At 40.1% G+C, this 72089-nt stretch overlaps 1 protein-coding gene across 1 annotated transcript; it reads right to left on the reverse strand.

The window, feature by feature from the left end:
* Window positions 1-24709: 24709 nt before the first annotated feature.
* Window positions 24710-26184, reverse strand: LOC122000386 (putative UDP-rhamnose:rhamnosyltransferase 1). Its single transcript, XM_042554799.1, has one exon. The coding sequence runs from the start codon at window positions 26175-26177 to the stop codon at window positions 24789-24791; it is 1389 nt and encodes a 462-aa protein (XP_042410733.1). The 5' UTR covers window positions 26178-26184; the 3' UTR covers window positions 24710-24788.
* Between the last annotated feature and the right edge of the window lie 45905 nt (window positions 26185-72089).

A 72089-nucleotide genomic window follows, 5' to 3' on the forward strand; every position in this document is an offset into this window, starting at 1 on the left:
TCATGATTCATAGAACCGGACTAGTACTCTTACTTCTATGGTGACCTCTCAACTACATTTTGGTTACTGGATAAACTCAGATCATGTAAGCTCATTTAGAAAAATCAATCCCCCCCCCCCAAAAAATGAAAGTTTGTTCAAGTTTGATACTTTGCAAACATAAAAAAAAAAGAAGAAGGAAAAAAATAAGGGATAAAAAATAGTTATCATGAGTGGAAACTAGTAATTCACCCCTTTGAGATTGAGTTAGGTTACTGATAAATGAATGTTATGTTTCTCTTGATACTGAGTATTCCTTTGAGACCTTGTGTAGACGATACATAACATTTTTGAGGAGAACGAACCTTGCGTGTGGCAGGTAAGTGCCTATCATCGGAAGTATGAAGAACACAGTTAAATGGAAAATTGACTAGGCTTAGAGATTGACACTTGAAAAAGTTAAGTCACTTATTACACTAAGCGCGGAGAACTTCTACTTAGGCCACACTTAAATAATTTTTTTATCATGCTCATCAATGAAACTATATGATAGGTTTATATTGATTTATTAGGGATTATTACATGTCATCTACGCACATAAATCTAGATTACGGGTTTTGCTTAAGGATAAACAAAGGTTCAAGTCTAGGGATATCATATGTGTAGATCTTATGATCATTTATACATGTTTTGATGCACATTCACTTACTTTATTCATGTATATTCTATGCATGTTCACCTCTCTTAGCATATATTCAGCATAAATACTCTTTTGTTCGGCAATCTGCTCTTTGTGTGTTATCTTGTTGACAGGAGGTGATTTGGAGCAGAAACAAAGCTTAAGTGGAGTCTAGAGCTTCCAAGGTGTCGTGTCCAGGCTGTGTGAAATTTCTACACTGTAAACTAAAACCAAAATGGCCATAACTTTCTGCTCAATTAGACTTTTGGGCTGTTCTTTATACCGAATTGTAGATAACTTCAAGATCTACAACTTTGATGAAGACCTAAACTCAAGAATACCATGTTAAGATGTGCTAAAATGATCTACACGTCCATACATCCTTGATACATGACCATGTCAATTCTGCACGGCCGTGCGGTGTAACCAGAGCAGAAGGAAGGCACGGCCGTGTCAATTCTGCACGGCCGTGCGGTGTAACCAGAGCAGAAGGAAGGCACGACCGTGTCAATTCTGCACGGTCGTGTGGTATAACCAGAGCAGAAAGGAAGACACGGCCGTGCAGATCTCGGACGACCATGCCACTCAACCCGAAGGGAGAAGGAAGTTGGCTGTGCAGATTTTGCACAGCTGTGGCACGGGTCGTGCGGTGCTTGTGCCCTAACTTATAAAAGGGTCAAGAACCCTATTCTTGGGGGCATCTTTGCTTTGGGACTTCGTCCCTCTCCTTAAGAAAGGGTTCTCCCCTTCAAGAGAAACCCTAGAACTTCATTCACCGCCATCCCTTGACATTCCATCTATCTCCAGAGCAAGGAGGCATCCCCAAGACATCGGAAACCTTGACAAACATCTCTTCTTCCCCTTCTTCTCACATCAAGGGTTGTAAGTATGCTTTACTTTTTGTTTTGGGGTTGTTCTTCCCTCACAATGGAGTAGATCTCCTTTTCTATGGATGTAGGGAGTAGTTTTGATGTATGAACTAGTGTACGCTAATTTCCTTGTTCAATGAAGGTTTTATGTCATGCTTTACTTATGTTGTGCCTCTTATGTGTTTGATAAAGCGTGTGAATGGTATAACCATGTAGACATGAGAGATTTATCTCCTTGTTAAGGTTGCTACTAGACTAGATAACTGGGGGATCCTTAGTGATAGAGGATGCTCATTCAACCGGATATATTATGCCCTTAGTGATAGAGGATGTCGATACTTATCCAATTTCTAGAGTCAAAAGGTCTTAATTGATAGATCAAGTAGTGCGATAGGGGGTGGGGGTGAATATCACGTCTTTTTAAAATTATTCTTTATCTTTTAAAGTCAGAATTAAGCAGCAAAAAAATAAAGAGAGACAAAAGCGTTTACTTCATTCGGAGCCTAGCTCGACTCCTACTCGAAGGCCCGCGATCCTTGACTGCACCGATGGGCAAAGCACTATAATCCTTCTTTCCGAAATCCTTAGAAAGAAGTGAATCGTACAAGTACAAATATGTAAGATAGTAACACTCCTACTATCTTACAAAAATTAAGTGCAGTACTAAAAATATATACCGACAATAGAAGTAGTAAATCGTAGCTCGGTCAGCACTGTTGGATGAAGTCGCTTGCAAACTTGATGATGACGTGTAGCGTGAGCAACTTGCAGAAGAGCACAAGAGTTGATCAGAAAGTTCTATCTGGCCTCTAACTTCGAGCCTCAATTTATAAGTATGATGGATGTTCGGTCGACTGATCCCTCTGTTCGGTCGACCGGACCAGCTCTGATCCCTTCCAGCTGGAGTCTTACGCTGGCTCAATATTCTGCATTACTTGGCCTTCAATGGTTCGGTCGACTGATCATGCCTTTCGGTCGATCGAACAAGCTTTTTTCCTTGTTCGTTGAAATCAGCCGAGATCTCTATTTATTTCAGCATTAATATTGATTGGATCGGTCGACCGGTTCTCTGGTTCGGTCGACCGATCAACCTTTTTTCCTTTCCTACTGATCGCTGCTGATGATCTGTCCTTTGCTAAGTCACCTTGGTTCAGTCGACCGATCTTACTTTTCGGTCGACCGATCATGCTTTGACCGGACTCTGGTCTGATCTGTTCTGAACTGAATTACTGCTTTGAGTTTGCATTGTTCGGTCGACCGAACCACTGGTTCAGTCGACCGATCCAATCGAACCTACAGCACAGTGTTACGAAAAAACTTTCCAGCAAAACAGATGTTAGAGCAATAATATAAAGTAGGAATAAAATGTAAGACAGTAGAACTGTCTTGATCTCAACTTTGAAACCTTCCCGATTTCTTCAGTTGGATCAACGACCTAAGGTTGTTCCCTTCGGGAACCCGACCTCACTGTCGCTCCTCCAGTTGTTTACCTCAACCTACCTGCCAAACTTAGATCATCCAGATCTAATTTGGACTTTTCACTCAGCCTTGATCGGCTCCCCAGGACTTTTCCTTTTGATCTTCGGTCCCCCAGACCTCTCGATCACACCGCCAAGTGTCGGGTCCCCTCGACCTTCTTAGACTTGCACCTGGGTTCCACGATCTGCTAAGATTTCTCCTGCCTAGCCTCGAACTAGGTCTTTCTCGGTTGAGTAAACATCCTGCACACTCAGTCAACTTGTTAGATTATAATAAGACTTAACTTGAACCTTTGACAACATCAAAATTCAGGTTTGATTCTGGTGCAACTTGCACCAACAATCTCCCCCTTTTTGATGTTTGGCAACCAAGGTTCAAAGTTAAGTTAAAACATATGCAACAAGTAAGTAAACAAACAATTTAACTTTTCTCCCCCTAAGTTAAACAACTCCCCCTGAATTCACTATCTCTCCCTTTTTGACACACATCAAAAATAGGGGAAGACACAAGAACCAAGTATAAGGAAGTGCGAATTAGGAAAACCTAAAAGATCTCAAAGTATAGAAAGAATATAGTTAATCTTTTTGTTATATTCACCTAAAGCTCAACTTCTTACCCATCTTGAAGTGGCTGGCCAAGCCTAGCTTGGAGCCCAAGCTAGGGCCGGCCAAACCAAACCAAGATGGGAGGTAAGTTGTGGCCGGCCTAGCTTGGAGCCCAAGCAAGGGTGGCCAGCCACATTAAAAGAGGGAGTTTTAAATTTTGAAATCTTTCCTATTGTGGGAGCCATGATTTTAAAAGAGAGTTTTAAAAATTTTAAATATTTCCTTTTATATCCTTCTACAAAGGATTAAGAGAAAGATTTTTAATCTTTCCTTATTTGTAGTTTAAAAGGAAGAGATTTTAATTTTTGATAAAACTTTCATTTTTTGTAATCATCCACATGTTTTAAAAGAGAGATTTTAATTTCTAAAATTATCCTTTTATAACCAATCATGAAGGGATTTAAAAAGAGGAATTTTTTAATTAAAATTTTTTACCGGAAACAATTAAGGAAGTTTTAATTTTATGTTTAAAACTTTCCTTATTTGGAGCACAAGGGTATGGCCGACCATGAAAGTATAAAAGGAAGTTTTATTTTTTTTGTTTTAAAACTTCCCTTTTTAGTTATTGGCAAGGAATATAAGGAAGTTTTAATTATGTTTAAAAATTTCCTTTTTTGCCAAGACCAAGGATTATAAAAGAGAATGAGGGGGTGCCTCACCCAATAACACATCTTCTAATCCTCTTCTCTTATTCCTTGTGGTCGACCCTTCCTCTTCTCCTATTCTTCTTGGAGAAGAAGAAGAAGAGAAAGGACGCATTGTTACCTAGTATTCCTTGGAGATTGGTTGGTGGCCGAAACTCATCATCCTTGAAGGTTGTTGGTGGCCGAAACTTAGGAGCAAGAAGAGAAGGCTTGGGTGAATTTTATCTTGGTAGATCGTCGCCCACACGACGTCCAAGAGAAGGAGAGGAATACAATAGAAGATCAAGAGGTCTATAAGCTATAAAAGGTATAACTAGTTATTAGTTTCCGCATCATAACTAATTGATCTTTTGTATAGATCTTGAAAAATCAAACACAAGAGGTTATCAGTTTTAAGTTATCATTTTTGTTATCGATTTTTTGTTTTTGATTTCATGTTTCGATATTGTGTTTCTATTAAGGTCTCTGTAGTTAAACCTAGTTTACTGTAAGAAGTTAAATATCGGTTTTCTTTGAAAGACTTTGTCTAGGAAGTGGTGGGTGATCTTATACCCAAGAAGGCCTAGTGCCTCGCCATATTTAACCTGAAAGTCGATCCTTGAAATAAATATTTGATAACTTCTATAATATGGCTTAACTTAGGAATATTACATCGGTTAAACTTGGAGTAAAAATGTTAAGTATCGTTTCCAATCCAAGTTTAGCTTTTGAAGGACAATTTGGATTAATAATGTTAAACATCGTTTGCAATCCAAATTTAACTTCAGTAGAGCATATGGGCAGCTAGGATAGTTCTATGCTTGCACAAATTTTTGTACAGGGGAACTAGGATGGTATTCCGAGTAGCAACCAACAACTTCTTCAGATCTCATCCACGCTACGAAATCGGTGGGGTTGAGGGCGCTCTCCAGGGTGTTGGAGGCACCCTCAATGTGCTTTATAAAGCTATCTCGAGCAGGAGTTGCATACAACAATTTCTAAGTGATCTTTCAGCTGCACACTGCCAACGAGACGTTCTGACAAAGCCACGACTCGACACCGACGACCAGAAATTTCAAGATTCACTGTTCTCTTTTGTCGTTGGTATATTTTACTGTATTTAATTGTACTTCAAAGTTGTAAAGATTTAAGAATTGATAGTAATTGCCCACCGAAAGCGATCAACGATCGCGGGCCTTGGAGTAGGAGTCGCCCTAGGCTCTGAACTAAGTAAATATTGGCGTTTACATTATTTGTTCTTATTTCCGCTACTTTTATTTGTTAAGTTTTCCGAAACGAAAAGTGAAAGCCACGAGCGCTATTCACCCCCCTTTAGTACTTTCGATCCAACATATTTTCCCTACACTCAAATAAAATGATATAACTTTTATTAACAATTAAAATTATTATACATTTTCTTGTAGGGGTGGTACATGATCCTCCATTTAATTTTTTTTATTTGTGAGGGTGGCACAATCTTCCTCTTCATTGGACCAGGAAGTGGAAGCTCCTTCTTGATCCAGTGTCAATGAATAACACTCCCCCTCAATCCCAGAGGTAGAGGCTTCTTCATCTTTATCCTCATGCACATGAACAAAGAGTATACCCCTTTGCCTTCGCCCTTATGCTCTCTTGAGGATGGGCCTTCTTCAATTTTCTCCTCGGATGTTGAACACCTCTCAACCTCCGAATCCTCTTCCTCTTGATCCAATGAATTACCCTCTTTGAATTCTTCTTGATTTGGTGTAGTGGAGGGTTCTTCATAGATTTTTACCAATTTACTCCAAAGGTCTTTGACATCTTTATACTCTCCAATATTGCATATAATTGTACTTGGTAATAAACTCACCAATAATTTGGTTACTTTGTCATTTGCCTTGCACCTTTGAATTTATTCCTTACTCCAATTGCTCTTCTTAATGATTTTGCCTTTTGAATCCTTTGGAGCTTCAAACCCTTCCATTAGAGTAAACTATTGCTCTATCTCCATCATCAAGAAATTTTTTATCTTTGATTTCTAAAAATTGAAACTTGTAATTATGAATGGTGGAGGCATTCTTGTGTCATATCCGAGTCCATCTCGGAAATCCATCTTGAAGGTGAACCTTTTGATGAAGTCTTTGACATGATGAAATTAGGGCTTTAACTTCCTCTTCTTCCTTTAGCTCTTTGCCCTTCTGACGATGAGTCCGGTGAAGAGCGGTCTAGCTTTGATACTGTTGGATCGAGATGCGCTAGAGGGGGGGTGAATAGCGCTCGCGGCTATTTCGTTCGATTCGTAAAACACTCGAGAAAAAACGCAGCGGAATAAAAACAAACAACACAAAGACACAGGTCGATTTTACTTCGTTCGGAGCCTAAGGCGACTCCTACTCGAAGGCCCGCGATCCTTGATCGCTTCCGGTGGGCAACAACTATAAGTTCGAAAGTATACAAAAGATGATTTACAAGTAATGCAGTAAGTAATCTTATACCGACAATGGAAAATACTAAATTGAAGCTTCGGGTTGTCGGTGTCGAGTTGCAGCACTTCGGGACGAGTTCGTTAGCAGCTAAATGCAAAAGGAAGACTTGAATCTTGTTGTCTTGAGCTGCTGGTCGAACCCCCTTTATAAACAGTGTTCAAGGTGCCTTAAACAAGCTCCAAGGCGCCTTAAACGAGAATTTTATCCCGATTTACTCGCTGGGATAATCCTTTGACTGCCGCGACCTGAAGGTGCCTTAAACCCTTTCAAGGCGCCTCCAAGCTGTCTAAGGCGCCTTCAACCCATCCAAGGCGCATTAAGCCTGCTATTCGCGCTAGCTCAGGATTTTGAACCCGAGGCGCCTCCAAGTCCCATGGAGGCGCCTCGAACATTGTTCATCCGAGGTAAATCTTCGTTATTTTGTACCTGCATGACATGTTAGTCCCAAACAACATCCTTCAACATAAAGTTAGCACAAAATAACAGTATGGATAATAAAGAATGTTTAAGACAGTCTCCGGACTATCCAGGTCTGACTTCGGATTTCCTACCGAAAACCCTAGGTCGACCCGACGCCTACTGTTCCCTCTACGGGGAACGCATCCTCACCTACTCCACTCAGAAGATTTACCTGCTGCCAGTGCGATCCTCCAGATCGACTGGACTTTTGCTCAACACTCGACGCTTCCGGACTTTCAACTGGACATCCGCTTCCCGGCCAGTCCAGTCTTTCACCTGGTTCGCGACACCAGGACTTTCCACCTAGGGTTACCACCCCCTAGGACTTTTGCCTGAAGCCATCGACCTGCCAAGACTTTCCGCATAGGGTTACCACCCCCTTTGACCTAGGGTTACCACCCCCTAGGGTTTATCCCTTTGCCTAACCGCAGCTAGGACTTTCCTGAAATCCTCAAGTAGACTTGTTAGAATACAAAACACTTTAACTTTGAATTCTTTGCCATTATCAAAACACGAGTTCGATCGTTGGATGGTTCCCGCACCAACAATCTCCCCCTTTTTGATTATGACAACTCAAATTCAAAGTTAAGTAAACAAACGAATAGATAACCATTTAACACAGGCAAATTTGCTAATTATAGGTGAACACATTAACCAAAGCAAATTTGCTAAACTATATGCTCCCCCTTAACTGATGCTCCCCTTTTATTATTGAATTTTGCTACTCTCCCCCTTTGCCATATATCAAAAATAATAGACTTTTGAATAACTTTGATACTTAACATTCATTCCTTATTTATAGTTAAGTGAAAAGATGTATCTTTTTGATAGATTTTAAAGGCTAGGAGAAAAGTAATCTTTGAGGGTAATAAAAAAGAACTCTACAGGTATTTACAATGTTAGATTTCAAAGTTAGCTAGGTTCAGCAAGGATTTGATCATTAAGATTGTAACTTAGCTTAGATCTTTAGAAGTAGTAAACTTAAGTTTGAACAATATTTAAAGTTGGTTCAGGTTATTTATTAAAATTCAGTTGGTCCTTAAGTCCAAGCATGAGTTATAATCAGTAGATTAATTTACTAGGTATCAGAGCCCTAAAGATCAAAACATGCTTAAGCAGAAAACTGAGTGTCCTTTTACCAGCTGTCTAACCTTTAGCTACTTGTTGACTGCCTATAGGGCAACAGCTTTCACATCGTTAGTCAAGTCAAGTTGATTTGGTCCAGTTAGATTTGACTAGAGCTGGAAGACTCAACTTGATTAATGTATATTGCGTATTTAACGCCCAGACTCATATCAATGCACAGATATAAGCATTCTTGAGTCCAGGCTGTACCCTATGCATCTCACGCCGTTCTATGTCTTTCAAACACAATCAAGGTAAACCTAGGTGTTTGTGAGATGCTCTGGCTTAATTCTAGGGGAACATGATTTCTAGGGGAAAACTTAGGCTAATTCCAGAATTTTGAAAAATCTAGGAAATTGGGAATTTTGGAAATTATTTTTCCTAGAATTTGAAAAACAAGATAACAAAATGAGACACCTACTCTACCCAACACATTCCAATTTGCCTTCTAAGTGCACTGAACTCGAGTTCAGGTAAGGGTTTTGTAAAGATGTCAGCTAGGTTTGATTTGGACTCAACGTGGTTGAGTGCAATTTCACCTTTAGCTACATGATCCCTTACAAAGTGGTGTTTTACCTCTATGTGTTTAGTACTGGAGTGGTGAATAGGATTTTTGGTGAGATTAATTGAGCTAATATTATCAATAAAGATTTGTGTATTTTTATATTCTAGTTGGTAGTCTTTTAACGTATGCATCATCCACAACAGTTGAGATGCACATTCTCCTAGAGCTATGTATTCAGCTTCTGTGGTGGATAGAGCAACACAATGTTGCTTTCTGCTTGACCAACTTACTAGGCACTGACCTAGAATCTGGCAGCTACCACTTGTACTTTTTCTGTCTAACTTGCACCCGGCATAGTCTGAATCAGAATAACCATAATGGTCAAAGGTGCAAGTTCTTGGATACCAAAGTCCTACATTTAGAGTTCCTTTAATATACCTAAGTATTCTTTTAACGTATGATAGGTGTGACTCTTTTGCACAGGATTGGTATCTTGTGCACATACCTACTGCAAACCGTATGTCGGGTCGACTTGCAGTTAGGTAAAGTAGGCTACCTATGGCACTCCTATAGTATTTTGGGTCAACTGGTTTTCCTTCAGGGTCAGAGTCAATGTTTATGTTGGTTGCCATTGGAGTATTTATAATTTTTGAATTTTCCATACAGAATTTTTTAATTAACTCCTTAGCATATTTGGTTTGATAAATGTAGATTCCATCTTTAGTTTATTTAATTTGTAAGCCTAAGAAGAAATTAAGTTCCCCCACCATACTCATTTCAAATTCACTTTCCATTAATTTGACAAATTCTTTTAAGAATTTTGAATTAGTTGAGCCAAAGATTATGTCGTCAACATAGATTTGGGCTATAAAGATGTCTTTTTCTATAGTTTTCACGAACAAAGTCGGATCAATTTATCCTTGGTTAAAGTCTTTGGATATTAAGTAATTAGATAATCTTTTATACCATGCTCTAGGGGCTTGTTTTAGTCCATATAATGCCTTTTTTAACTTAAATACATGGTTAGGGTAGTCTATGTCTTCAAACCTTGGAGGTTGGCTTACGTAGACCTCTTCCTTAATAAAACCATTTAAAAAGGCTGACTTAACGTCCATTTGGTACAATTTGAACCCTTTATTTGCTACATAGGCTAATAACATCCTAATGGACTCGAGTCTAGCTACCGGAGCATAGGTTTCATCATAGTCTAAGCCTTCGACTTGACTAAACCCTTTGGCTACTAACCTAGCTTTGTTTCTTATTATATCACCGTGATCATCCAACTTGTTCTTAAAACCCATTTGGTGTCTATTATTGATTTATCTATGGGTTTAGGTACAAGGTCCCAGACTTTGTTTCTCTCAAATTGTGCTAATTCTTCCTGCATTGCAATGATCCAGTCTGGATCAGGCAGGGCTTCTTTTATAGTCTTAGGTTCAATTTTAGAAATAAGGGCAATTTGACTAAGGTTTCTATAGGATAATCTAGTTCTGACTCCTAGGTTTGGGTCACCTAAAATTTGGTCAGGTGGGTGAGAGGTACTTACTCTAGTTGGTCTTATCTGTGGGTCAGAAACTGGTTCTTCTGACTCATTAAGATTAGGTTGGATCTCATCATCGTCTATAGCTCTTGGATTAATGTCAATTTTTTCATTTATATAAGGTAAGCTGTTTTCTTCATCAAATATTACATTAGTTGTTTCTTCAACTTTCAAGGTATTTTGATTATATACTCTAAAGGCCCTACTGGTAGAGGAGTATCTTAAGAATATTCCTTGGTTAGACTTGGGTGTAAATTTTCCTAAGTAATATTTAGTATTTAAAATGTGAACTTTACACCCAAATACTTTTAGATAGTTTAGATTGGGAATTTTATGATAGTAGAGTTCATATGGTGTTTTATTGTGAAATTTGTTAATTAAAATTCTGTTTTGAATATAATTTGCAGTATTTATTGCTTCAGCCCAAAATTGATGATTTAAGTGATATTCGTTTAACATAGTCCTAGTGGCTTCTTGTAATGTTCTATTTTTACGTTCCACTAGACCATTTTGTTGGGGGGTTCTAGGACATGAAAATTCATGTTGGTTTCCATTTATTTTACAAAATTGGGTAAACCTATGATTTTCAAATTCCCCTCCGTGATCACTTCTTATTCTTTTAATTTTAGTATCTTTTTCATTTTCCGTTAAGTTGCAAAAATTACTAAATATTTCATAGGTTTCATCTTTTGTTTTTTAGAAATTTTACCCATGTGTACCTAGAGTAGTTATCAATTATTACTAAGCAATATTGGTTCTTGCTTAGTGATTTGGCTCCATGTGAATCAAATAGATCAAGGTGAAGGAGCTCAAGTATGGTGTTGGTTCTTTCTAGGTTGGTTGACTTGTGGGTTGACTTGGTTTGTTTTCCTTTTTGACACGCATCACAGATTGAGTTTTCAATAAATTTTAATTTGGGCAAACCTCTAACTAGACCATTTTGACTCATTTTTGAAATGAGTCTAGTGTGAGTGTGACCCAGCCTTCTGTGCCACAGTTGGGTTTCCTCTTGTTGTGTCAGGAGACACTTTATTGAGGATATTGATAAGTCAATTGTGTAGATGTTATTCTTTCTAAGTTCTTTAAGTTTAATTTCCGGGTTTTCAATATTTTTAACTAGACATCCAAATTTATCAAAATTGACTAGGTATCCGCTGTCACACAATTGACTTATACTTAGTAAATTAAAGTTAAAATTTTCAACCAATAAAACATTTCGAATAATGAAATCGGAACTAAGTTCAATATTACCTTTTCCGATTACTTTAAGTTTACCGTCGTTGACGAATGCAACTGATCCTAGACTCGTGTACTTGAGTTTGGTAAACTTCAACTTATCTCCAGTCATATGTCTAGAGCATCCACTATCCAACATCCATTGATCCAATTCCTACACATGAAGTAGTTGAATTGGTTTATTTTTAATGGATTTAAAGATAGCGTGATTGAAGTAGACTCCTTAGATTTTCTATTTTATTCTATTGTATTCAAGGTAATTTAGCAAACACTCAAACCTATGGTTATTAACGTTTTGAAATTTAAGTTTTTAAAATAATTTTGAAATTTAGGTTTTACACTAAGTTTTAAAATAAGGTTTTAAAATAATTTTGAACTTTAGTCACTTCTTTAAGGACAGAAATTTCCTTTAGAAGTGACTTAATCTTAAGGTTCGATTTAGCTAATTTGCGAAGTAAATAATTAACTAAATTATTAAGTCTAGGAATACTTACAGCGGAGTCTGGCCCTTCGGAAACGGATGCGGATCCGTGGCTTCGCTCGGACTCGACCTCCGACTCGCTCTCGCTCTCAGATTCGATGATTTGGTCCCAGGCCATCAATGCGAGCAAACTCGTCTGATCGAGTTTGTCGTCGTCGTCCTCCGAAGAAGATTCGTCCCACGTTGCTTTCAGGGCCTTCTTTCTTCTTTGCTTTTTGGCCTCCTTTTGGTTGGGACAGTTGGCTTTGATATGCCCTTTCTAGTTGCACCCGTAATAGGTAACTTCAAATTTTACTTTCGGAATCGGTTGGGCCTCCTTGAATTAAACTGCCTTCTTCAGATCTTTCTTGTTGAAGCCCTTCTTCTTCTTGTAGAGCCTCTTCACGAGGTTCACGAGTTCGCTGGTCAGTTCGTCTTCTGGGTCTTCTGAGTCGGGTTTGTCTTCTGATTCCTGTTCGATTTTTCATCGAGATCTCGGTTCACGTGTTCTACTTGTCCCTGCAAGCAAAGCTACACCTTTCTCGGATGGTTGTGCATTAGTTTGTTCATGAAGTTCAAATTCACTAAACAATTCATCTAACTTTAAAGCAGATAAGTCTTTGGAGACTTTGTAGGCATCTACCATTGATGCCCACAATGTGCTCATCGGAAACGAATTTAGTGCGTACCTTATGACGTCCCGATTCTCTACCTTTTGTCCGATTCCGTGGAGAGAATTGAGGATGTCTTGAATGCGCGCGTGTAGTGAACTTGCCATTTCACCTTCCTGCATTTTTAGATTATACAATTTATTGAATAATAAATCACGCTTACTTACTTTGGTATCGGTGGTCCCTTCATGAAGCTCGATCAGCTTCTCCCATAGCTCCTTGACGCTTGAGAACGGACCAACCCGGTTTAGCTCCTCCTTTGTTAGTCCACACTGGAGGGTACAAGTTGCTCTGGCATTGCTTCCACTTTCTTGATCAATGCTGGTTCCCAATCCTCGCAAGGAGTAGGATTTCCATCTTTATCTGTTGGCAGATCCAAACCAGTCTTGACGATCATCCACGTCTCAAACTGGATCTTCAGAAAGTTTCCCATTCTGCCCTTCTAGTAACCAAAGTCCTCTCCGGTGAAGAGTGGGGGCCGGGCTGTACTGTAGCCCTCTTGTAGAGCCATTTTAAAATAACTATGAAGAAAAAGAATGACAAGAAAAATCCCAGGACTTGGTCCTGGATTAGTAGTGCAGGAAGTATATAAAAGAATTACGAACTCGAGTGGTGTTGCACCAACTCCGAGCAGAAAATCGATTCGAGAAAAAGAATTAGAATATAGCTATGAGGCTAAATTCTAATCGACTCCGAAAAAATCTGAAAATACCACGAGAAAATTGTCTTGAATGGTGGTTGCACCAATTCAAAACGACCCCGCTCTGATACCAATTGTTGGATCGAGATGCGCTAGAGGGGGGGGGGGGTGAATAGCGCTCGCGGCTATTTCGTTCGATTCGTAAAACACTCGAGAAAAAACGCAGCGGAATAAAAACAAACAACACAAAGACACAGGTCGATTTTACTTCATTCGGAGCCTAAGGCGACTCCTACTCGAAGGCCCGCGATCCTTGATCGCTTTCGGTGGGCAACAACTATAAGTTTGAAAGTATACAAAAGATTATTTACAAGTAATGCAGTAAGTAATCTTATACCGACAATGGAAAATACTAAATTGAAGCTTCGGGTTGTCGGTGTCGAGTTGCAGCACTTCGGGACGAGTTCGTTAGCAGCTAAATGCAGAAGGAAGACTTGAATCTTGTTGCCTTAAGCTGCTGGTCGAACCCCCTTTATAAACAGTGTTCAAGGCGCCTTAAACAAGCTCCAAGGCGCCTTAAACGAGAATTTTATCCCGATCTGCTCGCTGGGATAATCCTTTGACTGTCGCGACCTGAAGGCGCCTTAAACCCTTTCAAGGCGCCTCCAAGCTGTCTAAGGCGCCTTCAACCCATCCAAGGCGCCTTAAGCCTGCTCTTCGTGCCAGCTCAGGATTTTGAACCCGAGGCGCCTCCAAGTCCCATGGAGGCGCCTCGGACACTGTTCATCCGAGGCAAATCTTCGTTATTTTGTACCTGCAAGACATGTTAGTCCCAAACAACATCCTGCAATACAAAGTTAGCATAAAATAACAGTATGGATAATAAATAATGTTTAAGACAGTCTCCAGACTGTCCGGGTCTGATTTCGGATTTCCTACCGGAAACCCTAGGTCGACCCGACGCCTACTGTTCCCTCTACGGGGAGCGCGTCCTCACCTACTCCACTCAGGAGATTTACCTGCTGTCAGTGCGATCCTCCAGATCGACTGGACTTTTGCCCAGCACTCGACGCTTCCGGACTTTCAGCTGGACATCCGCTTCCCGGCCAGTCCAGTCTTTCACCTGGTTCGCGACACCAGGACTTTCCACCTAGGGTTACCACCCCTAGGACTTTTGCCTGAAGCCATCGACCTGCCAAGACTTTCTGCATAGGGTTACCACCCCCTAGGGTTTATCCCTTTACCTAACCCAAGCTAGGATTTTCCTGAAATCCTCAAGTAGACTTGTTAGAATATAAAACACCTTAACTTTGAATTCTTTGCCATTATCAAAACACGAGTTCGATCGTCGGATGCTTCCCGCACCAACATATACCACTTGTTGGGTCACTTCGGGAGCTAGGGGATGATACCTCTGTTCGCTTGGTCGATGAGTTGTTATAGTGGAAAACACTCAAGCAAACACTAACAAGATGGATTTACTTGGTATCCACCTCAAACGAGGTGACTAATCCAAGGATCTAACCCTCTCTCACACATCCACTATGTAAACACTCCTTCTAAAAAATACTCCAAAGGCAAAGAAACCTCTTACAAGCTCTCAATACGATAAGAAGAAAAGAGAAGAAAATACAAATCAAATCTTACAAGATTTACAACAATGAAACCCTAGCTTGCTCCCTCTTCTTGTTTAGGAACGTCTCTTGACCTTGAAAGTACAGCAACACTTGTCTACAAGAAGCTTTAAGAACCGGCGGTGATGATTTGAGCTCAGTGAAGAGAGTGGGAGTAGAGAAGATCCTGAAACAGTGTATGCCAAAACTCTTTTATCGGGCTCACAATGACTAGTTTTCAAGCGTAATTAATTAGCCTAATCAATTAGGAAGCTTTTTGTTCGCACGAGAGTGGACCGTAAGTGATTAAGCCTCCCTGCTTAATTGCTTACCAAATATTTTATTTCTCATAGAATAGAGCTTAATTGATTAGACTATTCGATTAAGACCCGCTGAATCACTTAAGGTAAGCAATTCAGCTCCCTTCTATTTCTAACAATTCGAAGCTTAAGCAATTAGGGTAATCACTTAAGCTATGAGAATTGATTAGCTTAATCGATTACCAAATCCTAACTTCCAAATATAAGTCTAGGGTTCCTTCATCCAACATTTGGTTAACATTGACCTATTGGGACTCACCATTGTCTAGTATCTGATCACCCTTAACCTACTGGGACTTCTACACCAAGTGTTCGGTCAATCATTTGACCTACTTGGACTTTTCTTCTCGTGTCAAGTGTCCGTTCAACCTTCACCCACTTGGACTTACTATCTCATGCCAAGTGTCTAGTCAGCCTTGACCCACTTGGACTTACCATCTCGTGCCAAGTGTCCGACCAGCCTTAACCCATTTAGCTTCCAATCACTAGGTGTCCAGTCAACCTTGATTCACCTGGATTTTCAACTGCCTAGCTTCACTCACCAGGACTTCCTTATTGCCTAGCTTCACTCACTAGAATTTTTCACATGTCTTCACTCACTAGGACTTTTCATCACCTAGCTTTCCTCACTAGAACTTCCATCTGCCTAGCTTCACTCATTAGAGATTTTTAACTAGCTTCACTCACCAGGACTTTCCATCACTTAGCTTCACTCACTAGGATTTTCACCTAGCTTCACTCACCAAGATTTTTCAACTGTCTGGCTTCACTTACTAGGGCTTTCACATTAAGTGCGATCAATATTGACCTACTTAGATTTTCTACTTCTATCAACCTTTTCATTGGTCTTGTGTTTGCCTAACCTCCAGTGCTTTCTAGTCAACCTCGACCTACTTGATTCTTCTTCACATCAAACTGGTCAACCTTGACCAATCTCCCTAAACAGACAATTGCACTTATAATCTCCATATATTATCAAAAATTAAAACTCAAACATTAAGACTCAAGCTTGAGTCAACTCAAGTTTAGTCAAACTAGTCAACCTTGACATAGAGAAATTGCACCAACAGATTCACCTTTCTTGTTCTGGGATACCTTCTTGATTTCCCGTGTGTTGAATTCCTTCTTCTTCCTTACCATTCTTTACATGAGTTTCACTAGTTTCACGGTAGTATCATCATCGTCGTCGGATTTGGATTCTTCTGATTATATTTCTACTTTTGCCTTTGATTTATATTGTTTTTGTTATCATGTAAACAAAGAAATTGCTTTTTCAATTTGATTTCCATTAGTTTGTTCATGAAATTCTAATTCAAAGAATAATGAATCTAATTTAATTGTTAAGAGATCCCAAGATACTTTATAAGCATTGACGATCAATGCACATAATGTGTTCCTCAAAAAAGCGCTTAGTGCGTACCTTATTATGTCATAATTTTCCATCGTTTGCCTGATTGCATGTAGCCCATTAAGAATGTGTTGTAGGTGGGCAGGGAGCTCACTTTTCTACATTGTTATGTTATACAAATTATTTAAAAGCAAATCACATTTGCTTACCTTGGTATCTAAAGTTCCCTCATGAAGCTTGATTAGCTTGTTCAACAAATTTTTCGCACTGATGAACGAACCAACTCGGCTAAGTTCCTCCTTGGTTAAGTCGCATTGTAGGGTTTGTGTTGGTTTAGAATAAGCTTCTATCTCCTTCTTCATCTATGGGCCCCAGTTTTTGCACCCCACCAGTACTTCCTGTGTTGGAGTGTATACTGAAAGCCTAAGCTTTGTAAACATTCATTATGAATACAGAATCACATTTGGTCAAATTTTCTACATTTAGTTGTAGTTGTTCAATTAATTTATATTGTAGATAATATAGTATGTGGTGTCACATACAGAAGATGATATTATCAGTACCTTATAAATTATAAACAGTAGCTCACGACCAAAATGGAAAGGAACAAACCATTAGAAGGTCGTAGTGTAATTAGGTATCAGTTTATCTTGACTGTATAATTACACTAGTACACTTAGTGTGTATTGAGTAGGACTATTTGAGGTCGTTTCTTTTATACTGACTTTATAAAGAAACAAAGACCTCGGTTATTATGGAAGTATGTGCTCTTACTCCTGATATAATAACAAGCACATATATTTGATATTTATTTCTTTAATTTATCAATGGGTGAGGTTTAGTTCGATGAATCAATAAGCCCGATAAGTTGGGAAATGGTATCACTTATAGTGTATGTTGTTGATTATAGAAGGAAACTATGTCCTAGAGATACTAGGTTGATAATGTCCCCAAGAGGAGCTCATAAGGATTGTCATGTTAAACCCTGCAGGTGGACTTAGTCTGACATGACGATAAGGTTGAGTGGTACTACTCTTGGACTTAGATATTAATTAAATGAGTTGTCAGTAACTCACTTAATTAGTGGACATTCGATATCTTAAACACAGGGAGACTAACACACTCATAATAAGAAGGAGCCCAAAAATGTAATTTGGGATTGGTGCGGTAGTTCAATGATAGTTCTCTAGTGGAATGAATTATCATTGATAAAATTAAGTTGTGTGTTCGGGGCGAACACGGGATGCTTAATTTTATCGGGAGACCAAAATCAATTCCTCCTCTCGGTCCCTATCGTAGCCTCTTATTTATAGAGTTCTATACCCACCTATACCTACCTTCTATACCCATCCAATAGGGGTCGGCCAAGCTAGCTTGGGAACAAGCTAGGGTCGGCCTAGGTATAAGATTGGGTGGCCGGCCCTAGCTTGAACCCAAGCTAGTGGGGGCCGGCCAAATTAAATTAAAAAAGAAATTTAATTTTAATTTTTATTATGTGAAAAATATAATTTATTAAAGAGAATTAAAATTAAAATATCTCTCTTGTAAAAGATCTATAAAAGATTAAAGAAAGAGATTAGATCTCTTTCCTTATTTGTAGATTGGTAAGATATTTTATTTTCTCTTTAAAAATTATTCACATGTTGTAAAATTAAAATTATAGAAATTTCCTTTTTATCAACCATGAAGAGATTTGAAGAGAAATTTTATTTTTTAAAATTTCCGGAAACAAATTAGAAAGTTTTAATTGTTGATTAAAACTTGTCCAATTTTGTTTTCATTGATATGGCCGGCCACTTGATTTTAATTGGAGAAATTTTATTTTATTTTTCTCAATTAAATCAAGTCAAGGAAATTAAGGAAATTTTATTGTAATTAAATTTCCTAATTTGCCTAGGCCAAGGAATATAAAAGAAGGGGTGAGGGTGCCTTCATGAGATACAACATCTATTATTTCTCTCCCTCTTTTGTTCCTTGGTGTGGCCGGCCATCCTCTCCCTCTCTTCCTCTTGTGGTGGCCGAACCTCTCTCTTCCCCTTGGAACTCTTGTGGTGGCCGGATACTACTTGGAGAAGAAGAAGAAGAAGGAGAGAAAGCTAGCATCTCTTGGAGCTTGGTTAGTATTTTGGTTTTTTTCTCCTTGGTGAAGTTTTCCTTTGTGGCCGAACCTTGCTTGGAGGAGAAGAAGGTGGTTGGTGGTTTCTCATCTCGGTAAATCGTTGCCCACACAACGTCCGAGGTTAGAAGAGGAATACGGTAGAAGATCAAGAGGTTTTTCTACAAGGTATAACTAGTAATTTTTATTTCCGCATCATGCTAGTTATTTATGGAAATAATACCAAATACAAGAGACTCACGTTCTAGAATTCGAATATGTTTTTTCGATGCTGTGTTCTTTTGTTTTTTCTTTTCCTTGTGATTTGATTGTTCTCTTTGGTTAACCTAAAGTTATTTTAGGAAATTAAATATTAGCTTTCTATAAAAGGTTTTGTCTAGTCGGTGGTGGTTGCTCCCATATCTAAGAAGGCCATGTGCCTCGCCACGTCAGTACTGGGAACCAATTATGGAAATTAATATTTAATGGAATTAATAACTTAAGGAGACTTGGGTCGAACGTGTAAAGTTCCGCAGGAGATCCAAGTCAAAACCTAAAAGAACAAATAGATTAAGTTTTGGATCAAACGTGTTAAGTTCCGCAGGCGATCGAAAATTTAATTTAAAAGAACACATGGTAGCTAGGAAAAGGTTCAGACCTTTGTACAAAATTTTTGTACAGTGGAACACTGATGAACGAACCAACTCGGCTAAGTTCCTCCTTGGTTAAGTCGCATTGTAGGGTTTGTGTTGCTTTAGAATAAGCTTCTATCTCCTTCTTCATCTACGGGCCCCAGTTTTTGCACCCCACCAGTACTTCCTGTCCGTCAAGAAGTAGTGAGAATCCCGTTTGAATGGAAATCCACATATCCACCTTAGTCTTCAGGTGGAACTCCATGTCATTTTTTTCAGTAACCGAAGTCATCTCTCATGAAGAGCGGGGATGGGAATGTGTCATTTAGAATCTTGTAAAAAAAAATAATGAAATATTCCAAGACTTGGTCTTAGGTTTAGTAGTACGAGAAGAATAAAAAAATTGTGAATAAAAGGCTCAAGTGATGTTATACCAATTTCAAGTAATTTTAAAAAATAAAAAATTGCCAGAAGAGGCGATTGCACTAATTTGGACTTAAGGTGAAAATCTTAAAATGAAAAATCAATTTGCTCTAACGATGGTTTCACTAATTTAGAGCGATCTCACTCTGATATCAATTGTTAGATAGAGAAAAGTGCTACAGGGGGTTGAATAACACGTTTCTTACACGTTTACAAATCATTTGAAAAATCATAGAGTCGTGCAATGGAATTTAAAAGACAATTAAGAATACGGTGGTTTTACTTGGTTCGCAGGCTTGTGGCTACTACTCCAAGGCTTGTAGTTAGTTTGACCACTTTCGTTGGGTAATTACTATTAATCTGTTTCCTTTTACAAATATAGGGTTCGGTAACAAACCTACTAACCCTTAGAGATGTTAGCATAGAAAGAAAATTGAATAGAAATGCAACAACTAAAAGTTACCCAAAAGCTAGGCTCGTTTGAGCTCGTAGTGACATCGTGTTGTTGTTGCTTCATTAACGCTTGATTGCAACAGAGTATCGTAGTTTTGGATGCATAACGGGGCTTGAAACAAGGAAGGAATGAGTGAAGAAGGCTTTGATTGAGATCTTCTTTTATAGCCTGATCCAGGTGCCTAGATTGGTTTGAGGTGCCTGGATCGGCCCATAACTAATCTGATCCCATCGCTATGATAACTCTTCTAGTCCATACACTTGGGTGTGATAAAGGTTCCCAGATAGTCCAAGCACCTGGATATGATAGAGGTGTCTGGATTTGATAGAGGCGTCTGGATCCCATTTTTCAGTTAGCTTTCTGCATCACAGTGTTAGCACAATATATAAATATAATTATGATTGATAGCTCTCCAAGTTGTCCGGTCTAAATTTTAGATCTCTTATGAGATCTTAGGTTGGATTAACTTCTAGTACTGTTCCCTTTTCTAGAGTACGTCTTCACTACTCCATTAGGGACAGTTTACCTGATACCAAGTTTGGTCCACTCGACCTACTTGGGCTTTTGCTCAGCCTGACCTTGATGCTCGGACTTTCCACTAGACCTTCAGCCCTTGACCTATCTAGACTTTCGTCAAGTATCCTCGACCCCAGGACTTCCCGCCTAATGTCCTCGACCCCCAGGACTTTCCGCCATATATCCTTCATCTGCCTAGTTCCTCCGGCTAAGACTTCCTTACCTAACCATAATTACGACTTTTTTTACCTAACCTCACCTAGAATTTTCATACAAGCTCAATCAACATATTAAAAAATTATAAATTTTTATTGGAACCTCTTGGCAAGATGAAAATCTTAAATTCGATCGTATGATATAACCTACATCAATACTACGTATCTAGTGCAGGGAGTATTTTAAGCACCACAATGGGATCTCTTTGAGAGCTCTCATTGTTTACGTGGCTCTAGTGAGTGGGAGAGAGCTCCCTCATTTCTGATAAGAAGCTACTCCCTCCCTATTTTTTTTATTTTTAATTAATATTTTAAATTTAGTTTATTTAAATAATAAAATATTAAAAATAATAATTTATGAGAAAATGTGAAATCTATAAAGATGTTGTTAAGAGGTTTTTTTTCCCTTTTTTTTTTTATAATGAAGAGATATGTAAAATTTTTTTAAGGGCAATTTACCAAAGGGTGCATATAGAGATTTAAATTTATCAAAAGGCGTACGCTACTTTGGTATTTACTAAAGAGCACACTTTTTTAAGTGCTTCCTATTTTACCCTTCTAACAATTTGACTTTTTCTATCATTTTTCTTTTCTCCACTATATTTCTCTCTCTTTTCTTGTTTGTATCGGCATGCAGAACATATGAATAACATTAGTCAATTTTTAATAACATTTCAATACATTTAAAGAGGCAAAAATAAACAATGAATAGCATATTTGAACTCCTTGCAATTTCAGAAATCCATTAGAACTAAAATGAGTGTAATCGGGGCTCTCTAGGTCGATCAGTGGGTTTCAGTCAAAACCCACTAATGGATCTAGAGAGCTCTGATTACACCCATTTTAGTTTCTATGGATTTCTGAAATTGCAAGGAGTTCAAATATGATGTCCATTATTTATTTTGACTTTTCATATATGTTAACATGCAAAATGAAAGAAAAATAAAAAACACCCACGTTGGGCCTGATATGGACTCATATCAAGCCCGACGTGGGCTTGATATCATTCCATATCAGGCCCACGTTGGGCCTGATATGAGTCCATATCAGGCCCAACACGGATTTTTTTGTCGATTCTTTAATTTTATATATTAACACATATGAAAAGCCGAAATAAATAATGAACACCATATTTGAACTCCTTACAACATCAGAAATCCATAGGAACTGAAATGGGTGCAATCGGAGCTCTCTAGGTCCATCAGTAGGTTTTGACCGAAACCCACTCATGGATTTAGGGAGCTCCAATTGCATCCATTTCAGTTCCTATGGATTTCTGATGTTGCAAGGAGTTTAAATATGGTGTCCATTGTTTATTTCGGCTTTTCATAGATGTTAATATATAAAATCAAAGAATCGTCAAAAAAATCACGTTGGGCCTGATATGAAATTATATCAGGGCCAACGTGGGCCTGATATGGAATCATATCAGACCCAACCTTCATCAACGCTGAAAAAGTTATATGTATGGGAGAACAATGAAGTCAACCATGTAAATATGAAAGTTATCATCAGAACATGAAAACAGACAGCTTTCAAAAGCTTGTTTCTCCCTAAACCTAAAATGAAAGTCATTGGCATGCACACAGGGACATAGAAGTAGATCACAAGTGAGAAAATGGCCAAGAATACTTGATTTCAAACTCCATAGCACCAGTGCTTATGAGAAGATAATATTCAAGTGATACATAAGATTTAGAAAATATCATATTAAGAAACTAGACCTTCTGACTGTAGTATCATCGTTTTTTTGCTAAATTGTCTATAATTTGCACTAGTCCTAAAAATTAGGTCATTGTAGCAGTCAATAGAACCATTAACAAAATAAATACTTATGATGATCAACCAATTCTGGGTGGACCTATAAAACTTCTTCAGCGTTGATGAAAGTTGGGCCTGATATGATTCCATATTAGGGCCAACGTGAACTGATCCCTAGGTCCATCAGTGGGTTTCGATCAAAACTCACTGATGAACCTAGAGAGCTTCGATTGCACCCATTTCAGTTCCTATGAATTTCTGATGTTGCAAGGAGTTCAAATATGGTGTCCATTATTTATTTTTGCTTTTCATAAATGTTAATATATAAAATCAAAGAATTGGCAAAAAAGTTCACGCTGGGCCTGATAAGAATAGCATGTGCACATCGTAGGGTTATTTTCTCCACCAAAATTCATTGATGGGCCTAGAAAGCTCCGATTACACTCATTTTAGTTCCAATGAATTTTTAAAATTACAAGGAATTCAAATATGCTATTTATTGTTTATTTTTGCTTCTTCAAATATATTAAAATATTATTAAAAAATTGACTAATGATCTTCTACATGTCGATACAAAAAAGAGAAGAGAGAGGAGAGAGAAATATAATGGAGAAAAAAAACGAAAGAAAAATTTAAATTATCAGGAGAGTAAAATAAGAAATATACTTTTAAAATATGGATTCTTTAGTAAATATCAAAATATCCTATACCTTTTGATAAATTTAGATCTCTAAATATATTCTTTAGTAAATTATCGTTTTAATTGTAGCGTAATACGGATATGATAACTCATGGAGCAGTTTTATGACTATAAATGTTCGACAACAACGTACCTGGGAGGGAGTGACTCTACATGTACTATTTCCAGACGGCCTTTGTCCATTGTTTCATCGCTGGTACCATTGAAGAGATCATAACCCTACGATGTGCCCATACTTCCCCAACCATGAACTTAATTTCTACCTCTGCCCCTCTAGAAAACTAGCTAATGCTAGAATGGTATATTTTATTTGTAATAAGTTTTTTTTTTTTAATGAGTGGTGCGGTGTGCTTGGCTGTCACTCCCACATTTTAATGATTGATTGCCTTGGACAACGGTTGGCCTGGTACTTAAAGTTTACCTGTGCATTTCACCTACTGCACTAACAATTTTATATTAATTGACGAGGCAAATAATGGCAAAAGAACAAAAAGATTTTGTTTAACCACCCAGCTCAAAAGCTTTCAATTGCTTTCTTTTCGTCGCAGTAAATAGATAATTATACACCTCCGAGATACCTATTACATTCAATGACTTTCTTCTCGTCCCAGAATTAGGATGCCATGATAAGAGATGAGATGGATTTTTAGACAATAAAATTTAAATCTCATTCAGGTATATTATATTTAGATTTTTTTTTAAAAAAAATATGACGTTAGATTATGCGCCAAAACTCATCAGTGGCTTTAGTAAGTGAAAAACTTTTATGAGAAGATAAAAAAAAAATCAATTAATTTCCTTCTCCCTAGTAAAATTCAAATGTAAAATGTCTTTCCCATAGTTCATCAACTGTTCGAGCCCATGAAGAGTACGGCCTCTTAAATTTGTGGCCGAATTGTGGTCATCCAATCGCTACCAACTTCACAAGGACATTCACAAATTCAATAAAAGAAGTTACGTTTTTAGTGGGAATTTAAGATCATATATCTCAATTTACTAACACACGGTAAGCTTAGCTAGGCTAATTTGTTATTAATTTAAACATGAACAATTTAGGCAAACGGTTCTCTTGCAAATCGTATTAAAACAAATCTAATACTTCCAAGCTATTGATTGGATTCAATAAATTGAGAGGCGGCAAGGACGTATAATGATTATGATAGCTAATTCCTGAGGCCTACACGCCAATGAAGCTGGTAGTTGAACTCTACCTGCGAGATTATTCGAAAAATAATTATTTTTTAAAACAAAGTTAAATTGTTCAAAAATTATTCGAAAATAATACATATAGTGATAAAGCCCTCAAACATATTGCAGGAATTAAATTGAAATCAGATGGCAGAATTATTGAGAGCTTCTGTCTTGGAGATTATGTTTTAGTCTCCTTTTGATCTCAGTCGTTGGATGAAGGTGTCCACGTAGGACTCATGGAGCTTCGTGTCGGCGAAGACTTCCCCTAGCTTCTCTGCGTTGCTTCTGAACTCCTTACCTTCCTCTTCCACCATCACCTTCCTTATAGCCACCGCCACGTCTTCTCCGGTGAACCACCCATCAGCCTCGTTCCTCGCCACCTCCTCTCCCACCTTCATTTCCGTACACCACCGAGCGATCAATCCGGTGTCGATGATCGACGGCAGCATCACCAGCGGGAGCCCGAACTGGAGGCCCTCGATCACCGAGCTATATCCGCAGTGCGTCAGGAAGGCCCCCACAGAATTGTGCCGGAGGATCTCCAGCTGCGGAACCCAACCTTCGATCACCATCCCGTGGCGGTGGAGCCGAACGCCGCCGCCTCCGCCCGTTTCCGAGCCGGATGGCTTTCTTACTGCCCAAAGAAACGGCACCGCCGAGAGCTCCAGCCCTGAGGCCAGCTCGCGCTCCTGCTCTGCGCTCAGTGTCGCCTCGCTCCCTATCGCGACGTAGACGACGCTCCTCGGCAGTTGCTCGCTCAGCCACCGGAGGATGGTCGACGATGATGGCCCTGCTTCGGCATGCGATGCTAGTTCGTCGGCCGACGTGGGCAGCAGGCCGACCGGCACGACGTCGCCTGTACAAAATCGCGTCGCGAAGAGCGATAGCCAAGAGGATTCATGCTCGAAGCAGCTCCGGAAGGCGAATAAGCTGCACGCTTTCAGGACAGAGATTAAGCGTTGCATGTCGCTGATGCCGGAGGCGTTGTCTCGGTGCAGCCAGATCACGCCCTTCGCCTCGTGGAGACGGAAGGCGAGGGTGGTCGGAAACGGGACGCTTTCCGGCGGCTTGGTGAGCTCCTCGGGAGTCTGCGACGATGTCGACCCGGCGATCTTGTCGCAGAAAAAGAACAGGCTCGAGGCGCGAAGAATACTGAAATGCGCACAGGGAACGTTGACCTCAGCGGCGATGGCCGGCGCCCAATGCTGGCAGAAGTCGAGGATCACCCAGTCTGGCTTTGTCGACTGGAGGAAGCACGCGAAGGGACTCTGCAGTCCATCGAGCGCCTTCTTCAAGTACTGAACTTGGTCCGGAAGGAGGTCATTGGTGGACTCGGCTTCGAGCGGGAGGTTGTCGACAGGCGGCAAAGGTAAAGGTACGAAGTCAATGAACGGTGCGACATCGGGAGGGAGTTTGGGGAGGCGGGCGATGTTTCTCGGGGTGGAAAGGAAGGAGACGCGGTGGCGGCGCTTGGCCAGCGACTTGGAGAGGCGGAGAAAGGGGAGCATGTGGCCAAAGGCGAGCCAGGGGAAGACGGCGATGTGAAGAGAAGCTCCATTTCCGTGATCCGCCATGATCGGAAACAGAGGCGGAGATGCAATGGTAATTTATATAGGATCACACATGTGAAAATTTAATTTCAACCTCTTAAATTCCAACAATTTAGCAAAATGCTCCTTCAAATTTTAAAACTTTTGATTCATCCAAAAAAAAGTTAAACCGTTTTAGAACAAATTGTAAGTAAAAGTTAACTCAATCTAGTATCGCTACAAAAGAGTTTTTGCATTTTAATTAAGAAAAAAAACATCACAATTTATACACAAAAAAATTTCAAGAATAATTATTTAAAACTAGTATTTGCCTAGGATTGATTCTACTCTAATTTTTGAGACACTCAAGAGGAATGCGGTATCAACAAACATGATTTAATCACCTTGGACTGATTTGAGTAATTGATCAAAAAAATAATTACGTAAAAGTGAAAGGTCCCTTATTAATCCGAAGGAGGCTCCATTAATTAAAATGGTATCCCACCCTACTTGCCCCTTTTTTAAATCATTACATCCTCAAGTAAACTATGACTACGAAAACGTTAGTATTAAAATATATATTTTTAACAGCAATTAAATCGTAACTATTGCAATGTTATAACTGTTAGTATTTTATAGCTACTATTATTGATTTGATTATTGATCCGGTGATAAAGAAATGCGCGGTCAATAAGGTGATCAACGACATGATTGAGGTCAAAGTTAAGTTGATCAACGCCCCAGTATTATCATCCGATCGGGTAATCTCCCTTTGCCAACCGGGAGAAAGAATCGTCAAGCCTACATAAAGCAGGTGTTAGAACAGTTTGACCATATGCCGAACTTCCGACGCTCAAACAGGCAAGGTATGTGTCGAGTGGCCAGCCCGCTCGGACTCACATTGGCAAAACAATAATGACCAAACAGACTACGTTCAGACACGATTTTTCCGTTCTACATAACAACAGAGCCTGGACAGTGGCATGCTGGCCGAGTGACCATTCTGCTCGACCCGAGGACAAGATCACTCGGACGGTCGGGTGATGGCTGAGCGGCTCTTCCACTCGGCATGTAACAGACAAAAGGGGGATCAGAGGATATCCTTCTAGGAACCTGTGCCACCGACAGGCGACATGCTTGGTAGCATGATCAGGCAAAAGATCGTATGACGGAAGCTTCCGCTGTCTTGTCAGAGATATGCTCGAGTCGTTAAGATATGGTGTTAGGGATACTTTCCTGACACGTCTTTTCAGGATATGCTTTGAGGAGTGTGCACGCCTCGAGAAGCATGCACGCGCTTTCCGGGAGTCCTATATAGACCCCCAAGCTTCGACGGAGGTATGCATAATCTCTACTGTATCTACAGTTACCCTACCACTCTGCTTCCTCGTTTCTTCTACATCACCGGTTTTTGACTTGAGTGTCGAAGGGTCATCGCCAGGGAACTCCTCCCTGGCTCGGTACTCAGGATATGCTTTGAGAAGTGTGCGCGTCTCGAGAAGCATGCACGCACTCCCCAGGAGTCCTATATAAAGACGCCCAAGCTTCGACAGAGGTATGCATAATCTCTATTGTAGCTACAGTTACCCTGCCACTCCGCTTCCTTGTTTCTTCTACATTGCCGGTGTTTGACTTTAGCATCAAAGGGCCATCGCCAGGGAACTCCTCCCTGGCTCGGCACTGACGTTTATGTGGTTGCAGGTTTCATTGAGGAGAAGTCCATCAATGGTTAACAGGAGCGCCACGCCCCCAACATCTATCGCTTCGACTCTTGGACAGGATCAAATTTGGCACCGTCTGTGGAAACGCACATGCATCCGAGCTGAGAAAATGGAAGAAGCTAGACTACTTCATACCGTGACACTCACTCAAGAGGAGCTCGACGCACTAATACAAGCGCGAGCAGCAAAGATAGTCGAGCAACAGCAGCAAAAGGCACTAGCCGACCGACTGGCGCAACAAGCAACATCGGCCTCTCGTGGCCAAGCGGCTCACGATGACTGACCGGACCAATACTCTATTTGGGGATAAAATAGAATACCGACCGGCACACATGGAGAAGCTCCGCCCGCTCATATTCCATTCCATCGAGTTCTGTTCCAAACACCCTTAGAGGTGGCGCAAGCAAATCAAGAGAGGGAATCTTCTTCAAACAAAGCGCCCATTCAGGACGCAAGAAAAAGAAAGGCGCCCCAAGTTGACTCATGTCCCGAACGGATCAACTGCTAGTTCTCTGAAGTAATACTTCAAGACCCTTTGCCAAGGCACTACGCTCATTTGGCGATCGGAGAATACAACGGATCGACTGATCCAGATGATCATTTGAGAAAGTTCGACAACGCTGCTACACTTCACCAATACACAGATGGGGTGAAATGCCGAGTTTTTCTTACTACACTCTCTGGCTCGGCCCAGCGATGGTTCAGGAGACTTCCGGATGGATCAATACAAAGCTTCAAGGATTTTTGGATGGCCTTCCTCCACCATTTTGCAAGCAGCAGGCGCTACCAAAAGATGAGCGTCAGCCTGTTCTCTTTGAAGCAAGGGCCGAGAGAAACCCTCCGAGCGTACATCCAACACTTCAACCAGGTAGGTATGGATATCCCCTCGGTTTCATCTGAGACCATGATGAACGCATTCACCCAGGGGCTTGTAGAGGGAGACTTCTTCCGGCCACTCATTGTCACGCACCGGGAAGTCCCTGTCCAAAGAAATTTTGGCAGCACCTCCCCTGTACGGGTGACAATCTGAAACATTTCTACAGACACAATATACATCAGCCACAGGCGGTTGGAACATACACACAACCACGCAGTTTATATACAGCCTACTTGGCTGATACCACAAAAATACAACCACGCAGTTATATGTAAATCTAACAGCCTACTCGGCTATACCTGTTGGATCGAGACGCGCTAGAGGGGGGTGAATAGCGCTCGTGGCTTTTACACGGTTCAAAATCGTAAATCGTTTGATTAAACACTATCGGAGTTAAAGCTCACAGCGGAATAAAGAAAAAGCAAACACACAAGAACACGGTCGCTTACTTCGTTCGGAGCCTATGATGACTCCTACTCGAAGGCCTGCGATCCTTGATCGCTTTCCGTGGGCAACAACTATAAGTTCGGAATAATTACAAGCTGAAGTACAATAATTGACAAGAATTAATTATACCGACGACAATTAAGAAATGAAGATTCGGAGCTCCGGGCCGTCGGGTGGTTGTCGCAGCACTTTGGGATCGTGTCGTTAGTAGCTAGTCGCAGAAAGATTGCTTGGAAGAAGATCTTGTGAGCTGCTGGTCGAGATCCCTTATAAAGGGTGTTCAAGGCGCCTTCAACTGTTCACCAAGGCGCCTTGAATGAGCCGAGTCAGCCGCCGAGATAAGGGCTGAACTGGTCGAACCTTATCAGGTTCAAGGTGCCTTCAGCCTCTCCAAGGCACCTTCATCAAGCTGTCCAAGGCGCCTTGGCTTCCTTCAAGGCGCCTCCAAGCTTGCTTCGCAGCCAGCTCAGGTTTTGCACCCCGAGGCGCCTCCAAGCTCCATGGAGGAGCCACGGTACTGTTCATCCGAGGCTAATTTTATACTTTGGTCCCTGCAAGATATGTTAAACACCAAAATATCCTGCAGCACAAAGTTAGCTCATAACACATAAGTGATATTATAAAAGTGAAATTTTGACAGTCTCCGGACTGTCCGAGTCTGACTTCGGGTTTCCGACCGGAAACCCTAGGTCGACCTGATGCCTACTGTTCCCTCTGCGGGGAACGCGTCCTCACCTACTCCACTAAGGAGATTTACCTGCTGCCACTGTGATCCTCCAGATCGACTCGACTTTTGCTCAACACTCGAAGCTTCCGGACTTTCTGCTGGACATCCACTTCCCTGCTAGTCCAGTATTTCACCTGGTTCGTGACACCAGGACTTTCCACCTAGGGTTACCACCCCTAGGACTTTTTCCTGAAGCTTTCGACCTGCCAAGACTTTCCGCATAGGGTTACCACCCCCTATGACCTAGGGTTACCACCCCCTAGGGTTTTTACCTGCCTAACCACAGTTAGGACTTTCCTAAAACACTTAGTCAATCATGTTAGATCACAATTCACCTTAACTTTGAATCTTTTGCCATTATCAAAACTCAGGTTTGATCGTCGGATGCTTCCCGCACCAACAATCTCCCCTTTTTGATTATGGCAATCCAAATTCAAAGTTAAGTAAAATAAATGCATAAGTATATAAAAATATTTTAAGTGAGCAAGTTTAAGTATATAAATTCAAATAAAAGCATAACTTAAACTAACACTTAAACTTTGTGAAGCTCTCCCTTAATACAGGGCTTCCTTTTTGAATTTAAATAGAGTTTTACTTTTGAATTACCTACTCTCCCCCTTAATAAAAGCAACACTTTTTCGTTTTACTTTTGAATTTCCTACTCTCCCCCTTTGCCATATATCAAAAATAAGCCAGTTGGAAAGCATGTTTTAAGTTTTTAGAAAAAATAGTTTTAGTCTTAGAAAAAATGCTTGTGAAACACTTAGCTTATAACTGAAAAATTTGTTAGTTAAGGGAGAAAGAGGACTTGAAATGGAATATTTGTCTCCTAAGTTAAAAAGGCTAATTTATGGATGACTTGAAGGATGACTTTAGCCTCTTTGTAAACTTGGTTGGTTTTAGAGGAAAAGATAAAAAAATATTTAACTAAGTTCATAAAGATGGCTAAGTTTGAAAGTTGCTATATGAGTACCTTAGCTAAGCCTTTTGCAAACATTACATTTTTGAAAATGTAGTTTCAGTTTGAAAATGTGCTTAGTTAAACAAAAACTTAATTTTGAAGAAAATAGGAGTAAGAATATATGAAATCTTAGGACGAAGAGGGAGTAACTAAATATTTAATTTAGGTTATTTTTTCAGTTGGTCCTTAAGTCCAAGCATGAGTCAGGTTAAATAGATGTTAAGTTATCTAAATTGTTTTGATCAGGTATCAGAGCCCTAAAGCATGCTCAATCTTACAATCTCCATTTGAAAAGTTTTTCGAAAGATATTTAATTAAATTTGAAAAGCTCTTCAAAAATTACTTGATAATTAGCTTGACTCCGTTCACTCCCTCTTAATTAATGCAAACATGAATCCCTAGGGTTCTAGAGTCCAAGCATGTATAAAATATAATAGGTCTTTTATATTTTATCTAATTTTCCATCTCACCCATTCTACGTTTTCAGACATGTTTAGCTTATGAGTGAGTGTCAGATAAAGTTAACTTTGTCACTAAAACTATTGAAAATATAAGCTTGAATTTCAAATTAGTAAATAGTAAACTTTGAGACTATAGTAAAAATTAATTGGAGTTAGCATTTGCAATCATAATATGATTTGAGAATTAAAGATTTTTAAACCTTTTAAATTAATTAATACTTTGAAATTAATTGAATAATATTCTGAAATTAATTGACTAATATTTTGAAAAAAAAATTTAAATGATTTTGGAATGAATTTTCAAAAGATTTTTGAAATGAATTTTCAAAGGATTTTTCAAATAATTTTTAAATGATTATGAAATTGATTTTCAAAAGATTTTTCAAATAATTTCTAAAGGATTTTGAAAAAATATTTTTCAAAGGATTTTTAAATAAGTTTTTCAAATATTTTTCAAAGGATTTTTTTAAAAATATTTTTAAAATATTTTTCAAAGGATTTTTAAATAAGTTTTTCAAATATTTTTCAAAGGATTTTTAAATAAGTTTTTCAAAATATTTTTCAAAGATTTTTGAAAGAATTTTTAAAAGGATTTTTAAAATAATTTTTAAAATATTTTTGAAGGAATTTTTCAACATAATTTTTAAAGGATTTTTAAAGGAATTTTTAAAATGATTTTTCAAATAATTTTTAAAGGTTTTTTAAAGGAATTTCAAAATAATTTTGAAATTAAGTTTTAAAAGATTTTTAAATAATTTTTAAAAGATTTTTCAAATAATTTTGAAATTAAGTTTTAAAAGATTTTTAAATAATTTTTAAAGGAATTTTTAAAATAATTTTGAAACTAAGTTTTAAAAGATTTTAAATAAATTTTAAAAGATTTTTCAAATAATTTTGAAATTAAGTTTTAAAATATTTTTAAATAATTTTTAAAAGATTTTTCAAGGAATTTTTAAAATAAATTTGAAATTAAGTTTGAAAAGATTTTTAAATAATTTTTAAAAGATTTTTCAAATAAATTTGAAATTAAGTTTTAAAAGATTTTTAAATAATTTTTAAAAGATTTTTAAAGGAATTTTTAAAATAATTTTGAAATTAGCTTTTAAAAGATTTTTAAATAATTTTTAAAGGAATTTTTCAAATAATTTTGAAATTAAGTTTTAAAAGATTTTAAATAATGTTTAAAATATTTTTCAAAATATTTTGAAATTAAGTTTTATAAGATTTTTAAAAAATTTTTAAAAGATTTTTAAAGGAATTTTTAAAATAATTTTGAAATTAAGTTTTAAAAGATTTTTAAATAATTTTTAAAAGATTTTTCAAATAATTATGAAATTAAGTTTTAAATGATTTTAAATAATTTTGAATGATTTTTCAAATAATTTTGAAATTAAGTTATAAAAGATTTTTAAATAATTTTTAAAAGATTTTTAAAGGAATTTTTAAAATAATTTTGAAATTAAGTTTTAAAAGATTTTTAAATAATTTTTAAAAGATTTTTCAAATAATTATGAAATTAAGTTTTAAATGATTTTAAATAATTTTAAAAGATTTTTCAAATAATTTTGAAATTAAGTTTTAAATGATTTTAAATAATTTTAAAAGATTTTTCAAATAATTTTGAAATTAAGTTTTAAAATATTTTTAAATAATTTTAAAAAGATTTTTAAAGGAATTTTTAAAAGATTTTTAAAGGAATTTTTAAAATAATTTTAAAATTAAGTTTTAAAAGATTTTTCAAATAATTTTGAAATTAAATTTTAAAAGATTTTAAATAATTTTTAAAAGATTTTTCAAATAATTTTGAAATTAAGTTTTAAAAGATTTTTAAATAATTTTTAAAAGATTTTTAAAGGAATTTTTAAAATAATATTGAAATTAAGTTTTAAAAGATTTTAAATAATTTTAAAAAGATTTTTCAGATAATTTTGAAATTAAGTTTTAAAAGATTTTTAAATAATTTTTAAAAGATTTTTAAAGGAATTTTTAAAATAATTTTGAAATTAAGTTTTAAAATATTTTTAAAATAATTTTTAAAAGATTTTTCAAATAATTTTGAAATTAAGTTTTAAAAGATTTTTAAATAATTTTTAAAAGATTTTTCAAATAATTTTGAAATTAAGTTTTAAAAGACCTTTAAATAATTTTTAAAAGATTTTTAAAGGAATTTTTAAAATAATTTTGAAATTAAGTTTTAAAAGATTTTAAAATAATTTTTAATTAATTTTTCAAATAATTTTGAAATTAAGTTTTAAAAGATTTTAAATAATTTTTAAAAGATTTTTCAAATAATTTTGAAATTAAGTTTTAAAAGATTTTAAATAATTTTTAAAAGATTTTTCAAATAATTTTGAAATTAAGTTTTAAAAGATTTTGAGTAATTTTTAAAAGATTTTTCAAATGATTTTGAAATTAAATTTTAAAAGGTTTTAAATAATTTTTCAAATAATTTTGAAATTAAGTTTTAAAAGATTTTAAGTAATTTTTAAAAGATTTTTCAAAAAATTTTGAAATTAAGTTTTAAAAGATTTTAAATAATTTTAAACTTGAATTTTAAATTCCTTAGTCATCTCACCCGATCTAAATTTTCAATCAGGGAATCCTATAATTTTTGTGAGATGAATTGAGGTTCAATTTAAGGGTTTGATTTTACTTTGTGTTAGATTCAGGTTTAGCTTTGGGTTCAACAAGTAAGTATTCTTTGGATAAACTTCTGGGCTATGGTGAGTCATAAGAAACTCATTAAAGTAACCATACCTTCGAGGTTTTCCAAATAGTCCTACCCATTGAACTTAATACTAAACCTTGGTCTAATTGGTTAGGATCCATTTAAGGGTAGCTTCGGTCAGTTCCACTTGGTCAAATGCACCAGGTCGAAGTCATATCTTCCTAGACATGCGATGCCCAAGCTTCCCTAACGTTCTATCATCCAAAAACTTCACCAGTACCGTGGGTCAAGTTAAACCTAGCTCATTTTATCTAACCTTAATTACCCTGCCGGGTAGTCTACTCTTGTTTACCCATTTCGGGTAGATTAAGTTAGGGGTGCCAGCTATTCTGAATCCACCTTCTATATTTTTATTTGATTTAAATTGAATTTTTGAATTTTGATTTAAGTTGGAATTTTTAATTTAATTTTGAATTTTGAATTTTGAATTTTGAATTTTGAATTTTGAATTTTAATTTAATTTCAAATTTTTAATTTAATTTTGAATTTTGAATTTTAATTTAATTTCAAATTTTTAATTTAATTTTGAATTTTGAATTTTGAATTTTAATTTAATTTTAAATTTTAAATTTTGAATTTTGAATTTTAATTTTAATTTTAATTTTAATTTTAATTTAATTTTGAATTTTAAGTTCGTTTAATTAATATCGTTTTTCTTTTTGTTCCCCCTGGATCATAGCCTCGATATGGTCTATCGAGGTAGTAGACTTGATCCTTGAGGACCCAATATTGACCAAGTCCAACTTGATTGACCAAGTTGGACTTAGGTACCCATGCTTGGACTGCCTTTCTATTATTTCTATTTACTAAAGACAGATATGATTTATATTTTGTTTTGGTCTTAAATCCAAGTCCGGATTTGTTGTAACTGGTTCGCTGTTTTCCAAGAATTAGATCCAAATTCTTGGAACCCAAGGTGAACCGCTCCAACGTGTCCTTGAGTTCTTTAATTTGAGTTTTCAAATTGGAATTTTCTTCCTCAAGTTGTTGGACTTGAGTCGAACTTCCAATTTGAACTGGCTCAGTTAAAGCACTCAAGTCAGTCGCTTCCTTAAGGGTTGTTACCTCCTTTTGGAGCGACTTGATCCGGATGTTGGATTTAGCCAATTTCTTAAGCAGGTAAGGAATTAAGTTTTCCGAATTTTCTAAGTCAATACTAGACATTAAAGAGCTTACAGTGAGTTTGGGTCCTTCAGAAACGGATACAGATCCGTGGCTTCGCTCGGACTCGGTGTCTGACTCGTTCTCGATTTCGGATTCGAACTCAGACTCGGTTTCGGCCACGGATGCTAGTACTGGTAGAACGAGGAAACTCGTCTGCTCTTCTAAGTCAGATTCGGATTCATCTGATGACTGAGACCATGTTGCCTTCATCTTTCTAGCTTCCTGTGTTATGCTTGTACCTGCAACCAACGCAATACCTTCCTCGGCCGGAGTAGTATCAGTCTGCTCATGTAATTCAAATAATTTATCATGCTTACTTGTGTCTGACATACCTTCGTGTAACTGAATCAGATTCTCCCACAGCTCCCTAGTGCTTGAGAATGGGCCGGCGCGATTCAGCTCCTTATTCGTTAAGCCGCACTGAAGTGTATACGTTGCTTTTGCGTTTGCTTATACCTTTTTGATAAGGTTCGCGTCCCAGTTCTCGTACGGTAGTGGTATGCCGGCGCCGTAAGTTGGTATTTCAAGCCCGGTCTTGGTGATCATCCAGACATCAAACTCGGTTTGTAGGTACGACTCCATTCGGCCTTTCCAGTTGTCGAAGTCTTCGCCGGAGAAGAGTGGTGGTCGAGTGGTGCTATAGCCTTCTTGGAGAGCCATTGAATCTTGCACGAAAAAGTGAGCAAAAAACTTGTCCCAGGACTTAATCCTGGATTAGTAGTGTGGTAGAAGGATAGAAATAAAAATTTACGAGTTTCGAGAAAAAAATAATAAAATAATAATAAAATATTATTAAAAAAATATTTTAAAAAATATTATTTCAAATTTTGTCAAATTCAATATTTTATCAATACTAATAAACCGTGAAAGGATGAAAATGAATTTTTTCGAAAATAATTTTGGAGGGAAAAAATACTTGAATGGTGGTTGCACCAGTTCAAAGCGACCCCGCTCTGATACCAATTGTTGGATCGAGACGCGCTAGGGGGGGTGAATAGCGCTCGTGGCTTTCACACGGTTCGAAATCGTAAATCGTTCGATTAAACACTATCGGAGTTAAAGCTCGCAGCGGAATAAATAAAAAGCAAACACACAAGAACACGGTCGTTTACTTCGTTCGGAGCCTATGACGACTCCTACTCGAAGGCCGCGATCCTTGATCGCTTTCCGTGGGCAACAACTATAAGTTCGGAATAATTACAAGCTGAAGTACAATAATTGATAAGAATTAATTATACCGATGACAATTAAGAAATGAAGATTCGGAGCTCCGGGTCGTCGGGTGGTTGTCGCAGCACTTCGGGATCGTGTCGTTAGTAGCTAGTCACAGAAAGATTGCTTGGAAGAGGATCTTGTGAGTTTCTGGTCGAGATCCCTTATAAAGGGTGTTCAAGGCGCCTTCAACTGTTCACCAAGGCGCCTTGAATGAGCCGAGTCAGCCGCGGAGATAAGGGCTGAACTGGTCGAACCTTATCAGGTTCAAGGCGCCTTCAGCCTCTCCAAGGCGCCTTCATCAAGCTGTCCTAGGCGCCTTGGCTTCCTTCAAGGCGCCTCCAAGCTTGCTTCGCAGCCAGCTCAGGTTTTGCACTCGAGGCGCCTCCAAGCTCCATGGAGGCGCCTCGGTACTGTTCATCCGAGGTCAATTTTGCACTTTGGTCCATACAAGATATGTTAAACACCAAAATACCCTACAACACAAAGTTAGCTCATAACACATAAGTGATATTATAAAAGTAAAAGTTTGACAGTCTCCGGACTGCCCGAGTCTGACTTCGGGTTTCTGACCGGAAACCCTAGGTCGACCCGACGCCTACTGTTCCCTCTGCGGGAAACGCGTCCTCACCTACTCCACTCAGGAGATTTACCTGCTGCCAGTGCGATCCTCCAAATCGACTGGACTTTTGCTCAGCACTCGAAGCTTTTGGACTTTTTGCTGGACATCCGCTTCCCGGCTAGTCCAGTCTTTCACCTGGTTCGCGACACCAGGACTTTTCACCTAGGCTTACCACCCCCTAGGACTTTTGCCTGAAGCCTTCGACCTGTCAAGACTTTCCGCATAGGGTTACAACCCCCTATGACCTAGGGTTACCACCCCCTAGGGTTTTTACCTACCTAACCACAGTTAGGACTTTCCTGAAACACTTAGTCAAGCATGTTAGATCACAACTCACCTTAACTTTGAATCCTTTGCCATTATCAAAACTCAGGTTCGATCGTCGGATGCTTCCCGCACCAACAGTACCAAAACCAATCACAGCAAAAATCCAATAGACAACACATACCACTACAAACAAAGACTGCTAGCCGGCTAGGCTTACACCACACAACAAAACAACACTCCAGAAACATAACTGGAACACAAAGCGAAATACAGAAATTTCATATACTAAAAATGTAAATCAATAAAAACGGAGACAGATCTTCTGATGTGACGTGGGGACCGGCAGGTAGGATACTTCAAGCGACTCCATAAACAATCTGGTACCTGAAAAGATAGTGCCCACGAGGGAGTTCAACAACTCAGCGGGTAACAACTGATATGCATAATAAAGAAAATAACAACAAGCACTAATCATGTGTATAGTCTCCTGATACAAGAAAGGTAAATGCAATTGAAATAAGTAGGAGAAAACTGTACTAACCAGGACCAGGGTATAAGTACAGCAGGGTCGTCAGACCGAGAGTGTCATAAATCCTGTATGCATGTCAATCATATGCATCCATATAAATGCAGCAAGTAAATGCAGCAAACACAAGTAATAAATGCATCATGCATATGATGCAAATGTGATGGTCACCCCTGACGCCAGTCAACCATCTCACACACAATGGTGAGACCGAGTGGATAGAGTTGTGATAACCGTGCACTCTGCTATCACTGCTCCTGATGAGTGACCGAGTAGACGAGATGTTGTCGAAGTACACCTATCCTCCTACCCCAAATCATAAATGGGGAAGCTCAATACTATCATCTTCCGGTACACGATGACGGGGAGGAATCTCTGCCGGCTACCACGCTGCGTCACACTACCCATGAGCGGACCAATGGAGCCAAACAGAGTCCAACCGCCTGCCGGCTACCACGCTGCTACACTAAACCAGCGGAGCCAAATAGAGCAAAACTGTCTGCCGGCTACCACGCTGAGTCACCAGACCAACGGAGCTAAACAGCAGAACCACCACACACCTGTCTGATATACCAATAACCCATGAGTGGTGGTGTGTACAGATACATGTAACTGGCGATTTGCTCGACAATAAATGGAGCAGACTATCGCACAGCATGCAATCATGCGAGATGATGCATGACACTAAACATGGCAATATCCTGAACAACATAGCAATAACCATATATATAAATATAAAATGTGTACCACAGGATAATGAATCAAATCAAAGGTACACAGATCAGATAGGGTATCAAATAAACCCTAGGTCCTGAACATAATATATAACATGGTTGTGTCACTACCTCTATAAGCATGTATGATCAGGTCAATACTAACATGATGTGCATAAAAATAAATAAACAAGCATGTAATAGATCGCATAGTGATCAACCGAACCAAATGAGAAACACAATCATTGCTATATATTAAAAACATTATTATGCATATTGGATGACATAAAGTCAAAGTACCCGCCTCCAATCGAAAAGTCCAATCTGGTCCAAATACGACGTCGAGATGCTCGTCTCGTGTCAAAGTCCTGTAATAAATCAGTTTTAACCCGAAACCCGGATTAATTCTAAACAACCACCAAATTCAACTTAAACAAGAATCACGTTTCCATCTTCATACCTTATCACAAGATCTCCTCTGTAGACCAACTACCAAGAGGTGTGACGACCGGAAATATGCTAGGGATTCGTAGCTAAAGCTGCAAAAGCTGCTGCCCCTACATTCTATATCCCAATCATCATGAATTTCCAAATTTATCTCCAATTGATCATTGTTAAAAAAAATTCCAATTTCACAGAATACTACTACCCTACTACAATACCTTCTATGTTCACCCACGACCAGGGAGAGCGGCTGCTGAAATTGCTAGCCGTGCAGATCGGCAATAGTAGGCTGGATCAAGGAAGGAAATAGGTGCCAACAAGTTGTCCCTCAGATGGTGCTCAGCAGTGATCAGGCATCAACCATGGTGGTCAGCAGTAGCACGGAGGGAAGGGGGTCTAGTGACTCAAATCTAGGGCATGGTAGCATCAGGGGGTTGGCGACGAGGCTAGAGTCGGAAGCTAGGGAATCGACCTTGGGGTGGCGCTCGGGTGGCTAGTGGCTAGGGCACAGGGAAGGTGGCCGGCGCTAGGGCACGCTGCTAGCCACCATCAACGTCGGCGACTGGTGCCGGACCTGGTGGCCGGCTCTCGGCCTCATCTCATCGCTACAACTTGTCTCGAGTAGAAGGCGGCGGTGTGCAGCGGTGAAGAGAGGGAGTCGGCGCCAATCGGAGTCGAGGAAGATGAAGAATGACTACTTGCGGCAGTGAGTGGAGAAGAGAAATAAAGGAGAGGAGGAGAAGAAATGGTCGTGCGGCGCCGGTTGGGGGAGCAGTTAGGGCAGGGAGTAGGCAGGGAAGAAGACTCGGGCGCGAGTTCGGGGAAGGAAATGAAGGAGAATAGAAAATAAAAGAAAAAGAAAAAGAAAAGGAATTAATAAAAATAAACATTTCCTCGCTTAAAGAGGTAGCCTAAACAGGCTTTCACGGGCCTCATTTTTATCCCCGTAATCTGAGTCATACGAGCTCTGAAAAATTCTCAGAAAATTTCTAAAAATTCTGGAAAATTCCCTTATGATGATTCGCCCATTTTCGGTATTTTACATTCTCCCCCATTAATAAAAATTTGGTCCCCAAATTTCGGTATCTACCATCAGCAGACACTAACCCCAGGTAAAGAGTATAAATGCTGAACGGTAAATTAAATCACATACCTCAAGTGAAAAGATGGAGGTATCGAGCTCGGATAATATCCTCGAGCTCCCAGGTAGCCTTCTCGTCCGAATGATGCTGCCATCCGATTTTAACCAACTGAATAGTCTTGTTCCGCAGCTGACGCTCTTTCCGGTCCAAAATCTATACTGGAACCTCCTCATAAGTGACGTTAGGCTGAACGAGAACTGAGATATCTGTTAGCACATGTGTTGGGTCGAGTATGTATCTCCACAACATAGATACGTGGAATACGTCGTGGATGTCTGCCAAAGCTGGTGGTAGCGCCAAACGATAAGCTACCGCTCCAATTCTCTCCAAGAACTAGAAAGATCCAATGTATCGTGAAGCTAGCTTACCTCTGAAGTCAAATCTCTTCACCCCTTTCGTGGGTGAGACGCACAGAAATACATGGTCACCTGTAGAGAACTACAGGGGTCTGTGTCTCCAATCAGCATAACTCTTCTGGTAGTCCTACGCCTCTGACATCTTCCGTCTGATAGTACGAACTAACTCTGTCTCATGCTGAGCTCTATGAGGTCCCAACAACTGGGCCTCCCCAACCTCTACCCAGAGGGTGGGTGTCCGACCAGGCATACCATACAACGCTTCAAATGGTGCCATCTGGATAGCCGAATGAAAGCTATTATTGTAGGCAAACCCTACCAATGGCAAATGGTCCTCCCAACTGCCTCCAAAAATCCAATACACAAGACCTCAGCCAGTAATCTAGAGTCTGAATGGTCCGCTCCGACTGCCCATCTGTCTGCGGATGGAAAACTGGAGCTGAGTGCCCAAGGCATGCTGCAGACTCTGCCAGAAACGAGACGTGAACTGGGGTCTCTATCCGAAATCATAGTCAAAGGGACACCATGTAATATGATGATCTCCCGACAATACAGATCTGCCAATTGATCCAGGGAATCAGACTTCCGGATCGCCAAGAAGTGCGCCGATTTGGTTAATCAATCAACGATTACCCCAAATCGCGTCATGGCCTAGTCGTGTCCTCGGCAAACCTACCACAAAGTTCATAGTAATATGTTCCCATTTCCACTCAGGAATAGGAATCCGCTGAAGTAAGCCGGCAGGTCTCTGATGCTCGGCCTTCACCTGCTGACAGACAAGACATCTAGCTATAAATTCCGCGATGTCTTTCTTCATACCGTTCCACCAGTAGGAACGCCTCAAATCTCGATACATGCGGGTCCCGCCTGGGTGGATCGTAAATCGAGAGCGATGAGCCTCCTGAAGTAGTTCCGACAAAACCAGGTGAGACTGAGGTACGCATAATCTACCTCGGAAGTATATAATACCCGCTTCATCTCGAGGAAACTCAGTCTTCTACCCGGAAGCTATCCGGCTGCCAATGGACTGTAAATGCTGATCACCAGCATGGGCCTCTCGGATCCTCGTCCTGATCGACAACTGAGCAACCATAGTAACCAGAATACCCTGCTCTGTCTGTCCCTGTTCCTGATGGCCTAACTTAGCAAAACCCTGAACCAAGTCTGTGACCACTACTCGGTGGCAAGCTAAAGTCCCTCTGGACTTCCTGCTGAGTGCATCGGCAACCACATTAGCTTTCCCCGGGTGGTAGCTAATGGTACAATCGTAATCCTTCAGAAACTCCATCCATCTGCTCTTTCGGAGATTAAGTTCCTTCTGGGTGAAAATATATTTGAGACTCTTATGATTAGTAAGAATCTCAAATGTAATATCGTATAAATGATGTCGCCAAAGCTTCAGAGCGAGATGATGGCAGCTAGCTCCAGATCATGAACTGGGTAGTTCTTCTCATGCTCCTTCAACTGTCGAGGAGTATAGGAGACTATCTTGTCGTGCTGCATCAGAACAACGCCCAAACCCTGAAGAGACGCGTCGGTATAGAGCACGAATCCGTCCTCTCCAGAAGGTAAAACTAAAACTGGAGTCGACACTAATCTCCGCTTCAGCTCCTGAAAGCTGGTCTCGTAATCCTCGGACCACGTAAACTTCACGTCTTTCCTGGTCAGGCGTGTCAGTGACATAGCTATGTGGGAGAAACCCTCAACGTATCTCTGGAAATATCGAGCCAAACAAAGGAAGTTGCGAGCCTCCTCTATAGACTCCATCTATTCCCAACGGTAACAACCTCTATCTCCTGTGGAACCACGGTATACTCCTACTGGTGACCGTGTGTCTCAAACATCTCACAGAAGACAACCAAAATACGCACTACTGATCTTCACATATAGACGTTTCCGTCGAAACATCTCTAGAACTATGCGAAGATGGTGTACGTGACTCACCTCAGATCCGAAATAGATCACAACATCGTCAACAAAGACAATGGAAACCGATCCGAACATCTTAGGAATATCAAATTCATTGAGTCCCTGAAAACATCTAAAGCTTCGCAAGCCCTAATGGTAAAACCGAGACACATAATGTCCATATCACAGACATTCCTAACCATAAGATCCCCGACAACAAGTCAGGAATCTTATCACCAACGATATAAATCACCAAAGAATAGATCCTCCAGTGTGAGAGCAACGCTCCATCACACGAAATACCACATATGTGGGAGCAACGCTCTACCACAAGAAATCCTCCATATGTAGGAGCAACACTCCACCACAAACAATCCGAAATATGTATCTGCAATAAATATGGGAGCAAGGCTACGCTACACGCAATCCGCAATATGTGGGAGCAACGCTTCACCACAAACGATCCATAACATGTGGGGGCAACGCTCCACCACAACAATCCAAAATATGTAGGAGCAATGCTCCACCACAAGCAATCCATAATATATAGGAGCACGCTCCACTAAAATATTCCATAAGTGAACAAGACCTCAAACTATCCAACTAAAGACTGCACGAGATCACTCAACCACATATCACTATGGCAGCCAGGGGTATCACAACCCAGTAAGAAAATCAAATCCATCGTCAACTCCATCAACATCATAGTGAGTCACCCACTAATAGGAGAATTAGTTGACAGGGTAATACAACAAATGACATGATGTAGACATTTAACATTCTACATTCAACATAGGTAAAATCATCATGATGCTACCAACCATACACCTAGCACACGTGTACACACAACATATGTATGATCGACATAATCCTCCAATTAGTACACACCAAAAATACTCACAACATAGGTATAAATCATCGTGATACCTCCAACAATGCATACCGAACCTGTGTGCATATATCAATATAGGTATAATCGACAATACACCTCAAACAACACTCACATGACATATATACACCTATGCTAAGAGTATAATCAACATATACTTCTAATAAAGCATACTAAACCCAGGTGCACTCACAAATCAAACATAAGCAACAAGATACCTCAGATACCACACCAAACACATATGTACATATCACAACACCGATGTAGTCGACAAGATACCTCCAATAAGACACTCACACCCATGTGCACATACCATGACACAGATTTAAATCGATAAGATTCCTCCAATAAAACAATCAGAAACGTACACCTAACTACATAGCTATGATCCACAAGGAACTACAATAACCATATCAGAACATGTATACATATACTATTTGCAAATAGATAGTCTACCACAGGACTCCTATAACACATAACAACCATATGTACATGCAACATAGCTATGAATAATCAGCATATATAACCCAAATCAACCTGGTATTCCCCATGCTACCTTCTATGTTATCCAACTAGGTACATACAGTCTAAAATTAACGTACCCATGGAATATGATACAACGATCCTCTATAGATTGACCAAACCGACAATGGTATATGGCTAATTCAGTCTTTCCCCACGTCAGTACAAGCCATGTACTCAATGTGCTCAAGATATCCAACTAAGCACAAATAACCCACAGATCAGCATTTTAAAAAAAATAGAGTAAGTCGATCCCCTACTGATCGGACCAACCATAACAATGAATCAGTGATCGACTATCTAAATCTAACAAATGTACGTTAATCCTCCGCAATCACAAAGGTATATCGATCTACGACTACCCAAGTCAACAAACATAAATCAGTCTTCTATTGATCGATCTAACAAGAGTAAATCAATATTTACTGATGAAATTAACTGAGATAAACTGGTATACTACTGGCTAGGTCAATATGAAGATATAGATACTATCCACTACCCAGCTAATAATAGCAGAGGCTGGTATGTGCCTCAATCTGCTAACCAACTAGTAGTAACAGAAGCTAAAAACTACTAGTGTATGATATGAAAAATCACTAGAAACTGTAATCCTTGATCTCTAGTAGGATCGATCATCATCAGTGGCTAACCCATCACATGTAATATGGGCTACAACATCAGACATATACCAAATACAACGTGCTAATACATGTCATAACTATCATAGTCAACAATGCATACACTACCAGAAGTATATGATAACAATATACCAACATACCTCCTATAGCTTGGAGATATCTTGTTGCTGCCAGGTCCAAAAACCCGAAAAGTCACATCGACAAAATTAAACACGAAATCTGAAACACGGGATATAAGACTCATAAATCGTGCTCTGATACCAAATAAATTGGTATCAGATAAATCTCGAAAATCTAGAACACATAGCAAGTATCGTATACCTGCTCTGATACCACTAAATTGTCACGCGCCGGGAAGTCCATGTCCGAAGAAATTTCGGCAGAACCTCCCCTGTACGGGTGACAATCCGAAACATCTCTACAGACACAATATACATCAGCGATAGACGGCTGGAACGTACACACAACCAGGCAGTTTATATACAGCCTACTCGGCTGATACCACAAAAATACAACCACACAGTTATATGTAAATCTAACAGCCCACTCAACTGTACCAAAACCAATCACAGCGGAAATCCAATAGACAACACATACCACTACAAACAAAGACTGCTAGCCGGCTAGGCTTACACCACACAACAAAACAATACTCTAAAAACATAACTGGAACACAAAGCGAAATACAAAAATTTCATATACCAAAAATGTAAATAAATAAAAATGGAGACAGATCTTCTGATGTGACGTGGGGACCGACAGATAGGATACTCCAAGCGACTCCATAAACAACCTGGTACCTAAAAAGATAGTGTCCACGGGGGGGGGGGGGGGGAGTTCAACAACTCAGCGGGCAACAACTGATATGCATAATAAAGAAAATAACAACCATCACTAATCATGCGTACAGTCTCCTGATACAAGAAGGGTAAATGTAACTGAAATAAGTAGGAGAAAACTGTACTAACCAGGACCAGGGTATAAGTACAGCAGGGTCGTCTGACTGAGAGTGTCATAAATCTTGTATGCATGTCAATCATATACATCCATATAAATGCAGCAAACACAAGCAATAAATACATCATGCATATGATGCAAATGTCATAGTCACCCCTGATGCCAGTCAGCCATCTCACACACAATGTTGAAACCGAGTGGGTAGGGCTGTGACAACCGTGCACTCTGCCATCACTGCTCCTGATGAGTGACCGAGTGGACGGGATGATGTCGGAGTACACTTATCCTCCTACCCCAAATCATAAATTGGGGAACTCAATGCTCTCACCTCCCGGTACACGATGACGGGGAGGAATCTCTGCCGGCTACCACGCTGCATCACACTACCCATAAGCGGACCAACGGAACCAACCAGAGTCCAACCGCCTATTGGCTACCACGCTGCTACACTAAAACAGCGGAGCCAAACAGAGCAGAACTGTCTGTCGGCTACCACACTGAGTCACCAGACCAACGGAGCCAAACAGCAGAACCGCCACACACCTGTCTGATATACCACTAACCCATGAGTGGTGGTATGTACAAATACATGTAACTGGCGATGTGCTCGATAATAATGGAGCAGACTATCGCACAGCATGCAATCATGCGAGATGATGCATGACACTAAACATGGCAATATCCTGAACAACATAGCAATAACCATATATATAAATATAAAATGTGTACCAAAGGACAATGAATCAAATCAAAGGTACACAGATCAGATCGGATATCAAATAAACCCTAGGTCCTAAACATAATATATAACATGGTTGTGTCACTACCTCTATAAGCATGTATGATTAGGTAAATATTAACATGATGTGCATAAAAATAAATGAACAAGCATGTAATAGATCGGGTAGTGATCAACCGAAGCAAATGAGAAACACAATCATTGCTATATGTTAAAAACATTATTATGCATATCGAATAACATAAAGTCAAAGTACCCACCTCCAATCGAAAAGTCCAATCTGGTCCAAATACGATGTCGAGATGCTCGTCTCGTATCAAAGTCCTGTAATAAATCAGTTTTAACCCGAAACCCGGATTAATTCTAAACAACCACCAAATTCAACTTAAACAAGAATCACGTTTCCTTCTTCGTACCTTATCACAAGATCTCCTCCGTAGACCAATAGCCAAGAGGTGTGACGGCCAGAAATATGCTAGGGATTCGTGGCTAAAGCTGCAAAAGCTGCTGCCCCTACACTCTATATCCCAATCATCATGAATTTCCAAATTTATCTCTAATTGATCATTGTTAAAAAAATTCCAATTTCACAGAATACTACTACCCTACTACAATACCTTCTCTGTTCACCCATGACCAGGGAGAGCGGCTGCTGAAATTGCTAGCCGTGCAGATCGGCAGCAGTAGGCTAGATCAAGGAAGGAAACAGGTGCCAACAAGTTGTCCCTCAGATGGTGCTCAGCAGTGATCAGGCATCAACCATGGTGGTCAGTGGCAGCACGGAGGGAAGGGGGGGTCCAGTGACTCATATCTAGGGCATGGTAGCATCAGGGGGTCGACGACGAGGCTAGAGTCGGAAGCTAGGGCATCGGCCTTGGGGTGGCGCTCGGGCGGCTGGCAGCTAGGGTACAGGGAAGGGGGTCGGCGCTAGGGCACGTTGCTAGCCACCATCAACGTCGGCGACTGGTGTCGGACCTGGTGGCAGGCTCTCGGCCTCATCTCGTCACTGTAACTTGTCTCGAGTAGAAGGCGGCGGTGTGCAGTGGTGAAGAGAGGGAGTCAGCGCCAATCGGAGTCGAGGAAGATGAAGAATGACTACTTGCGGCAGTGAGTGGAGAAGAGAAATAAAGGAGAGGAGGAGAAGAAATGGTCGTGCGGCACCGGTTGGGGGAGCAGTTAGGGCAGGGAGTAGGCGGGGAAGAAGACCCAGGCGCGAGTTAGGGGAAGGAAACGAAGGAGAATAGAAAATAAAAGAAAAATAAAAATAAAAAGAAAAAGAAAAAGAAAAAGAAAAGGAATTAATAAAAATAAACATTTCCTCGCTTAAAGAGGTAGCCTAAATAAGCTTTCACGGGCCCCATTTTTATCCCCGTAATTTGAGTCATACGAGCTCCGAAAAATTCTCAGAAAATTTCTAAAAATTTTGAAAAATTCCCTTATGATGATTCGCCCATTTTTGGTATTTTACACTCATCAAGAAGTCATCCTGCAACTACGACCATATGCTTAATAAAGATAATGAGTATATAAACGTAGAGGAGGCCCGGGAAGCCAGAAGGAAGGAGACACCATCCGAGCCCTCAGTGGCAACCGAATGGCGACCGCCGAGCAGCCACCAACCACCAAGGGGGCCGAGAGCTGAAGGACGACCGCACCAAGAAACGAGGTCACAGGCTGTGCAGAAGGTGGCCGCCAATCGGCCAAAAATGTCGAAGGGCAAGGTGTGGACGCCTATGCTTTGTTCTTTCCATCAGTCAGCATCACACAACACCCGTGACTGTTGCGGGTTTACACCGATCACCCGATTGGCACCAAGGGGTTATCGTTGCCGATCACCTTCACCCGATCGGTGACACTGGCATCAAACCGCCGGACGACTAGAAAATACCAGGCGATCACCCGAGCGGCAGCACCCCCATCAACAAGAGCAATAACCATCCCCGAGCTTCACACGAGTGACACAGACCGCCCACTCGGGAGGAGGAAAACAAAAGCAATGCCGCTCAGGGAGAAATAAGCATCATCGTTGGTGGGCCGACTAGCGGCGACTCTAACCGAGCCCGAAAGTCATACGCTCGACGCTTAGACATTCACTCAGTGGGTTGTAGTCAGGAGAGGACGAGTGGGCTCGAAATCAGCTTCGGACCCCGGAACCTCAATGGAGTGGAAGTCCCCCACGATGACACCCTCCTCATCTGAGTGGTTATCCCCAACTATACAATTCATCGGATTTTTGTTGACACAGGGAACTCGGTGAATATAATTTTCAAGAAGGCTTTCGATCAGCTCCAGATCGACTCAGGTGAGCTATTGCCGATGACGACCCCACTATATGGGTTCATCGGCAACAAAGTTATGCCGATCGGCCAAACCAAGTTGGCTATATCACTCAGAGAGGAGCCGCTCAGAAGAACAGAACCACAAACTTCATTGTGGTGGATGCCCCCTTAGACTACAATGTCATTCTGGGCCTACCGGCCCTCGACAAATTCCGAGCGGTAGTCTCAACGTACTGCTAGAAGATCAAATTCTCGATAGAAGACCGAGTAGGAGAGGTCAAAGGTGACCAATTGGCCGCTCGGCGTTGTTATGTCGAGATGGTCAAAATCAAAGTCAAGTTCGCTTGGAAGACGCCCCGACTAGAGGTAAGAATCATCACTGAGAAACCTCCGACTCTAGTATATGAGGAAAAGGAAGAAGTACAGGTCCACCGCTGTTGAGCGGAAGCAACAACTTTCATCGCGTCCGACCTAGGAGCTGAACAGATGGCAGAGCTGGTCACCTGTCTCCAACAAAACCACGATGTATTCGCGTGGTCAACTCATGAGCTCCCCGGGATATCACTGAGCATTGCGCAACACGAGCTTCATGTCCAACCAGATGCTCGGCCAGTGAAGCAGAGGAAAAGGGACTTCAGCGCCAAACAAATTCTGATCATCCGAGCAGAAATAGAGAAGCTCTTGGAAGTCGGCCACATACGTGAGGTTCAACTCCCGAGATGGCTCGCGAATGTAGTGTTGGTCTCAAAGTTGGGCAACAATTGGTGAGTTTGCATCGACTTTAGGGACCTCGACAAGTTGTGCCTAAAGGACTTCTACCTACTACCCCGGATCGATCAGATGGTAGACTCCATTGCCGGGTGTAAGCTAATATGCATGCTGGATGCGTATCAAGGATACCACCAAGTGTCGCTCACTCGAGAGGATCAAGAGAAGGTCAGTTTCATCACAACCGATGGAACCTACTATTACAATATCATGCCGTTCGGGTTAAAGAACGCTAGCGCTACATATCAGAGGTTGATGAATAAAGTGTTCCAGAGGCAGATCGGCCGCAACATAGAGGTATATGTCGACGACATACTAATTAAATGACTCTAAGTAGTTGACCTATGTGCAGATATCAAGGAGACCTGCCAGATACTCAGGGCGCACAGAATCAAGATAAATCCAAGTAAGTGTCTGTTCGGCATAAAGAACGGACAATTCCTGGGTTACATCGTCATCGAACGGGGCATCGAGGTGAATCCCAGTAAAGTAAAAGCACTACAAGATATGCCACAATTAAGGAATCTCAAGGAAGCCCAACGTCTTACCGGTCGGATAACAACACTATCTTGGTTCATCTCCAAGTCGGTCGACCGGAGCTTGCCGTTCTTCAAGAGATTATGCCGAGCCACCAAATTTCAATGGGACAAAGAATGCGATCGAGCATTTGAAGAATTAAAGGAGTACCTCAATTCATTACCTATATTGGCTAAACCAATTGTTAGTGAGCCACTTAGAATTTATTTATCCTCGATCGAGCATGCGGTCGGCTCGACACTAGTTAGGCTAAATGGCGAGGAACAGCTAGTGTACTTCCTGAGCCATATATTGAAAGATGTTGAATTCCACTACACCGGTCTCGAGAAACTAGCTTTTGCGTTGGTGCTCGTCGCTCGGAGGCTTCACCCCTACTTCCTCGTGCATTCCATCACCGTGATGACCAACAATCCTTTAGGGAGGGTCCTTCTTGTAGGGAGAATCGGTGGCCGGCTAGAAGGGGAGTTGGATAGTTAGGCCACCCCCAATTTCCTTTCTTCTCTACAAGGTGTTAGTGCGCAAGCGGAATACAAACAAAACAAACAAGTTAAACTAAATACAAGACAAGAAATGAAATGCAAACCAAGCTACACGATCATTTAAAGTGGTTCGGAGATTAGGGCTCCTACTCCACGGCTATCCGTAAGGTAGACGATCCCTATCCGTCGGTGGATTAGTCTCCGGCAAACTCCAGATAGCTCAAACCTCCTTGTGGGTGGAGAAACTTCGCCACAAACTCACCAAGACCTCTTGGACACAAGGGAAACCTTGAGCACTTGTAAACTATTAATTAGACTTTAACCAAGTCCAATTTCATCAACTATAACCAAGCTCCCAAGGCTTGGTTATATAGGCCACGGGTTGGAAACCCCGCCTACCAGTCGACTGCTAAAACTAGCAGTCGACTGCTCTATGTGAAAATTCGACCATTACATCCCAACGGCTCGATACCAGTCGACTGCTAAAACTAGCAGTCGACTGCTCCACAATGGTCGAGCGAATAGAGGCATTCTGTTCGCTCCCAGTCGACTGCCTAGTCAACTACACCAGTAGACTGATGAAACCATCAGTCAACTGGTACCCGAGTACAATCACTCAACACTCGGACCCTCACCATTACGACTCATTTGACACTTCCTTCGTAGCCTTGACCTCTTGCCTTCAAACCTACTTCCTTTGGCTCTCGTCCCTCGGATGCATACAAGCCCGCGGCTCATCCCAATGTCATCCTTCGCGTATGCCTCGAAGTCGCTTCCCTCGGCCCTTGTCCTCGCTGCCTTGTCCACGGTCCCTCAGATGCTCCATCATTCACCGGACCCGAAGCCATCAACCTGAGTCACATGTGTATCCTGCAGTCCTGCACAACTCAAGTACACATTTCAAATACAAGGGTGAACCTAACTTAAACCCTTTTCCCAAACACCAAAACACATGGTCGCACAGACCATTGGGATTGCTCCAACAATCTCCCCCTTTTTGATGTTTGACAATACGTTTAAGTTAGGGAAAACAAATAGTAAAACAATATGCTAAAACAATGGACTTATGATGCCAAGGCTACACACTTGGACTTACTCCGCCGAATAGACTTACGTTGCCAAGGCTACACATTTGGACTTACACTCAATCGTCGAGCGGCGACATTAAACCCTTGTCTTCACCGAATCGTCGAGCGGCGATGTCAAGCCCTTGTCTTCATCGAATCGTCAAGCGATGACGTTAAACCCCTGTCTTCACCGAATCGTCGAGGGGCGATGTTAAACCCCTGTCTTCACTGAATCATCGAGCGGCAACGTTAAACCCCTGTCTTCATCAAATCGTCGAGCGGCGACGTTAAACTCCTGTCTTCACTGAATCGTCGAGCGGCAACGTTAAACCCCTGTCTTCACCAAATCATCGTGTTAAACCCCTATCTTCATCGAATCGTCGAGCGACGACGTTAAACCCCGGTCTCCAACGATGGTCGAGCGGCGACCTTAAACCCAGGAGAAGGTATGAACCTTATTTGAATTCGTCAAATGGCCGATCGACGACCCGCAAGTCACCGGGATAGACTAAAGACAAGCCATGATTGTAGCCGAGCGGAAAAGCTGGTGCCAGGCATGGAAGCAAACAAATCATAAGGAAAAGCCCCGCTGAGCGGGCGAACCATTCATTTCACAAAAGGATACTGTCGAGCGGCAGGTTACATTTAAGACTCAAAACTTTTGCAGGACTCCAACTCACTCTATATAGTCAAATAAATCATCGGGCATGGAGTCGTTCAGCTGGCTGCGGTTGATAACGTCGTATGTTAGGGTTTCGGGGAGGTGACCACCCACCTTGAGCTATTGGAATGTCCCATCAACGGCCAGTTCGAATGCTCGGATGATCCGCCAGACAACTTTGTCAGTAAACTGGTCTAAGCGAAGATACTCCTACTTCATCACGACAAATTGGCTCGACTCTTCCTGTTGGTAGACTGTCAAGGCAGAACGGGAGGCCTCTAGTGCATCTTCAACATCCTTGAGCTTCTTATTCAGAGACTCCTCTCCAGCCTCTCTACAGGCCCGCTCGGTGATCAGATAGTCCTCAGCTTCTTTAAGGCCAGCTCAAGTTTCTTGTCGTATGTCTTCAACTGTGGCTCAATCTGGCCCAGCCTGGTAGCCTGATTGGTGGACTTCTGCTGCTTGGCTTCCATGAGTTGTTAGTCCTTCTCCATATCGGCATGTAGCTGTGCAACTGATGGCCCCTGGGAGGAAGAGGCACCACCAGAAATCTTGAGCTTCTTCAGTTCTTACTGCACAAGGGTGAGCCGTTGGCACATGCCCATGCTCTCCACCCAGTATTACAAGAGAACGGAAAAATATAACGCCAATCGGAGGAAAATTATGAAATAATGAAATATGTACCCTAGTGGACATCTGTAGATGGTTGTTCCCGAGCGCTCCTGGCGACATCGTTGCCGCTCGGGCCTGTGCTTGCTCCCAAACGCCTGAAAATGGCCCGCAAATTATAATTTTGTGTTCGGGGATGGTCGGATGGGTGCACTGCTCAAGATAGTCCTCTGTTGGAAGGTTGATAGTTGCCGTCACTGATCGCCGACCGCTCGGATCTGACGAGGAGGAGACTGTCAGACCTGAAGGAGCGACGGCAGATGCCGGATCGATCCTGGACACCACGGTCTTCGTAGGGTTTGGGGCGGTGACAAAAAGGAGACCAGAGGAGCAGCAATGGCCTCTAACGGCAGCTCGACCAGAGATGGTGTCCGATCGGACAAAGTGGCTTCCGCTGTTGGGACCACAGGGGAAGAAGTGCCGACCCGCTCGATGGTACCCACGGTTGAGGTGGCGGATCGGGAGGTGTTTTCCGTGAGATGCCTCTTGCGCCTGACAAGTGGCAACCCATCACCTGAAGACTCGGCACCTTCAGTTCAAGCGGTAGGCTGTGCTTCGAGAGTTGGGAGTTGCTCAGTAACTTATTCGATGCTGGTCGTTTGAACGACGGTGGGGGTCTCCCCGCTCTTGGCTTGCATGCCTTCGTGGGAACCGATCAGCGCTAAGCCAAGGCTCGCCATTTCCTTGGCGGCGGCCGCCTCTATCTCAACATCCTTCAACTTCGTCAGGCCGACCGCGAGCACCCGCATCATGATTTTGGCTGCAAAAGAGAGAAAGCAGATCAGTTAGACTCACAAGAAAGGAGCAAAGAAATTTCATACCTAAGCCGCTCGGGAGCCTAGTGTGAATCGAACTCAGCCGAAGATATACTTAACTCCCTCTAGGAGCAGCTTGTGGATATCATATTTCTGACTGGCCAGCATGTTCATGGCGTGAAGATAATCCGGTCAGCTCTTATACTTCTTTAGGTCAGGCTGCGGGGGTAGTCCGACCTGCCACTAGGTCCGGAAGCTTGGTTGTTCGGGAAGACGCATGAAGAAGAAATACTCCTTCCAGTGTTTATTCGAAGTAGGCATCTTAACAAAAAATACCAGATCAATCGGAGACTGAAAGAGATAGGTCCACAACTCAGATTGCTTGGGGTAGTAGAAATAATGAAAGACTTGAGGGGTTAAAGGGATGTCGTGCAGCCGAAACATGATAACAACGTCGCACAGTAGACGAAAAGAATTTGGGACGAGTTGTGGAAGGGGAAAGTGGAAATAATTACAAACTTTGATGACAAAGGGGTGGATAAGAAATCACAGGCTGGTCACAAACTAGTATCGGAACAAGCAAATGGTGTCGTTCGGCGGGTAATTTGGCCGATCGGACGAAGAAGCCAAAACAATTTCATGATCATAAGGGATTTCGAAGGTGTTCCTAAGGCTTTCAGCGTCGCTCGCATCGAACTTGGTGTCCATGGTGGAATACCAGAGCCCAGGCGAGGGGTCCAACGACTGTGAAGATAGGGATGGAAATGGGTCGGGTTCAGGTCGGATTCTATATCCTCCATCCCCATACCCATCAGGTATAGGATCCTTGATGGGTATGCCCATACCCATTAATGAATTGTATATCTTCTATAGTTTTAATTTTTCTTCTTTGTATCCAACTATTATCATTCAACAAAAATATATTAAAATTAACATATTATATATATATATAATTAAAAAAATAGATTAAATATCTATATAGTCTCCTCCTAATATCAACAAAAATAGCAAGTTGATTTTGGAAAAATAAATTTTTCTTTAATATATGTATATATATTATTTAATCGGGTATTCGAGTCAGATATCAGGTATTGATAGTCCCTCCATACCCTCCTCCATTCGGGCTGGGTATCGGATCCTCTATCGGGTTCAGGTGAAATTACTATTCCTATATGAAGAGCTAGCCATTGCCGGAAAAGAAGAAAACAGGTTCGACGAGAAGAAAGGAAGACACAGAACATAAGGGACAGTGGGAAACAACTAAGTGACGAAAAGATCGAAGGACAAAAAGAAAAGGGAGAGCTTACTGAAGAAGGGAAGTTGCCACCAAGGAGAGCAAATGGTCGCCGGAGCACTGGTCACGCAAACGCCAACAGCTATCGTAGAGAACATGAGTAAGAGGAAGAAGCCGACACCGCGACTTTATAAAGCTTGAGCTCGGCCGCTCGGGGTCATCCGATCTAGGTCACGAAAGCCAGAGCACAGATCTAGCCGTTAAGTTTGTTGGTGCAAGAAGTATCAGACGATTGAACCCAAGTTTTGATAATGACAAAGGGTTCAAAGTTAACTAGTCTTATGATCTAACAAGTTCAAGGAGCTTGCAGGAAAGTCCTAAGTGGTACTTAAGCAAAAGTCCTAGCTGCGGTTAGGCAGGTGGAAAACCCTAGGGGGTAGTAACCCTAAGTCATAGGGGGTGGTAACCCTATGCGAAAAGTCTTGGCGGGTCGAGAGCTTCAGGCAAAAGTCCTAGGGGGTGGTAACCCTAGGTGGAAAGTCCTGGTGTAGCGAACCAGGTGAAAGACTGGACGAGCCAGGAAGCGGAAGTCCAGCAGAAAGTCCGGAAGCTTCAAACATTGAGCAAAAGTCCAATCGATCTGGAGGATCGCACTGGCAACAGGTAAATCTCCTGAGTGGAGTAGGTGAGGACGCGTTCCCCGTAGAGGGAACAGTAGGCGTCGGGTCGACCTAGGGTTTCGAGTTGGAAATCCGAAGTCAGACCCAGACAGTCCGATGACTATCGATTATATCACTTATAATATGTCTGTGATAACTTTGTTTTGCAGGGATTTGTGTTTGGGACTAACACATTTTGCAGGAACAAAGAAGCACATTTGACCTCGGATGAACAGTGTCCGAGGCGCCTCCATGGGGCTTGGAGGCGCCTCGGGTGCAAGCCGAAGCCAGCTATCCAGAGGAGCTAGAGGCGCCTCAGAGGAAGTTGAAGGGGCCTTGGACCAGGCATTGGAGGCGCCTTGGACCAGCCTTGAGGTGCCTTCAATGAGATAAGGCGCGACCAGATCAGAGCTGATCCACGCATGCGACTCGGCAGCCTCGAGGCACCTCGGACAGGCTTGGAGGCGCCTCCAGCACTGTTTAAAAGGGGGGTCGAGGCAGAGGCTCAGAACATCAATTCTAAAGCTATTATTCATCAACGTGCTGCTCAAAAATGACCCGGTGAAGCTACGACGAGTTTTCGACAACCCAAAGCTACAAGTTTTCCTCTTCGTGTTGTCAATATAAGTTACTGTTAGTACTTTCAATTGTAATCTCTTCTTGTACTGAATTTGCGATTTGATAGTGAATTGCCCACAGTAATCGCTCAACGAGCGAGGACCTTGGACTAGGAGTCGCCCAAGGCTCCGAACCAAGTAAAAACACTTGGGTCTTTTTCTGTGTTTGTTTTTATTGTTATTTCCACTGCATTACAATCGAACGTTTTACGAATTCGAATCGAACGAAATAGCCACGAGCGCTATTCACCCCCCTCTAGCGCTTCTCGATCCAACAAAGTTCAAACCGCCAAGCGTCACATAAACGTCTGTCGCTTCGGGTGTGCAGTGACAGCGATAATAACACGTGGCGCACGTCTACAGGGCAGCATTTAATGAACGCCACTAACAGGCGTGGCCGCGTGCTCAACTTTAATGGAGATGATTTGCATGAATTTCGAAGGGATTCTGATGATGTCAGCGTTGACCGCTCTCAGCCAAGGACAGAGACTGCAAATTACTCCAAGTGCGACTGTACGAAGTGTCGATCGACCTCGAGGAGCAATCTCAGGGCTGTTTGACACCCTCCGGCGGGCCTGTCGGGGTCCAACTAAAAGCACGGACGACCGGACGGTCAATCTCCATACCATTTTGTCCAGTCAGTCAGACCTGGAGCCTCCTTTGACTATACTTAAGGGGGAGACATGTGATCCGGTGATAAGGAGGGGCCCAGTCAGCAAGGTGGTCAACGTCACGGTGGAGGTCAAAGTCATGCTGGTCAATGCCCCGGTATTATCATCCGATCGGGCAACCGCCTTTTGCCAACCAGGAGGAAGAATCGCCAAGCCTATATGAAGCAGGTGTTAGAATAGCTCAGCCATATGCCGAGCTTCTGATGCTCAAACAGGCAAGGTATGTGTCGAGTGGCCAGCCTGCTCGGACTCATATTGGCAAAATAATAATGACCGAGCAGACTACGTTCAGACACAGTTTCTCCGTTCTGCATAACAGCAGAGCCTGGACAGTGGGATGTTGGCCGAACGACCATTCCGCTCGGCCCGAGGACAAGATCGCTCAGACAGCCGGGTGATGGCCGAGCGGCTCTTCCGCTCGACCTATAACAGATAAAAGGGGGATCAGAGGATACCCTTCAAGGAGCCCGTGTCACCGACAGGCGGCATGCTTGGCGGCATGGTCAGGCAGAAGATCGTACGACGGAAGCTTTCGTTGTCTTGTCAGAGATATGCCTGGGTCGTTAAGGTATGGGGTTAAGGACACATTCTTGACACGTCTTTTCAGGGTATGCTTTGAGGAGTGTGTGCGCCTCAGGTTGAAAAAGGAAGCTTCCATCGAGTTCCGTCGAAACTTTGAAATGGTGGAAATTTTAAAAGCAAGGCTTGTTGAAAAAGGAAACTTTTTCGCCGGTAGCCATGCTTAAGTCTATCCGGATTCTTTTATTTATATGGACTATGAGATTTGGTAAGTGGATGTCAAGACAGCTTTCCTTAATGGAAGTCTTGAAGAAAATATCCATATAAAGCAACCAGAAAGGTTCATTGAAAAGGGCAAGGAACATCTAGTATGTAAGCTCAATCGGTGTATGGACTGAAACAAAGTTTCAAGGTCTTGGACATCTGGTCTAATGAAGTAATCCAGACCTATGGTTTTATTCAGTGACCAGATAAGTCTTGTGTATACAAGAAGTGTGATGGAAACGTGATGGTATTTCTTGTACTATAAGTAGATGACATTTTTGGTAGTTGGAAACAATATCAAAATGTTGTCGGAAGTCAGGGTATGGTTGTCCAAACAAATTCGATATAAAGGACTTGGGAGAATGCACATATTCTTGGGATCAAAGTAATAAGGGATCACAAGAAAAGAATATAGTGCTTATTCCAAGCTTCATATATCGAAACAATCCTTGCTCGTTTTAGCATGCAAGACTCCAAGAAAGGTTTTCTACCTTTTAGGAATGGAGTAGCTTTATCTAAAGAAATGTCTCCGAAGACATCAAAGGAGATAAAGGACATGAAGGCAGTTCCTTATGCTTCGGCTATCGGAAGCCTAATTTATGTAATACTATGTACGAGACTGGATATCTGTTTTGCGCAGGGCATAATTAGCAAATATCAAAGAAACCCAGGACCAAGACACTAGACTGCTGTAAAGCATATACTAGAGAATATATGCTAGTTTACAAGGCAGATAATTTGATCCCTGTGGGTTACACGAATTTTGACTTCCAATCAGATAGGGACAATAGTAAGTCGACCTCGGGGTTTTGTGTTTACTTTAGGAGGTAAAACAATAACAATGGAGGAGTGTTAAGCATAGATGTTTTTCGGTCTCCACCATAGAAGCTGAGTATGTGGCAGCCTCTAAGGCAACCATAGAAGTTGTATGGCTCAGAAACTTCATGATGAACTTAGATATGATTTCTGATTTGTCCAAAAATTATTACAATTTATTGTAATAATAGTGGTACAGTAGCAAACTCGAACATAATATAAGTCCATAAGACAAGTAAACACAATAGAGTGCAAGTACCACCCAATACGAGACATCGTATAACGAGGAGAAGTTGTTGCCACTTAGATTGCATCAGGTGATGACCTGTAGATCCTTTCACTAAGGTCCTTAAGGCAAGAGCTTTTGATGGGCATGTTGAAGGGTTGGGAATCAGATGTATGGCAGTATTTATGGCAGCATAGTCTTTTAGTATAAGTGGGAGATTGTTAGAGTGTATACTAAAAGCCTAGCTTTTGTATAAACATTTATTTAGAAATAAGAATCACATTGGTCAAGTATCTACATTTATATATACTATGTGTAGTCGTTCAATTAATTTATATTGTAGATAACACGGTGTGTGGTGTCACACACAGAAGATCATGTTATCAGTTCTTTATAAATTATAAACAGTTGCTCACGACTAAGATGGAAAGGAACAAACTGTCGGTAAAGTCATAGTGTGATTAGGGATTAGTTTATCTTGACTAATAAATTATACTAGTACACTCTAAGTGTATTAAGTAAGACCATTTTAGGGAAGTTCTTTTTATACTGACTTGATAAAAAAAACTAGACCTTAGTTATTATGGAAGTGTGTGCTCTTAATCCTAATATAATAACAAACATATATATTTAGTATTTATTTCTTTGACTTATCAATGGGTGAGATTTAACATGATAAATCAATAAGCCCGATAAGTTGGGAAATGATATTACTTATAGTGTGTGTTGTTGATTATAGAAGGAAACTGTGTCCTAGTAATCTAGATTGAGAATGACCCCAAGAGGAGCTCATAAGGATTGTCATGTTAAACCCTGCAGGTGGATTTAGTCCGACATGACGATGAGGTTGAGTGGTACTACTCTTGGACTAAGATATTAATTAAGTGAGTTGTCAGTAACTCATTTAATTAGTGGGCATTCGACATCTTAAACACAGAGAGACTAACACACTCATAATAAGAAGGAGCCCAAAATGTAATTTGGAATTGGTGCGGTAGTTCAATAATAATTCTTTAGTGGTATAAATTATTATTGATGAAATAAAGTTGTGTGTTCGGGGCGAACACGGGAAGCTTAATTTCATCGGGAGACTAAAACCAATTCCTCCTCTTGGTCCCTATCGTAGCCTCTTGAATATAGAGAATTATACCCACCTATACCCACCTTCTTACCCACTCTTCGGTGGCCGTCCAAGCTAGCTTGAAACCTAAGCTAGGGCCAGCCAAGACCCAAGGATTGAGCCAAGATTAGTGGTCGGACCTAGCTTGGAGTCCAAGCTAGGTGTGGCCGGCCACATGTAATATAAAAGGGATTTTATTTAAATTTTTTCTTATGTGGATAACATGGTTTTAAAAGAGAGTTTAAAATTTAAATCTTTCTTTTTATAGCTTTCTACAAAAGATTAAGAAAAGATTTGAAATCTTTCCTTATTTGTAGATTGAAAGGTGGATTTTAATTTTAAGAAAACTTTCCTTTTTTAACCATGTTCATGATTTAAAATAGAGTTTAAAAATTAAATATTTCTTTTATAAGTTTCTACAAAAGATTAAGAAAAGATTTGATATCTTTCCTTATTTGTCGATTGAAAGGAGATTTTAATTTTTAGAGATAACTTTCATTTTTGGAAATCATCCACATGTTTAAAAGAAAAATTTTAATTTATAAAATATTTTCTTTTATAACTCACCATGTAGGGAAATATTATTAGAGAAATTTTATTTTTAAAATTTCTGGAAACAAATAAGGGAGTTTTTATTTTGTTTAAAACTTACCTAGTTTTGGAAGCTCTTAAGGTGGTCGACCACTTTAATAAGAGAAAATAAAATTGATTTTTATCAATTAATTTTTTCTTTTTCATGGCAAAGAAAATAAGAAAGTTTTATTAAACTTTCCTTATTTGCCAAGGCCAAGGATTATAAAAGAGGGGGTAGAGGTGCCTTCATGTGTGCTAACTCTATTCTATTTTTCCCTCCCTCTTTTCCTTTGTGGTGGCCGGCCCTAGGGCCTCTTCTCCTTCTCTTCTCTTCCTCCTTTATGGCCGGCGGCATCAACATAAGAGAAGTCCATGGTGGCCAGTTCTAGCTAGTAGAAGAAGGAGAGAAAGGAGGCTTTGTTTCTAGCATCCCTTAGAGCTTGGTGGTGGTGACCGAACCTCACATCTCTTGGAGTTTATGTGGTGGCCGAAACTTGCTTGGAGAAGAAGGGCTTGGGTGGTTCTCATCTCGGAAGATCATTGCCCATACAACGTCTGAGATTAGAAGAGGAATACGGTAGAAGATCAAAAGGTTATTTGCTTACAAAGAAAGGTATAACTAGTAATTGTTTTTCGCTTCATACTAGTTTTTTTTGTATAGTTATTTTCGGAAATACCAAACACAAGAGGCATATGATTCTAGAGTTTTGAATTTGTTTCGAATTTGCATTTTTGTTTTTGTTTTTCAAATTTGTGATTCGATTGTTCTTTTTGGTTAAACCTAAGGTTATTTTAGGAAATAAAATATTGAATTTCTATTAAAGGTTTTGTCGAGGCAGTGGTGGATGATCCCATACCCAAGAAGGCCTAGTGCCTCGTCATGTTTGACCTGGAAACTGATTTTAGAAATAAATATTTAATTAACTTTGTAACATAGGTTGGACTTGGATCAATAGTGTTAAGTTCCGCTTGCGATCTAAGTCTAAACCATTAAGAAGAGATAAGTTAAATTTGGAATCAATAATGTTAAGTTCTGTTTGCGATTCATAATTTAATTTCTAAAGAACACAATAGGTTGTTTAGGAAAGGTTCGACACTTGTATAAAATTTTTGTACAGTGGAACCAGTACGATCTTCCTAGGACCAACCAACAATTGGTATCAGAGCTAGGGTTTGCCTCTGTGTGTTTGGTCTTCAAATAGATTATGCACATGTCATACATAATTTAGGCAGGATAATAGTAGGATATGCTAACTTTATGGTTGCAGGCTCCAACTATTATGACATATAGATATTGTGTGTGATTGGACCCTTGGACATGTCAAGGGCATTTTATTGTGTGTACATGATTGTGATATTAAATACAGCAGGAGCTGTATTAGTTATTAGGATTTTACATTTTTGTTTTGATCTATATTACATGTGCATTCCTTTATGGAATATAGGATCAATATATGTAAAATTATATTTTTGTCGCGGATCGTATCCTTGCGAAGCGTGGTGCTATTGGAGGACTAGAGGTGCAGCAGAAAAGGAAGCTCGATGGACCCGACGACATGGACCGATGGCGGTGGCTAAAGATGGCAGTAGCCAGGGTTGGAACACACAAAGAACAGTGATGGAAGAAGCCATAATAGTTTAAAAATTAATTTCCATATTTATTGCTTTTATTTACTATGATATGCATGTGATGTATGCTAGCATAGGTTAAAATTCCTCACTTTAAAAAACTAAGTGAGAGAGAGATTTTTAAATAAATTCCACGGTCTCCATTACTGGTTTATAAGTGATGCAACAAGCTTGCGTGTTGGCTCTGAGTGCCTCCCTCCACAACGGATGGGTTTGTTATGGATCACAAGATCAAACTTCCTTTATGGATGGTTATAGGAAATTATTTAGAAGCGTGTGATCTTCTCCAACTAAAGGGGCATAATCCTATTTAATGGACTATGTATCAAGTAATGATATACACTTAGACGCATTCAATAGTATCCTCCACAACGGAGTCACTGGTATTGTTTTGTGGGACCAAAGCAATACTAACTATTAATTTATCATAAAGTTAGGTAAAACCCCCCTCTTACAAATGTTTGAATTAGTATACATCCACACTAACGTGGCATATAAAATTCACGGTGTTTGAGGTAATTTTATTTGTCATAAAGTTAGGATGACAATATAAAATGGGTAATACCTCCTCTTACAAACAATTGAATTTGTATACGTCTACACTAACATGGCATATAAAATTCATGGTGTTTGAGGTAATTTAAGGTTGACAAGATAATTAACGGGTAAGACCCTCCTCTTACAAATGTTGAATTTGTATACGTCCACACTAACGTGACATGCATAATTCCCAGTGTTTGAGGTGTTGGTGAATTTAAATAATATTGTTTAAGGAATCAATGTTATTTTAAATTCAAAGTTTTGACCAAATATTTGACCAAAGACAAGACCAACTATTAATTTTTTCATCAAAAAGTAAAGTTGACGAGATAATAAAATTAATGGATAAAATCTCCTATTTGAATTTGTATACGTCCACACTAACGTGGCATACAAAATTCATGGGGATTTTTAAGGAGTTGGTCTTGACCAAATATTTTTGTGATTCTTAGTATTTAAAATATTGGTCAATCCCCTAGCTGTTATACTATAGGATAGACTTAGTGGTCCCAATTATAATGATTGGAAATAAGACTTGGACATTAAGGTAGACTGTCTTTTTAGAACTAAGAATAATAAAGGTGTATTTTATTCATTAGTTATTACATGTTTAGTAGAGTTATCTACCGGTACCTAGTGTGTAGATACGGGAACCACTGATCATGTCTGTAATTTATTGCAGGGGTTCCAGGAAACCCGACAACTATATGAAAGGAAAATCACCGTCTACATGGGCACTACTGTAAAAGTAGTAGCTGTCACAGTGGGAGATGTTTATCCTCCGAGAGGAATAAAACATGGATATTTTGAAATTGTCTTTACGTACCAAGTTTAGAAAGAACTAGTTTTCAGTTTCTAAACTATTTAAAGAACTTGATATTCTGCCTCTTTTAATAACAAAGTTGTTATCAAGAAAAAGAGGAAATTTATCTATTCTGGTACGTTGGTTGGTAATTTAAAAATCCAATAACTCCCACAATGCAACAAATGGAAATTAATAACATATCTTCTAACTTTAATAAGAGAAAGCAACCTTTGGAGATGAACAAATCATATCTTTGGCATCTAAGGCTAAGTTATATTAACTTGAGTAGGATTCAAAGGATAATAGCCGATGAACTTTTGGGTTCATTGGTAGTGGAAACCTTTCCAACCTGTGAATCTTACTTGGAAGGAAGAATAACCAAGAAGCTTTTAAGTCTAAGGGGTATAAAGCCAAAGATGTGTTAGAATTTGTTCATTCTGATTTGTGTGGATCTATGACTATTCAGGAAAGAGGTAGTTTTAAATATTTCATCAATTTTATAGACAACTATTCAAAATACGGGTACATTTACTTGATGTGCTACAAGTCTAAGTGTTTTGATAATTTCAAAGAGTATTAGGCCAATGTGGAGTAACGTCAAGGTAAAAGTATCAAGACACTACCCTGAGATCGTAGTGGCAAGAATCTATTAGGAGAGTTTAGGAGTCACTTATCAGAAGACAGAATTCAATCCCAACTAACTGTACCTGGTACACCCCAACAAAATGGTGTAGTAAGAAGGTATAAGACTCTTATGGAAATAGTTAGATCAATGATAAGTTATTCAGAAATACCAAAATTCATTTTGAGGATATACACTGGAAACGGAAGTGAACATAGTACCTTCTAAGTCAGAACTCTCTACTCCCATAGAATTGCAGAATGAGCGTAAGCCTAGTCTGAAGGATATTCGGATTTGGGTGGTTTAGCACATGAGAGACACTGATAAGTTGGATAGGAGTTCACTTGTTTCTAGGTTATCCTAGAGAAACGAAAGGTGGTTTATAGTCCTAAAAATCAGAAGGTCATTGTTAGCATCAATGCACGATTTTTAGAAGAAGACTATGTAATAAATTATAAGCCCATAAGTAAATTTGTTCTTAAGGAAATAATAAAGGACACGTCTAATCTAGTACCAACTGTACAAAATGAAATATCACAAGAAACTGCAACACGTATCACAGATGATACACAATTGCAGAAAGTGCCTCGTCGTAGTGGGAGGGTTGTTAGGCAACCTAAAATATTCATGTTTTGGGAGAGTCTTTAGACTTGATCCCTGGTGAATATGAACCTAATTCCCAAACATATGACGAAGCACTCCAAGATAAAGATGCAGCATCTTTGAAAAGAGCAATGAATACAGAATTAGAATATATGTATTCTAATAAAGTCTGGGAGCTTGTAGAACCACCAAATGGTGTAAAAGCCATTGGGTGTAAATAGGTCTACAATAGGAAACGAGGGGTAGACAGGAAGGTGGAAATTTTCAAAGCAAGGCTTGTTGAAAAAGGAAACTTTTTCACCGGTAGCCGTGCTTAAGTCTATCCGGATTCTTTTATCTATATGGACTATGAGATTTGGTAAGTGGATGTCAAGACAACTTTCCTTAATGGAAGTCTTGAAGAAAATATCCATATAAAGCAACCAGAAGGGTTCATTAAAAAAGGGCAAGGAACATCTAGTATGTAAGCTTAATCGGTCTATGGACAGAAACAAAGTTTCAAGGTCTTGGACATCTGGTCTAATAAAGTAATCCAGACCCATGGTTTTATTCAGTGACCAGATAATTCTTGTGTATACAAGAAGTGTGATAGAAACGTGATGGTATTTCTTGTACTATACGTAGATGACATTTTTGGTAGTTGGAAACAATATCAAAATGTTGTCGGAAGTCAGGGTATGGTTGTCCAAACAAATTCGATATAAAGGACTTGGGAGAATGCACATATTCTTGGGATCAAAGTAATAAGGGATCGCAAGAAAAGAATATTGTGCTTATTCCAAGCTTCATATATCGAAACAATCCTTGCTCGTTTTAGCATGCAAGACTCCAAAAAAGGTTTTCTACCTTTTAGGCATGGAGTAGCTTTATCTAAAGAAATATCTCCAAAAACATCAAAGGAGATAAAGGACATGAAGGCAATTCCTTATGCTTCGGCTATCGGAAGCCTAATGTATGTAATACTATGTACGAGACTGGATATCTGTTTTGCCCAGGGCATAGTTAGCAGATATCAAAGAAACCCAGGACCAAGACACTAGACTGCTGTAAAGCATATACTAGAGAATATATGCTAGTTTACAAGGCAGATAATTTGATCCCTGTGGGTTACACGGATTTTGACTTCCAATCAGATAGGGACAATAGTAAGTCGACCTCGGGGTTTTGTGTTTACTTTAGGAGGTAAAACAATAACAATGGAGGAGTGTTAAGCATAGATGTTTTTCGGTCTCCACCATAGAAGCTGAGTATGTGGCAACCTCTAAGGCAACCATAGAAGTTGTATGGCTAAGAAACTTCATGATGAACTTAGATATGATTTCTGATTTGTCCAAAAATTATTATAATTTATTGTAATAATAGTGGTGCAGTAGCAAACTCGAAGAAAACATAAGCCCATAAGACAAGTAAACACAATAGAGCGCAAGTACCACCCAATACGAGACATCGTATAACGAGGAGAAGTTGTTGCCACCTAGATTGCATCAGGTGATGACCTGTAGATCCTTTCACTAAGGTCCTTAAGGCAAGAGCTTTTGATGGGCATGTTGAAGGGTTGGGAATCAGATGTATGGCAGCATTTATGGCAGCATAGTCTTTTAGTATAAGTGGAAGATTGTTAGAGTGTATACTAAAAGCCTAGCTTTTGTATAAACATTTATTTAGAAATAAGAATCACATTGGTCAAGTATCTACATTTATATATACTAAGTGTAGTCGTTCAATTAATTTATATTGTATATAACACGCTGTGTGGTGTCACATACAGAAGATCATATTATCAGTTCTTTATAAATTATAAACAGTTGTTCACGACTAATATGGAAAGGAACAAACCGTCGGTAAAGTCGTAGTGTGATTAGAGATTAGTTTATCTTGACTAATAAATTACACTAGTACACTCTAAGTGTATTGAGTAGAACCATTTTAGGTAAGGTTTTTTATACCGACTTGATAAAAGAACTAGACCTTAGTTATTATGGAAGTGTGTGCTCTTAATCCTAATATAATAACAAACACATATATTTAGTATTTATTTCTTTGACTTATCAATGGGTGAGATTTAGCTCGATAAATCAATAAGACCGATAAGTTGGGAAATGATATTACTTATAGTGTGTGTTGTTGATTATAGAAGGAAACTGTGTCCTAGTAATCTAGGTTGAGAATGACCCCAAGAGGAGCTCATAAGGATTGTCATGTTAAACCCTGCAGGTGGATTTAGTCCGACATGACAATGAGGTTGAGTGGTACTACTCTTGGACTATGATATTAATTAAGTGAGTTGTCAATAACTCATTTAATTAGTGGGCATTCGACATCTTAAACGCAGGGAGACTAACACACTCATAATAAGAAGGAGCCCAAAATGTAATTTGAGATTGGTGCGGTAGTTCAATAATAATTCTTTAGTGGTATACATTATTATTGATGAAATAAAGTTGTGTGTTCGGGGCGAACACGGGAAGCTTAATTTCATCGGAAGACTAAAACCAATTTCTCCTCTCGGTCCCTATCGTAGCCTCTTGTATATAGAGAATTATACTCACCTATACCCACCTTCTTACACGCTCTTCGGTGGCCGGCCAAGCTAGCTTGTAACCTAAGCTAGGGCCGGCCAAGACCCAAGGATTGAGCCAAGATTAGTGGTCGGCCCTAGCTTGGAGTCCAAGCTAGGTGTGGCCGGCCACATGTAATATAAAAGGGATTTTATTTAAATTTTTTCTTATGTGGATAACATGGTTTTAAAAGAGAGTTTAAAATTTAAATCTTTCTTTTTATAGCTTTCTACAAAAGATTAAGAAAAGATTTGAAATCTTTCCTTATTTATAGATTGAAAGGTGGATTTTAATTTTAAGAAAACTTTCCTTTTTTAACCATGTTCATGATTTAAAAGAGAGTTTAAAAATTAAATATTTCTTTTATAAGTTTCTACAAAAGATTAAGAAAAGATTTGATATCTTTCCTTATTTGTAAATTGAAAGGAGATTTTTAATTTTTAGAGATAACTTTCCTTTTTGGAAATCATCCACATGTTTAAAAGAAAATTTTAATTTATGAAATTTTCTTTTATAACTCACCATGAAGGGAAATATTATTAGAGAAATTTTATTTTTAAAATTTCTGTAAACAAATAAGTGAGTTTTAATTTTGTTTAAAACTTACCTAGTTTTGGAAGCTCTTAAGGTGGCCGACCACTTTAATAAGAGAAAATAAAATTGATTTTTATCAATTAATTTTTTTCTTTTTCATGGCAAAGAAAATAAGAAAGTTTTATTAAACTTTCCTTATTTGCCAAGGCCAAGGATTATAAAAGAGGGGGTAGAGGTGCCTTCATGTGTGCTAACTCTATTCTATTTTTCCCTTCCTCTTTTCCTTGGTGGTGGCTGGCCCTAGGGCCTCTTCTCCTTCTCTTCTCTTCCTCCTTTGTGGCCGGCGGCATCAACATAAGAGAAGTCCATGGTGGACAGTTCTAGCTAGTAGAAGAAGGAGAGAAAGGAGGCTTTGTTTCTAGCATCCCTTGGAGCTTGGTGGTGGTGGCCGAACCTCACATCTCTTGGAGTTTATGTGTTTGCCGAAACTTGCTTGGAGAAGAAGGGCTTGGGTGGTTCTCATCTCGGAAGATCGTTGCCCACACAACGTCTGAGATTAGAAGAGAAATACGGTAGAAGATCAAGAGGTTATTTGCTTACAAAGAAAGGTATAACTAGTAATTGTTTTCCGCATCATACTAATTTTCTTTGTATAGTTATTTTTGGAAATACCAAACACAAGAGGCATATGTGTTGGTGCGGGAAGCATCCGACGATCGAACTCGTGTTTTGATAATGGCAAAGAATTCAAAGTTAAGGTGTTTTGTTTTCTAACAAGTCTACTTGAGTTTTTCAGGTAAGTCTTAGCTGCGGTTAGGCAAAGGGAAAAACCCTAGGGGGCGGTAACCCTAGGTCATAGGGGGTGGTAACCCTTTGCGGAAAGTCTTGGAAGGTCGATGACTTCAGGCAAAAAGCCCTAGGGGGTGGTAACCCAAGGTGGAAAGTCCTGGTGTCGCGAACCAGGTGAAAGTCTGGACTAGCCGGGAAGCGGATGTCGAGCAGAAAGTCCGGAAGTATCGAGTGATGAGCAAAAGTCCAGTCGATCTGGAGGATCACACTGGCAACAGGTAAATCTCCTGAGTGGAGTAGGTGAGGACGCGTTCCCCGTAGAGGGAACAGTAGGCGTCAGGTCGACCTAGGGTTTCCGGCTGGCAACCCGAAGTCAGACTCAGACAGTCCGGAGACTGTCTATACTTCATTTATCATATTTAGTGTGCTAACTTTGTGTTGCAGGATAGTGTTTGGGACTAACGTATCTTGCAGGTGCAATGGAGCAACCTAAAGCCTCGGATGAACAGTGTCCGAGGCCCCTCCATGGAGCTTGGAGGCGCCTCGGGTGCAAAAGCTGAGCTGGCTGCGAAGCACCATTGGAGGCGCCTTGAAGAAGGCAAAAGGCGCCTTGGAAGGCCCCTTGAGTGAGGTTTAAGGCGCCTTGAATGGATGAAGTTCGACTAGATCAGATTTGATCCACGCGGAAGACCAAGCAACATGGAGGCACCTTGAACAGCCTTCAAGGCGCCTTGAACACCCTTTATAAGGGGGTTTCAACTAGCACGTCAGTACAATAAAAACCAAGTGATCTCTCATCAACGTGCTGCTCCAAAAGACACTCCGAAGTGCTGCTACAAGTGCCCGACGACCCGAAGCTTCAGATCTAGCATTTCTTGTTGTCAGTATAATACTTATAGCTTTTAATTGTACTCATAATTGTAATCATTTTACAAGCTTATAGTTGTTGCCCACGGAAAGCGATCAAGGATCGTGGGCCTTCGAGTAGGAGTCGCCTTAGGCTCCGAACGAAGTAAAATCTCTCGTGTCTCTCTGTGTGTGTTTGTTCTTTATTCCGCTGCGTGTTTTAACTCTGATAAACAAACGAAATAGCCACGAGCGCTATTCACCCCCCCCCCCCTCTAGCGCGTCTCGATCCAACAATTGGTATCAGAGCGGGGTCGTTTTGAATTGGTGCAACCACTATTCAAGACAATTTTTTTTTGGCTTTTTGTTCGGAGTCGATTAGAATTTAGCCTCATAGCTATATTCTAATTCTTTTTCTTGAATCGATTTTTTGCTCAAAGTTGGTCAATACCACTTGAGCTTGTTATTCTTTCTACTTCATCCCGCACTACTAATCCAAGACACAGTCTTGGAATAGATCTTTTTGTTTTTGCTTAATTAGGTCTAAAATGACTCAACAAGAAGGATATAGCATTGTTCGTCCCCCACTATTTTCTGGAGAAGACTTCAAATATTGGAAGGAGTGAATGGAGATATATCTGAAGATCCAGTTTGACACCTAGATGATAGTCAAAACGGGACTGCAACTACCAACTGATACAGACGGTAAGCCTACATCCTGCGATAACTGGGAACCAGCGTTTATCAAAAAGGTGGAAGCCGACGCCAAAGCTACCTGCACCATCCAGTGCGGTCTTACCAAAGAAGAGCTCAACAGAGTCGGTCCATTCTCCTCCGCGAAGGAGCTTTGGGAGAAACTCATCGAACTTCACGAGGGCACCTCAGAAACCAAGGTAAGTAAGCGTGATTTGTTACTGAATAAACTATACAATTTAAAAATGCAGGAAGGCGAGATGGCAAGCTCGTTACACGCTCGAATTCAAGATATTCTGAATTCCCTTCATGGAATCGGGCAGAAGGTAGAAAACAGAGACATAATAAGGTATGCTCTTAACTCGTTTCCAAGGAGTACATTGTGGGCATCAATGGTAGATGCCTACAAGGTCTCCAAAGACTTATCTTCTTTAAAATTAGACGAATTATTTTCTGAATTTGAACTTCATGAACAAACTAATGCACAGCCATCCGAGAAGGGTATTGCCTTGGTTGCAGGTACGAGTCGAACACGGGAATCTAGAGTACGGCGAAAAATTGAAATAGAATCAGAAGACGAATCCGACTCAGAAGATACAGAGGATGAACTGACCAGCGAACTCTTAAACCTTGTGAAGAAGCTCTACAAGAAGAAGAAGGGCTTCATCAAGAAAGATCTGAAGAAGGCAGTTCAGTCCAGGGAGGCCCAACCGAACTCAAAGGTAAAGTTCGAAGTCACTTGTTACGGGTGCAATCAGAAGGGGCATATCAAAGCCAACTGTCTCAATCAAAAGGAGGCCAAAAAGCTAAGAAGAAAGAATGCCCTAAAAGCAACCTGGGATGAATCTTCTTCAGAGGACGACGACGATGAAGTTGATCAAACAAGTCTACTCGCACTGATGGCCCGGGACCAGATCATCGAGAGCGAGTCAGAAGCTGAGTCCGAGCAAAGCCACGGATCCGTATCCGTTTCAGAAGGGCCAGACTCCATTGTAAGCATTCCAAGGCTTAATAATTTAGTTAATTACTTACTTCGCAAACTAGCTACATCAAACCTTAGGATTAAATCACTTCTAAAGGAAGTAGTCATCCTTAAAGAAGTAACAAACACTAATTCTTTACCTAATCAAGCTCAAACTGGAAATTCTACTCAAGTTCAAAAACTTGAGGAAGAAAACTCTAGTTTGAGAAATCAGGTAAAAGATTTAAAAAATACTTTAGAACGGTTTTCTCTGGGATCCAAGAATTTGGACCTAATTCTTGGAACACAAAGAACCGTCTACAACAAAACTGGGCTGGGATACAAAAGTAAAAAGAAATATAAATCTTATTTATCCCTAATAAACAAACAAAGTAGTAAATCAGTCCAAGCATGGGTCCCCAAGTCCAAATTGATCAATCAAGTTGGACTTGACAAATACTGGGTTCCGAAGGATCAAATACACTACCTCGATAGACCATATCGAGGCTGTAATCCAGGGAGATCTAAAAGAAAAACGATCTTAAAAAATTGAAATTCAAAATTAAATTCAAAATTAAAAATTAAATTCAAAATTCAAAATTAAATTAAAATTTTGAAATTAAATTATAAATTATAATTAATTCAAAATTGAAAAATAGATGGAGGATCCAAACTAGCTGGCACCTCCAACTGAACTACCCGACAGGGTAACTGAACCTAATTTACCCGAAATGGGTAAAACAAGAATAGATTACCCGGCAGGGTAATTAAGGTTAGATTAAAACGGGATAAGTTTAACTTGAACCATAGTACTGGTGAAGTTTTTGGATGATAGTACGTTAGGGAAGCTTGGGCATCGCATGTCTAGGAAGATATGGCTTCGACCTGGTGCATTTGGCCAAGTGAAACTGACCGAAGCTACCCTTAAATGGATCCTAACTAGTTAGACCAATGATTAGTATTAAGTTCAATGGGTAGGACTATTTGGAAAACCTCGAAGGCATGGTTAGTTCCTTGTGACTCACCATAGCCCAGAAGTTTATTCAAATAATGTCTACTTGTTGAACCCAAAGCTAAACCCGAATCTAACACAAAGTTAAATCCTACCCTAAAATTCTTCATCTCACAAAAATTATAGGATTCCCTAATTGAAAATTTAGATCAGGTGAGATGACTAAGTAATTATTTTAAAAAAAAACTTAAATTTCAAAATTATTTAAAAAACTTAAATTTCAAAATTATTTTAAAAAACTTAAATTTCAAAATTATTTTAAAAAACTTAAATTTCAAAATTATTTTAAAAACTTAAATTTCAAAATTATTTTAAAAACTTAAATTTCAAAATTATTTTAAAAAAACTTAAATTTCAAAATTATTTTAAAAACTTAAATTTCAAAATTATTTTAAAAACTTAAATTTCAAAATTATTTTAAAAAAACTTA

The sequence above is a fragment of the Zingiber officinale genome, chromosome 7A (genome assembly GCF_018446385.1).
Source record: "Zingiber officinale cultivar Zhangliang chromosome 7A, Zo_v1.1, whole genome shotgun sequence".
NCBI classification, from domain to species: domain Eukaryota; kingdom Viridiplantae; phylum Streptophyta; class Magnoliopsida; order Zingiberales; family Zingiberaceae; genus Zingiber; species Zingiber officinale.

Bases quoted from the DNA above. Each gene is read 5' to 3' on its own strand.
- LOC122000386 (XM_042554799.1), bottom strand. From the start codon at position 26,177: ATGGCGGATCACGGAAATGGAGCTTCTCTTCACATCGCCGTCTTCCCC.